The 71,610-nt window shown below is 36.5% G+C and overlaps 6 protein-coding genes and 1 non-coding gene across 11 annotated transcripts in view; 3 read left to right on the top strand and 4 right to left on the bottom strand.

Moving 5' to 3' along the window:
- LOC141845294 (thiosulfate/3-mercaptopyruvate sulfurtransferase 1, mitochondrial-like) overlaps positions 1-8,151 on the bottom strand; it is a 24,997-nt gene extending 16,846 nt beyond the window's left edge. The window contains exons 1-2 of one of the 4 annotated variants that reach the window (XM_074733357.1): positions 8,073-8,151; positions 7,519-7,662 (exon numbers count right to left, since the gene is read on the bottom strand). In XM_074733357.1, the coding sequence (XP_074589458.1) occupies positions 7,519-7,587 (69 nt within the window). In that variant the 5' untranslated portion in view covers positions 7,588-7,662; positions 8,073-8,151. Of the gene's footprint in view, positions 1-7,518; positions 7,663-7,794; positions 7,817-7,845; positions 8,044-8,072 lie in introns of those variants that run through there. The other 3 variants (XM_074733355.1, XM_074733356.1, XM_074733358.1) reach the window with 3 other exon arrangements.
- A 2,239-nt stretch (positions 8,152-10,390) lies between these two features.
- Positions 10,391-19,473, top strand: LOC141845156 (putative UDP-arabinose 4-epimerase 2). Its single transcript, XM_074733205.1, has 11 exons — positions 10,391-10,536; positions 10,862-11,032; positions 11,417-11,541; positions 11,933-12,046; positions 12,148-12,255; positions 12,355-12,446; positions 18,025-18,166; positions 18,272-18,366; positions 18,444-18,573; positions 18,671-18,815; positions 18,906-19,473. Exons 2-11 carry the CDS (start codon positions 10,954-10,956, stop codon positions 19,145-19,147), a joined length of 1,272 nt encoding a protein of 423 aa, XP_074589306.1. The 5' UTR covers positions 10,391-10,536; positions 10,862-10,953; the 3' UTR covers positions 19,148-19,473.
- Positions 19,474-21,440: 1,967 nt separating this feature from the next.
- LOC141845583 (WD repeat-containing protein 26 homolog) lies at positions 21,441-27,813 on the top strand. The gene is made up of 5 exons (XM_074733645.1): positions 21,441-21,725; positions 22,404-23,301; positions 24,207-24,308; positions 26,430-27,059; positions 27,448-27,813. The coding sequence occupies exons 2-5, from the start codon at positions 22,507-22,509 to the stop codon at positions 27,664-27,666; spliced, it is 1,746 nt and encodes a 581-aa protein (XP_074589746.1). The 5' UTR covers positions 21,441-21,725; positions 22,404-22,506; the 3' UTR covers positions 27,667-27,813.
- A 3,674-nt stretch (positions 27,814-31,487) lies between these two features.
- Positions 31,488-31,574, top strand: TRNAS-GGA (transfer RNA serine (anticodon GGA)). The gene has a single exon. It is a non-coding gene; the product is annotated as a tRNA-Ser (tRNA).
- A 4,335-nt stretch (positions 31,575-35,909) lies between these two features.
- Positions 35,910-37,412, bottom strand: LOC141844798 (uncharacterized). The gene is made up of 2 exons (XM_074732794.1): positions 37,299-37,412; positions 35,910-37,046 (listed from the first exon to the last, which is right to left on the bottom strand). The coding sequence occupies exons 1-2, from the start codon at positions 37,410-37,412 to the stop codon at positions 35,910-35,912; spliced, it is 1,251 nt and encodes a 416-aa protein (XP_074588895.1).
- Positions 37,413-52,210: 14,798 nt separating this feature from the next.
- Positions 52,211-61,593, bottom strand: LOC141844724 (cold-responsive protein kinase 1-like). 2 transcript variants are annotated; one of them, XM_074732717.1, is made up of 7 exons: positions 61,307-61,593; positions 59,367-59,504; positions 59,032-59,147; positions 58,740-58,950; positions 58,378-58,615; positions 57,986-58,136; positions 52,211-52,799 (listed from the first exon to the last, which is right to left on the bottom strand). In XM_074732717.1, the coding sequence occupies exons 2-7, from the start codon at positions 59,434-59,436 to the stop codon at positions 52,395-52,397; spliced, it is 1,191 nt and encodes a 396-aa protein (XP_074588818.1). In that variant the 5' UTR covers positions 59,437-59,504; positions 61,307-61,593; the 3' UTR covers positions 52,211-52,394. The 2 variants fall into 2 exon arrangements, with proteins under 2 accessions (XP_074588818.1, XP_074588819.1); XM_074732718.1 differs by having other exon boundaries at positions 52,211-52,763.
- Positions 61,594-68,284: 6,691 nt separating this feature from the next.
- On the bottom strand, positions 68,285-69,959 carry LOC141844723 (patatin-like protein 3). The gene is made up of 2 exons (XM_074732716.1): positions 68,969-69,959; positions 68,285-68,895 (listed from the first exon to the last, which is right to left on the bottom strand). The coding sequence occupies exons 1-2, from the start codon at positions 69,917-69,919 to the stop codon at positions 68,557-68,559; spliced, it is 1,290 nt and encodes a 429-aa protein (XP_074588817.1). The 5' UTR covers positions 69,920-69,959; the 3' UTR covers positions 68,285-68,556.
- Positions 69,960-71,610: the final 1,651 nt, after the last annotated feature.

Genomic DNA, 71,610 nt, shown 5'->3' with positions numbered 1-71,610 from the left:
AACTAATCCAGTGCCTATTCTAAGAATACTACTGAATCACAACACAGATATATTGATGTGGATCTTGAGTTAGACAAGACTGAATCTCATTTCTTATTTATTATCCCTACAAGAAAAAAAATGCGAACAAGGTGAGGATTATGTCTCCTGTTCACTTAAATGTTTTAATCTACAAAATAAAGGAAATAAGCGATCAAAATCAAGCCATGACCCAAAACCACCAGAAGAAATAAGATATGGAACAAGTTGCTCACCCACATTTCAAAAACACGGCATACAAGATATGGAACAAGTTGTTCACTCACATTTCCAGATATCATTGGGTCGAAAGAAATTATAACAATTTGATAAATTGAATAAGACAGCATCTTTCTGGCTTTAAAATGTAAAGGAATCTGGTGGTAATCTCTAGTAGTTTTTGGTAGTGCATACATCTTAATTATAGAAAACTCCTAAACTAGTCTCAACTCTTACACAAGTAAATCACACCACCAATGATAATACATAAATGCCTACTATAAAATTCCTATTTATATGGGAAAAAATCACAAGGGAAGTAACCATAGCTATCAAGCATTCCTGAACAATGACCCAATCAAGCTTCAGTTTACAAGCTTAGTGGTCAGAATGATTAATCAACTCATTTAACTCCATGTTTATCTAAAAATCACTTAAACCTACACAGTATATAATCTAAATGAAAAAAATCGAACTCTTTAAATCTCAAATAAAAATAAGCTAAAATGATCAGGTCAATCTATGTGAAAGCGATATGACAGGTTGAAACACTTTGGTTAACTTAAACATTTTTTTGCAATTTCATCCATAAAACAAATTGTGTTGGTCAACAGACCATTTCCTTTAGTTTATCCTATAATTAACCTGAACATAATCCAGTGATCCTTAAGAATCATAGATATGAAGGATATTGTGAAATACAATTTCATAAGTAAAAAAGAACTTGAATTATCAAAAGAAAAAAGGGGATAAATTCACATAAGAGTTACCAACATGACCTGCATTCTCTAGTATTATTCTATTAATGCAGATAATATAACGGTTAAAAAGCAGAGTGTAAGATATCTCACATCAGTTGTTGGGTCAGATATTTGATCAATATCAAAGAAAACGCCACCCGGAATGTGAGCAACCTGAATCAAATACAGTGGTGGAATTTTTCAACCAAAAAAATCTGGGCAAAAGGAATATTAAGGTGTAATCTTTGAGCTTAAACTAGAAAGATTGGCAACAGAAAAATTAATCCAAATTAATAATCTAGACTGGGATTGAAAAGTACTAAATGAGAAAAACCCAGCTATTGCCTATTGACATGTCAGTCGATTGATCTCCACTCCAACTAATCTTTTTCTAGAACAAGAAGATCCACAGCAAGGGAATAACCAAATACTATGAAAAGATCATGCTTCACAGGATATAGAAGAAATGGTTAGGTATGACCCAATTGAAAAATAAAACCTTTTACCTTTTCCACTATAACCCTATATAGATCATATAATCCTTCTGAGGTTTTCTAAATGGAAATTATTGCAAGAATTGAGCATGTTCAGATTATTGCAAGAATATCTGAGTGCATATAAATGGGAATTATATTTTCCAAGCAAAGTGAAATGAAACATGACCCGCCCTTTTTTTCATTTGAAAAAAATGACTTTGAGCAAACTAGGTTTAGTCCACCCAATCTCTATATGAGAAGGTTCAGATTACCAACAGTTGAGAAAGCTACAAATTGCAATACCCGCTAAATTTGATGTATGCTATATGACTTTTACAAGTTTTTGATTGGTCCAAGTGAGGAACTTAGGTAATCTTCAAGTATCATTCATGTTTGATAGCAAAAATTCTTCAAAAAAGATAAATCTCATCATCCATAAATTGTACAAAAATCTGAAGCCAATCCGGTTCCATCTGGCTATTAAAATGAAGACCATTTTGGTATTGGTGCCCACCAATAAAATCAACATAAAAGCAATTCTACATTGCATATTCTTTCTGGTGACATCAATGAGAAAATTGTCAAGTTAAACAGAGGCCCTTAATATTGAAAGAAAAGAGATTTGAACCTAGGTACCCAGTCTGTTATGGGAGACTGAATCGATATGTCCATTTTGTGTTACAATTAAATATAGCAAAACTTCTCCCAAATCAGTTTTCTTGGTTAAACTGGCGAAAAATATCTTCCAAGCATGACTGACATCTATGCTAGATCTGATAGTTACTTTTTAAAAATAAACTGATAGCTGCAGAAATAGTTTGTAGAGTTCAATGGGTGGGGGGAAAAAAAGAGAGAGATACTTAACAGATGGATAGATCTACTTTGTTGGATCAAGAAGAAAATTAGTATGGATATTGATAATTTTATTAAAATTGACTAAGTGTTCCATTAGTCAATTAAGCTAGATGAAGAATCCCTATGATCATCAAAAATAAGAGCCACATTTTTTGTTATCAGATGAGCCACAAAGACTAGATTCAATATTCTGCTTGGAAAAGAATCTGAACATTACTTGCTGTGACTGTACCACCGTAAAAGATCCTTAGATTATTCAAATGGTGAATACGACCAATTAGTAAGAGGGTCTTCCCCTTGTTTTCTGAGGAGAAGAAGGATCTGTCTACTTTTGTATCAGTCACCGGCAGAAATGAGTCTTAAAGTTAAATATCTTAAACCAGACCATATATAATCTAATTTGCAGTTAAGGTTGATCTGAATTCTTCATTTTCACTTGATTCACAAGTACAGGGCTATTCATAAATAAGAATTAGGTTTGACTAGTAAACCAGAAGAAACAAGTCATAAAAAATGGCATGACATGGTAACAGTTCAGTCATCAAAACCTGATATTCTTCAAGTGGATTCCGCTTCTCTTGAGGCATGTACCAGGAAGCATCCAGTACCTAAAACAAGTAAAAAAACAATTTAAGTGTTGCTTATCATTATTGTATTTCCCTATTGTACATCAATCTTGAAAAAGATACAATAAATATTCATTACTTCACATTCCAGCTTGCTAATTACATAATAATTAAGAAGAGTGGATCAAGAAATAAGGAATTATTGTGCTAAACTAAAAGGTTAAGTTGAATTTCTTCATATGTCAGGTGAGTTGAATGGTTAATTGAATTATCCTATGTTTATATATGTGTTACTTTGAAACTCCAACCGTAAATTCCAAGTTTTAACTCAAATTGGTAAAAACAGGCATAGAGCTAGGGGCGACAACAGTTGGCATATCACCCATTTATACGACACGACCTGACCTGCAATTTTGTGCATTTGAGTTTGAGCTAAACAAATTTGGGTCATAAAGAAGTTGACCCACAAATAAACAAGTCTGGCTGAATCATAAACATTGTATAACCTGTTTAAAAATGTATAAATGTTTAATTATTTAAATTAGTTGTAACCTATACAAGTTATTCATATATAATCTATGAATATATAGTATAAGAACATGTAAATTGTAGCATACAATGATATAGATTATATTTTAAGATTTTGTATAATAAAAATAGTATTTTGTATTTCTAATTGTTAATATTTGTTAGACAACCTGTCCTATACCCGTTTAATTATTTGGATCAATGTTATAAACAGGTCATGTGTGGATCATAGATTTTGATCTATTTGTTAAATGAGTTGCATTCAGGTTGATATTAAGTGTGTCTTGTGTCAATGAGAGTGACTTGTCAACCCGAGTCATCACCCCTTCATACAACTAAGTAATGACATGAGTCGTGCAATTAAAGGGCCCTAACAAGTGGTTACAAAACTATGTCAGATAAAGAAAAAGGAAATCATTTTTCATCTTGCTACTACCATTTTGGTTTTGCATTATCCTACCTGGAGACCCCTATAATGAAACTTATGGCAGAGACAAACAGAGAGAAGGATAACCAGATACAATGACGGACTCCCTTGGTGGAGGCCTGCACAACATCTAAATCAGTCTCTGGTCGACTACACAAATGATTATGACCATGACCCAGGATATCCACCATAAGAAAAAGCTCCAAGCTGAAGTTTCCTCAACTGACTTTCTTGACAGGTGGGTGGATCTGCTCCTGCTACGTTGGCAAGTGAGAATGCTACTGCCACTTCAAGTTCAGTACATGAGATATCTATGTGGCATGAGCCTTATTGTTGTATTTGTTCTAATTTTTGCATTGCGCTTCTATGGCACTGGAAATATTGGCAATAATCTGTTAGCTTGCAGCTTTTAACTTTCTTCACAATGTAATTCTGAATCATGGTTCACTAATTTTTTAAAAAAAGAATTATTGTGATGGCAACCCATATTTATGTTGACCGGAGAAATTTAAAACAAATATATTTTATTTTCTAATTATTCTGATGGAAAAATATATAAATAAACCACACTTAGAAAATAAAATTCAAGATATTCCATGGATAAGCATATCTCCTTGTTTCTCTATTATAGATAAAGACTTCCCCTTGTTTCTCTCTCATAGATAAAATCAACCGCTATTTTCAGGATAAAAATTAGTGGAGAGGAAAAGGTGGAAAGATGATAATTATCTATCCTCCCATTAACCTCGTAATCTTTGAATTTGCCCTCCACCATCTATGCCATTGCTTTAACACTTACAAAAAGGATGCAAGAAGAGAAAATCCTAATGTTTTCTCATTGTAGTCTCTCTTGTGATTCCTGCTCCACAGCAACATTCTCTTTCTCTTCTGCTAATGGGCGGCTGAAGGAATCTAGGCAGCTACAATGAGGAAAGGACTAGTGTGAAATTGATATCCATAGGTTACCGAGATTATCACGAACAATATTTCAATAGTTAAAGATTATCTTTTCTCCTACTTCATTTTGAATTTATTGTTCAAATTGGTACCCAAAATTTGTGTCAACTTCTCACAGTCATGCCTGCTGAGGGGATCCTAGTTTTATCCTTGGAGGGTTGGGTTTTTGTCAATCTTGCACTGAAAGGGCCGAAATCACTCTTTATAATGATGCTAATCAGCCATCATTATTTGTTCTCTATACTGTGGATTGAGATTGTGTTGACAAAGTCAAAGCAATGATGGAGTTAAAAACAGACATCATCATTATAACTCTTATCATCACTACAAATTATGACATCGATTGCACAACGGAAATTTGAAATACAATCGACGACACAATGCAAACATGGTCGGTTTACCTGGTTCACAACCTCCTAAGGTTGCAATATCCAAGACCTAATCCTAATGAACTATTATCACTAATCTTCTCCTTCTCGGATACCTTCCGAAGGTGGAAAAGCCTTTTTACAACTTGTTTATTACAAACAATACAACAAGAAACTAAAATATAGATACAAATGAAAGTAAAACAACTTTACTAATGAAAATTTGACTTTGGATACGTTCTTGTTGTTTTGGATTGCCTCTTGATGATAAGAAATTTAGCATCACTTCGTCTTTAACCCTTCAAGAACCAGCTAGTTCAAACTTCCTCGAAATCCTCTTTTATAGGATTGTCGTCAGGTTGATTTCCACCTATAAGTAGACTAATCTTACCTATCAATTGACTGCTCCGTCAAATCTGACCATTGCACTTGTAGAATGAGTCTTTCCACCTCAATTTGACCACCATTAGTCAACTACTAAGCCTCATCAATCCACTACTAAACCTAATCGATCGATTGATAGGCAACCAATCAAGTTTGTTGTTATAGTGTCATTAGTCGATTGCTTAAACTCATCAATCAACTCCGGTCAGAAATTAATCATGATTCATAGAACCATTAGTACTTGTGCTTCTAAGATGATCTCTCAACTACATTTTGGTTATTGGATAAATTCGGATCATGGAAGCTCACTTAGAAAAATCTAGATTCTAAAATAATAAGTCTATTTTGATTGCAACGCCTTCTTATGTTCGCAATCCTTGTTTTTTAAAAAAAATAGTATCGTGAGTGGAAACTGATTAGATACCCCTTTGAGATCGATAAGGGTTACTGGGGAAATATCTATCATATTTCTTTTGATACCAAGTATTCCTTTGAGACCTTGTACTGTTCGCTACTACAGTGTCCGCAGTAGATTGATCAAACTCGTCAATCAACTAGTACAATAGCAAAAATCCTAAACCCTGATATTGTAGCAACCCTAATTATTACAACAAACCTTAAAAAACTCTCAAACCCCAAATTCAGAGTTTAGAGTAAGGTTATAAATGAACCAAACGTTCGTGAACAAGCTTGGTATTCGACTTGATAAGTGCTTGTTTATGTTCACACAAGATCAATTAAATGCACAAGCTTGAACAACTCGTTAAACTAAATGAACAAACTTGTTCAGCTCGTTAATGTTCGCGAACAACGTTCGTGAACAATATTCGTAAACCATGTTCATCAACAAAACTCTTATCAACATGTTAAATAAAAACTTTCAAAATGAAACTTTCAAAATGAACAAATAAATTTGTATTATTAAGCTCAATAATCAACTAAACAAGCTTAAAATGTAAAAATTTTAAATAATCAAACAAGCTTGAATTTAGAACTCGATAACATCTAAACCAACCAAGCTTAAGCCAAGCTTGAACCAAACTTAAGCTCATAAAAAAGAAACCAAGTCAAGCTTGAACAATAATTTCAACGACTTAGTTCATGTTAGGCTCGACTTGGCTTGGCTTAGCTTAGCTCGGTTAACTTATCAAACAAGCTTGAACACCACAAAGCTTGACTTGGTTTGGCTCATTTACAATCCTAATTTAGAGTCCATCGATCGATCGTACACCCTATCAATCGATTGATACTCCTGTTTTAGTCTTACCAAAGCTGAATTCTCGTTTTGCCTGGTATCTAATTGACCTTAACCTACCAGAACTTTCTTTGCTCAACATCCTATCAATTTTGACCTACTTGGACTTCTCGTTATCTAACATTTAATCAACCTTGACTTGCTAAGACTTCCTTTGCTCGACATCCGATCAACTTTGATTTGCCCGGACTTCTTGTTGCCTAGCATCTAATCAACCTTGACATGTTATAACTTCCTGTCTTGTGCCAAGTAGCCAATCTTTCTAGCCCCACTTAAACTCCCTCGTTGGACTTCCGATCGTCAAATGTCTGATTAATCGTGACTCACTTGGACTTTCCACTTGCCAACTCTTTATTGAACTTCCAACCGTTAAATATCTGATTAATCGTGACCCACTTGAACTTTTCACTTGCCAACTCCCTGTTAAACTTCCGTCGTAAGTGTCTAGTCAACCATGACTCACTTGAACTTTCCACTTGTCAACTCCTTGTCGGACTTTCTAACCATCAAATGTGTCAACCATAATTTACTTGGTCAACCTTGACCTACTTAACGTCTCACTTAACCCACTAACATATTGATCAAACATCGAAACTCAAACATGGGTCAACTCGAGCTTGGTCAATCTAATCAACTTTGATCTAATTATTACCACAACAATGTCTGCTGGGCTAACCACATCTAGAACAAAGCAAAAAAAAAAAAAAAAAAGGTAAAAAACGTGCCTTTATATCAGAATTTGCGAGATTAGAATGCAGCCATTCTGCAGAAACCATCGGTTCACGAGTCTCCATCGATTAAGCTTCAAACGTGATGAACGTCAAAAGCATCCAGCAGTTCCGCCGAACAAGAGTTCAATGAAAGGGGTCCTGGATAAAGGAGAAACAGCAGTCAAAGAGGATTACGAGGAGACAAAAGATAGCAATTTGAGATCAAGAAATCAAACGGGGGAAAAATGCGCAATACTGTGCCAGAAAGAATAAATTTTGACCTAAACTTACACGAACAAAGCACATACAGCATGCGATTGTTAACTGAAAACAGCAAATAACCAGGCATTTGAAGAAAAAATTGCTGCGCCCTTTGAAAATGTAACATAAAAAAAAACCTTCTTGCCTTTTAGATTCTGAAACTCGTAGAGTAAGAGAATCAGAAACCTACGGCTGTAAGTAGCACCGTCTAGAAAACCACTCGGAGTGGAAATGATGGATTTGAAACCGCTTGGAAACTCTGTGGACGGAGTTGATTACAGTAGGAAATGATTGGAGGATAGAAATACCTCGAGAGGCATACGCGAATTCGTGCCCATTCGATCCTTTCACCTCTGTCCACAAGCGACAACAGCAGGCGCACCGCCGCCAACGCACTGCCGCCCCTAGTTTTCGTTTTGATTAAAAAAGGACCTATTTTTTTCATTTTAAAATATCATTATTTCAGCACTTTTTAGTTTTTATAATAATTCTGTGTAAAATTATTATAACTTACTGTTTAAAATATTATTATTATTTGAGTAAATATACTAAAATAATGATATAAAATTTAATATTAAAGACATGGCAAGCCACATGTAACGTGCAACTTTTTTAGTTAACCATGTTTATCATGTCACTTGAAATTTTTTTTAGCCGAACAAAATTAGAAAATTTTTTTTTCCCTTGCAATAAAGACATCGTTGTCAATTAAAATTCGCTACAACTTTACCATTGGAATCAGTAAAAGGACATTTTGTTCGATTAAAAAAGTTTGATATGACACATGTAACGGCTTTCATGTTAAATTTTATATTTTATTATTATTTGAATTATTAGATTAGATAGAAATTAACAATTAACTTCTATAATAATAATAATTTTATATTATTTTAATTTTTTTTTTAAATGATAATTTAATTAAAATAATATTTTAATAAATTAAAATAAATGATAGAAAAAATTTATAATATTTATTATATTTTAAATAAATATAATATGATCCTGATTAATCTTAAAACTAACATATTGTAACTTCTATAGTATGTAGGAATTAATTGTTAATTTCTATGATGATAATTTTATATTATTTTAATTTTGTTTTTTTGAATGCTAGTTATATTTTAAATGAATATAATTTAATTCTGAACAAGTGTATAGAAATTATCATGTAGTTTCTATAAATACAATAATTATTTATTAATTACTATAACGTGTAGAAGTTATAAAAGTAATGTAAGGGTAATTTAGATAATTCTTAGTAGATGGTACGCCCATTTAAATTTAATTAAAAATGAAATGTCCTTATTTTTTTGCCTTTATTTGAATCTTAAAAAACAAGATTAAAAGAAATCTTTTATATTTTTCATCTAAAAATTATTCTAGTTACGTAATATAAAAAATAAATGGTTTCAAGTTAATCAAAAAATATTATATATAAAATATTTTTATATAATTTTTTATCAACTTAATTGAAATTATTTGAATTTAATGAAATCATTTAAATGTAACAGCTAATTAAGAGTTGCTACATTGTGATCTATATATAATGATCAAAATATAAATGAAGGCCATGAATAAATTCTTGAGAGCCCCGCAAAATAATAATGAATATTTATAAAATTAGCCTAATTACATATAAATACGAAACCTCAATCTCTATTTGTAATTTATAATTTTTTTTTTTATATTTCTAATTTAGTCCATTGTAAATTAGAAATTAATTTTAGAAAAATAAATCTCTACATAAAACAAAATTCATATTTAAATTTAAATTTAATGCAACCTGATAAATATAATTAGCTTAATTAGGTCATTTAATCATGTTTCACTTTTATAAATATATTTAATTAAATATATATGTTAATTCACACATTTGAGTCATCTTAGGAAGCAGTGGCTTCTTAAACACAAGAAGACATTTCTCCATTCGGATGAACCGGAATGAGTCGGTCCATCGAAAATTCAGATTAATCTGACGAATTCAATTCAAATTAAAAAAATTCTTTCAGCATTTATGCTGGCATTGTTCCATAAACAAGTGTTTGGTGAGAGTTAGGAGTTAGGCATAGACTTATACTTCGTTGAACAAGTTTTTTCAAAGAGAGAATAAAAATAATAATTAAAGAACAGAAAGGCCAAACTCATAACGTCGACAATTCAAGTGAGACATATTAATCAGGAATATTATTTATTATAATTTTATATGAATCCAACTATTTAATGAATACGATGGAAAAAGAGACAAAGTCAATATTTTCAAGGAAATGATGAGATTTGATTAATTTTTCTCTTTAATTTATTTTTTATTATTCTTTTGAGTATTTTATTTTAAAAAAATATTTGAAAATTGGGAGCTGATATTTGGAGTAAAATACTTTTCAAAAATATGAGAATATTAAATTTAGTTTTTATATATTTGGTGAAGAAAAGTCAGCATGTTTGACTTAAATGTATGGTTGTGGTTTCTTTGCTTTTTGTTTATTATTAAATATTTATATTTATATAGAAATATTAAATATTTGTGCGTCTTTTACTAAAATTGGCTAAATAGTTGAATATTCGATTAAAGAAGGGGATATTTATATTTAACTTTTGGAAATATTCCGCCCTTCAATCGCCTCCAAGAGGCCACTGCGACTCGGTCCGAGCTTCTCCGCTACTTCGCATGCTTCTCGCCTTCTCCTCCCTTTCGCCGCCCATCCTGCGCCTCCGGGTACGCGTCTCCTCACCGCCACCGGATGATTCTGTTCTATCGCGATTATTCCGACGGAGGTTCGATTTGATTTGAATTTTGAGTGTTCTGTTGTCGAATCATTGGATTTGAGCTTCTGCGATCTTATTTCTCTGGATCCGGTTTTCTTGCCGATCGGCCGTCTTGTTGTGTTTCTGTTTCTTCGATGATTCAGGGTTGTGATTCCCAGTCTTTGCCGTTTCATTTATTGTGGCCGGTTTGCATTTCGTGCTGGTTTGAGATTCTTCTGACCTGAGTAATTAATGCGTATAATTCCAAGGCTTCGGGCTTTTCTGATTTCTAAGAGAAGTTGATTGCGATCTTCTCTTCCAAGCCGAGTCTAACGTTTTTTTCTCTCTTCTGCAGCTCGCTTCATCTGGTTTGTAATTGACGGCTAAGATCATTTGACGGTAGAGGGTTGTTTTACCCTAATTTCCATCTGATTCTAGTGGCGTGATATGAAGGATCTCCCTCACATGCTACCTGCAAATAGAAGTCGTAGTCAGCCCAGGGCTAGTAGACCTTGGCCCTTATCAGGTTAACATTATTGCTTTTAGCAGACTCGCATGTCTTCTACTTAGTTATTTGAATGATCGTTTTTCTAAATTTTAGAATGACAAAGTTAATTACACCTTTTGAGAATGGTTAAGTTATATAATTGTTGTGATGGTAAAGTTACATCATGCACTATATATTTTTTTTATGGCGAACTTATTTTTATTTGTTTGCATATGGAGAAGTTTGTTTGAAGAAAAGGATTATGTAAGAGAATTCAGATCCTTTATGCAACTTGTTAAATTATCTGAAATTTTCTTTCTCAAGGTTCTGATGTTGAGGACTAGTTCAGCTTGTTCCTTACCGTTAACTTTTTCAAATTTTTACTGATCAAAATACTGGATTTTGCTATTTTTCTTCTTTTAGGCATGGACTACTCAGAGTCACGCCGCAAGCCACAGATTCTTGCAAAGCTTGCAATGGCATTCATGTTTACAGCCTTATGCATACTGATCCTAAAGCAGTCCCCAAGTTTTAGTGGCCCCAGTGTGGTATGTTTTATTCAAATCAATTTGGGTAATTGTTATTTTTCTGATCTTCTCGTTTTCATGAAAAAAAACAATCAACTTGTGTAAAAATAAAACAATTTTGTCCATGGTGAACTTATTTCTGCCCTACTTTCTTGTTACTGTTTCCTCATCCTTATCATGATTTTTACAGTTCCTTGGAAAAGGATTATGAAGAGATAGTGATTATACTTTGCAAATATCATTGATTGCTTCTTTTTTCCCTACATAATTCTTTGATTTTCCTTGTTCCTTATCTTCACTACGAATTTAGTAATTTGCTATGTTGTAAGCTAGATTCTGTTAATCTTCATCCATGCTATCAATTCATACAATCTCAAAGCAACCTGTGAATTCACTATTGTTCAATTTACAGTTTTCTCGTCATGAGCCTGGAGTGACTCATGTCTTAGTAACTGGAGGTGCTGGCTATATTGGTTCACATGCTGCACTTCGGCTCTTGAAAGACAATTACAGGGTCACCATAGTGGTATAGTAACTTCACTAAGCAGATATTAATGCACCATGTCCTCCAATCTAATAACCATCACCTCTGTTGTTATAATTATTCCTTTTGGCTGATTTATACAGGATAACCTTTCCAGAGGAAATCTTGGAGCAATTAAAGTTCTTCAACAGCTATTTCCGGAACCTGGAAGGCTTCAATTCATTTATGCTGATTTAGGAGACGCTGGAGCTGTATCCTGGCAATTTGACATTCTGAGAAACTAACATTTTGCCTTTGTTGACATTTTGGCTAACAGTTGCCTACAAGTTTATTCCTTAACAGAACACTAGGTCAACAATATTTTTGAAAAAAATGCATTTGATGCTGTTATGCACTTTGCTGCAGTTGCTTATGTGGGAGAAAGCACACTCGAGCCTCTTAGGTATGCCATTTATCTAAGTATATCAGAAGACGTAGTAACAGGTTTCTGTTTCCTTTGCAAATTTCTGCTCTAGACACAAAGTCTATAAAATAGATCTTAATTAGCACCTACTAATGATATTTCCAGTAATGACAATTTGAGAAGAAAACCTATGAATCATTGACAGTATTCTTTTCATGTTAAGCATACATAAAAATACTAGCAACCTGGAAATATTCTCACATAATTTTATTCATGAACCAAAGATACGCTTTTATACAATAAGATTTAATAAACAAGGAAAGAATAAATAATGAAAGAAAGAAAACTATTCAACTAAAATAAATTATTATTCTATCAAAAATAAATTATTCTCAATCTAATAAATTATATTCTTTTTTACTAATGATTTGGTTGACTCTCCATAAAGAAAGATTTGATTGTTTTTCACACTCCCCCTCAAGCTTGGTTGTAGATATTGATGAGACCAAGCTTGCCTTCAAGAAATTTATGAGTTTGTTTAGATAATTCTTTTGTAAGAAGATCGACTAGTTGGTGAGATGTAGGAATATACTCAATACTGATAATGCCTTCATCCACCTTTTCTTTAATGAAGTGACAATCAACTTTTACATGTTTCGTTCGATCATGATAAACTGGATTGTGAGCTACACTAATAGCCGATTTATTATCACAATGAAACAATATAGTATCTTCAAATTGAATTTTCAAGTCTTTCATCACTCGTTTGATTCAGATGAGTTTACATATTCCATGACTCATAGCTCTGTATTCCGCTTCAACACTATTTCTTGCAATCACAGATTGTTTTTTGCTATGCCATGTCACTAAATTACCCCATACTATTGTGCAATACTCAGAAGTTGACTTCCTATCATCAATTGATCTTGTCCAATCTGCATTAGTGTATGTACACACTCTTCTATCCTTACTTTTTGTAAAGAATAGGCCTTTTCTTAGAGTTTATTTCAGATATCTTAAGATTCTGTATATTGCATTTAGATAACCTTTACATGGTGAGTGCATATATTGACTTACTAGACTAATTGCAAAAGTAATATATGGCCGTGTATGTGAGAGATAGATGAGTTTTCCAACTAGACGCTGATAATTATCTTTGTCAAGCGGGTTTCCTTCAAACATTTTCTCTTATTCCCTAGTTTAATTGGCGTGCTACTTGGCTTACATCCCAATATGTTAGTTTCCTTTAATAGATCTACATTGTATTTCCTTTGAGCGACTGAAATACCTTTTTTATTTCGAGCAATCTCCATTCCCAAAAAATTTCTTAATGTTCCAAGATATTTGATTTCAAATTCTCGTGCTATTATTTTCTTGATTTCTTCCAATTCTTTATTATCATTCCCAGTGATGATGATATTATCAACATACATTATAAGAATGGTGATCTTTCCTCTATCAGAGTGTTTAACAAATAGTGTAGGATCTGTTTGTCCCTGAATATATCCAAACTTTTTGATTACCTTGGATAATTGATCGAACTAAGCACGAGGTGACTATCTTAAACTATAGAGAGATTTGTTGAGTTTGTATACAATTTTACCACAAATTTTCTTCAAATCTTGAAGATTGATTCATATAAACCTCCTCTTCAAGCTCTCCATTGAGAAAGACATTTTTTTATACCAAGTTGATATAATGACCAATTTAGATTAGCTGTCAATGATAGAAGAATTCTGACAGTATTAAGTTTGGCAACCAAAGCAAAAGTCTCGGAGTAATCAATCTCATAGGTTTGAGTAAAGCCTCTGGCCACCAGACGAGCCTTATGCCTTTCAATTGAACCATCAGCCTTGTACTTAATAGTAAAAATCCATTTTCAATCAACAACATATTTCCCTTATGGTAATTCCATCAAATCTTAGGTCTTATTCTATTTGAGAGCATGCATTTCTTTAAGAACAGTAGTCTTCCACTCAGGAATAGCTAGTGCCTCCATGACAGATCTAGGAATCAATTGACTAGACAATTTTGAAGAAAAAACACGAAATGTGGAGGATAGATTAGAATAGGAGATAAAGTTCGAAATGAGATATTTGGGATAAGATCGGATGCCCTTTTTGAATGCAATAGGTATATCAAGATCGAAAATTATACCTGACTCGTATAGGATTCTACCATCGGTTCATCTTCTTGGTTGTGGTTAGAATTCACAATTTATCCATTAGCCTGAGAAGTCTTTCTCCTTGAATAAACCAAGATATCTCATTTTTTACTCGATACTTCTCTTGTTTCACTAATTTGAGGATTGACTTGGATAGGATCAGATATGAAGAGAGGTGTAATGTCCAAATCAACACTAAGGACAGGAAGGATATCTTCATCATCCTTTGAGGGAGTTCTACTGCCACCACAGTCATCACTATGACCGTGTGGTGTAACACGGCCAGGCCTCTGATTCTCTTCTTCCACTAATTTTAAAACTTCATCATCCTTCCCCTTTTGAAGCAAAGTGTGAGAGAAATATTGGGTACATTAAAAAAAGTGACATCACAAGTAACATATGTTTTCTTTGTTTGTGGACAATAACATCGATAACCTTTTTGAGTAGGAGAATACTCGACAAAATAGTTTTAAGGGCTCGAGGGTTAAATTTGCTGCACTTATGAGCATGGATATGCACAAAAGCCATAATCCAAAGGTCTTTAATGGTAGATTATTGAAGTTGAAAATTTGTGGATATGTTTGGGTGAGAAGGGACAAAAGTGTGACAAAGTTTATGGAGCAACTAGGAAGACGATTAATAAGATACATGGTTGTGAGGATTGCATCGCCCCATAAAAATTTTGGAACATGCATGGTGAACATAAGAGCATGGGCAACCTCGAGTAAATGACGATTTTTACGTTCAGAAACTCTATTTTGTTGTGGAGTGTCAACACATGAGCTTTGATGAACAATTCTATTTTCCACTAAATAGTCATTTAAAATGACATTGAAATATTTTTTTGTCATTGTCGGTTCTAAGAATTTGGATATTTGTTTAGAATTGGGTCTAGATTATTTTGTGGAAGACTTTGAAAATGTTATTGATTTCAGACTTGTCTTTAAGAAGATAAACCTAAGTAATCCGTATATGATCATCAATAAATGAGACAAACTATTTTTTCCCATGAGAAGTGTGAATTTGTGAGGGGCCCCAAATATCACTGTGAATTAATGAAAATGCAGTAGATGGTTTATATCGTTTGGGAGAGAAATGAGTGCGAGTATGCTTGGCTAGTTAACACACTTCACAATTGGAAGACAAATGATCTTTATTTGTAAACAATGATGGAAACAAACGCTTCAAATAACCAAAATTAGGATGACCAAGACGATAGTGCCAAAATATTATTTCCCTATTATTAGAATCAGAAAAAAGTAACATAAGATACTAAAAATTGACTATTTTTATCTTCAAATTAATAAAGATCTTTGTGAATTCTAGCGTTGCCAATCGTTTTCCCGATAATAGGTCCTGAAAAAGACATGACAAGGGTAAGAATTTAGCAAAACACTGATTATCAAGGGTGACTTTATTGACAGAAATCGGATTGCATTTTAGATTAGGTACATAAAAAATAGATTTCAAAATGTACTAAGACAATTGAATATCGCTTATGCCAACAACTATAATTAATGATCCATCAATAATTCTAACAGTAGTCTGTCAAGAACAAGGATAATAGAAGGAAAAAAGAGTCGAGTCATCTGTCATATAGTCAGAGGTCCCAGAATTAATGGTCCAAGGGGTCGTTGAATGGTTAAGAAATGATGAATTGAGTTTACTAGATTAAGTCATGAAGCACGAGCCAACATTAGAGCTGGAAGACGCATTGAAGGCCATTTAGTTGAAGAATTTATAATATTGTTTAATCTGTTCTTTGGTGAATGGGTTATGAACATCGGAGATAATAGTTTTTTCTTGGCTCGATTGAGTATGAAATCCATGACTTTCATTCCTTTTTCGAGGTTGCCAGTTTGCTAGTTTCCCATATATTTCCTAAACATTTATTTTTGATATGTTCTGGCCGCTTACATTGTTCACACCAAAGACGTTTATTTTGACGTTTATTTGGTACGGAATTTTTTATGAAAACCAAAGCTGAAACGTTTGTTGTAATGGAATGTGGTGCTATAAACTCATCGATAAGGATGACCTTATGACAGGCTTCTTCCCGTCGGACTTCTGCAAAGACTTCTTTAGGAGATGGGAATGGATCACGTGCAACAATACGACCACGTACCTCATCCAAATTACGATTAAGACCGACCAAAAAAATCAAGCACACGCTCCTTTTCAATATTGCCGTGAATTTTGATACTACAGTCAACGCACGTTGAATCTTCTTCAAAGAATAGATCAAGTTTCTGCGAAAGATCTTGAAGATTAGAGAAGTATTGTGTTACGGAATTTCAACCTTGTTTCAATTTTTTCAGCTTCGATCGTAGCTCAAAAATCTGAGAAGTATTGTCCAGATCGGAATAAATCTTCCGAGTTGCATCCCACACCTCCTTGGCCGTCTTGAACCAGAGATAACGACAACTATTGTTGGGTTCCATGGAATTAATTAGTCAGGCAAGAACGATTGAATTCTTGGCCAACCATGTCTGGTACGATGAATCGCTTGATGTGGGCTGAGAGGAATTGCCTGTAAGATAACCCAACTTCCCTCTGCCACAGATAATTATCTTTACTGACTAAGCCCATTGCAAATAATTATGGCCGTTCAGCTTATGGGACATAATTTGTAAGGATGAGATGTCTCTTCTTGAAATAGAAGAGACAGCGACAAAAGATTTTTCAACTGTAGATTGAGTGGAAGAATTGGTAGAGATCGTGGTTGCCTTCGGAGGAGAAGAATCACACGTATTTGTTTACGGAGAGGAACTTTACCATGAAAAAATTCTCACATAATTTTATTCATGAACTAAAGGTACACTTTTCTACAATAAGAATTAATAAATAAGGAAAAAATAAATAATGAAAAAGGAAACTATTCTACCAAAAATAAATTATTATTCTATCAAAAATAAATTATTTTCAATCAAATCAATCTAATTGATTATATTTTCTTTTTCACCCATGATTTGATTGACTCTCCATAAGAAAAGTTTTGATTGTTTTCCACACAACCAATGCACTACCTTGCTGTGAAGTCAAGAGTTTGGGAGGTAGTATCTGAATTATTCGGTATTATGATATTGTATTTTCTTTCCATTCTCCCTGATTCTAAGTTTGCTTTCTAATGATATTTTCTCAAATACAATAGTTTCCAAATAATATTTGTTTCATGTAGCTCCAAAAGGTTTTGAGATCACATACATTTCCTTGTTTTCTTTATGATTAAGATCATAGAACCGCTTGTGTTTCCTTGTGCAATAGCAGTGCTAAAGAATAGTAAATTACTGAAACTTAATCCTCCCTAGATCTATTTAGTTTAGTGTGTTCTCAACTTCTCATCACATGAGATGCACTTCAGATTTTGTTGCACGGGAACAACCTAATTGCGTTGCTTTATACAACTTGAGTATCAGTCTAGCAGTTGTTTATTTGATTTTTGCCTACCCATAGGTACTATCATAATATCACATCAAATACTTTGGTAATTCTGGAAGCCATGGCAGCACATGGTGTTAAAACTCTTATTTACTCAAGTACATGTGCAACTTATGGAGAACCGGAAAAAATGCCTATTACAGAAGCAACTCCTCAGGTGAGAAACCATGCCTACTTTCTTGAAGAATTTCTTTTTCCAATATTTACTTCTATCTTCGCACTCATGAACTTGGTTATGTTTATCACGCCATGTGCAATACAGCATCCTATCAACCCATATGGGAAGGCCAAAAAGATGGCGGAGGATATTATTTTGGATTTCTCAAAGAGATCAGACATGGCAGTCATGATCTTAAGGTCTCATTCTCTAATGATAACTTAAGACTGCCTAACCTGCTTAGAGCATGATCTAATCTCTCTCTCTTTGTTGACAGATATTTCAATGTTATTGGATCAGATCCTGAAGGAAGGTTAGGTGAAGCTCCGAGACCTGAGTTACGCGAGCACGGGCGTATATCTGGTGCTTGCTTTGATGCAGCACTGGGTATCATACCTGGTCTGAAGGTATCAAAGAACAGTGAATGCTAAATTTGCATCTAGAAAACCTCATTGATACAGACACAAATATAAACAACAATCTTTTTACTGTCTTCCCTTGTAGGTTAAAGGAGCAGACTATCCTACAAGTGATGGAACCTGTATCAGAGATTATATCGACGTTACTGATCTCGTTGATGCTCATGTGAAAGCCCTCGACAAGGCAAGGCCTAGCAAAGTCGGCATATACAACGTTGGTACCGGAAAAGGTAGCTTTCTATTTCCATTCCTGCATGTTCTGTAGAGCAAGAATACGACAACAAAACAACTGATGAGTGTTCTGTGTTATATATATCCAGGTAGGTCCGTGAAGGAATTCGTCGAGGCCTGCAAAAAGGCAACTGGGGTGAGCATCAAAGTCGACTACCTTGAGCGCAGACCCGGAGACTATGCTGAAGTTTACAGTGACCCGTCAAAAATCAACCGCGAGCTCAACTGGAGTGCCCGCTACACTGATCTTCAGGAGAGTCTTTCGATCGCTTGGAGATGGCAGAAGGCACATCCAAATCGTTATGAGACACCAGCAGCCGCGGCTCTCTGATCAGGTTGTGTTGGTCTTTAACTCATCTGTACAATACTTCACAAATATGTAGCTTTTGCTGCTAGTCAACTTTTGATGCATTGAGAATGGATTCAGAGTATAAAAAAAAAAGCTGTTATCTTACAGTAGTGAAGATAGGAAAAGATAAGAAGATTTATATCTTTAGGTGGCTTCTCTGAACCCACTAAAGATTCAAGCTGATGATAATAGAATTCATTCTTCAGTTGGGCATGTATTATTCTTTACTTGCTATAAATGCCATTTTTATTCTTTTTCTCAGATTAAAATAGAATTGTGATGACAAGAAATGTGCTATTCTCTGTGTTTCTGATGCATCAATTGGGCTGCCCACTGAATAAAAGGACACTCTTCTTATCATCCTACTTTTTTTTTATTAATTAGGAACGTAGAGATATTCTTTTATAATTTATGCACGTTATAAGTCTGACCTCTACAATATTCTTTGATCCTTTTATTATTCTTTTGAGTACTTTATACTGCAACATACCCCTGTAGAATTGTAAACGAGTCAAGTCAAATTGGATATTATTCAAGTGTATTTTATAAAGTAACCGAGTCAAGTTAAATCGAATCTAAAATGAATCAAGCTATTGAAATGGTTGTTCTTGATTTGATTTCTTTTTTACAAGTTTAAGCAACAACAACAACAACAACAACAACCAAGCCTTATCCCACTAAGTGGGGTTGGCTATATGGATCCTTTTACGCCATTGAGCTCTATCTCCTATTATATCATTATTTATATTTAAATAAATTTTATCTTGTTTTATTGTTGCTAACCAAGTCTTTTTTGGTCTACCTCGCCCTCGTTTGATTTGCGTATTTGTCATAGTTTCACACCGCCTAACTGGAGCATTTATCGGTCGTCTAAGTACATGTCTGTACCATCTTAAACGTGTCTCACGGAGTTTTCCCTCAATAGATGCAACTCCAACTTTCTCTCTAATGCTCTCATTTCTTATTCTGTCTATCTTCGTATGTCCACACATCCATCTTAACATCCTCATCTCTGCAACTCTCATCTTTTGCTCATGTGCTCGAGTCATAGCCCAACATTCAGCGCCATATAACATGGCAGGTCTAATTGCCGTTTTATAGAACTTTCCTTTAAGTTTTAGAGGCACTTTACGATCACATAGAACATTTTACAAGTTTAAGCTTGGTTCGTAAAAATGTTATTGAGTTTTCAATTCAAATTTATTTGATTGTTTAAAAATTTTACAGTTTTAAGCTTACTTGATGAGTTATTAAACTTGATAATATAAATTTATTTGTTCATTTTGAAAGTTTTTATTTATTTATTTATATGAGAATTTTATTGATCAACATGATTCAAACAATAGCATTGTTTGTGAACATTATTTATGAATATTTCATAATTCATGTTAACAAATTGAATATATACATGTTCAAATTTGTTCATTTAGTTTAATAAATTATTTAAATTTATTCATTTAATTAATTTTATATGTATTGAACGAACATAAATAAATATTTATTAAATCAAATATTAAATTTGCTCATAAACAATTGATTCATTTACAATCCTACATCCAGGAGGATATCTTTGTGCTCTTTCATCCCTATAAAAGGAGTGTCACTTTTCCATTTTCATTCATCCTTAGCAAGATTCTTTAGCAATTATAGCAAGATTAATTCTTTGAAATTATGATATTCAAGAGATCCTTAGTGATCATAATCAGTAAGATCTTTAAGATTACGATGCCTAGAAAGATACTTGGAGACAATTTTCTTATTTTTTTAACAAGTAAAATTCTTGAACTAATAGATTGCTACGAGACTATCGCCTCATTTGAGATGAGTTTTTTCTTGATCATGGAAAAACCTATTGTCCTTGAGGCAGAATCCCATTCAAAACATTTTCTAAGCCAAGTAGTTATCATCAACCCGATTTAAGATCTAATACGCAATCTTATTTTATATTGTAAGAGAATGTTCTATGACTCAAACTCGTCACTATAAAATCATCTTAAAAATTAAAAAAATACCTTTCAGTAATTATAATAATTATTTAGGTAGTTCTTAAAATATTAAATCAGCTACTAAATAACTATTATAAAAATTTTAAAATAATTTTAATAGAGTTTAAATAATTTTGAAAAAATTAATAAAGAATATTTTAATATAATAATGTTTCACGTTTAATAATTTTTATCCAAATTTAAAAGCAATAATAAAAAAATAATTAGGATATTAAATAAATCAAGGAGATAGAGATCCAGAAGGCACTCACTCCTATTTGAGTCGGTTCCCTTCCCCCGAAGCCAAGCCAACTCCGATCCATCTCCCCTCCCTTCCGCGTCCTCCCTCTCCTCCGTCGATGATCCAAGCCGTCCTCCATTGGCTCTCCTCCGACGCCGAGCTCCTCCCCTAGGATTTACCCTGTCGGATTTGAGGGTTCGGGGCCGAAGCTAGAAGGCCGGCCGCCAGCGCCGACGCCGCTTGCAATTGGGGGAATCTGGGCATCTGAGTTCCTTGGTGATTGATTTAGGGCGATCGGCTGCCAAACCCTGGGTTCTCTTCAGTAACTCTGGAGGTCCATTTTCGCCTGCCTGTTTCTTCTTAGCGGTTTAGGATTTTATTGCTTTGATTAGTCGTTTGTGATTTCGCTCTTGGTTTTCGATCTTGAAGTTTCCGGTTCTTCATCATGGCGTGTCTCGTTGGAGTGAGCGTTTAGGAAAATGTTTTTAGCGGATGTAGTTGTTATTGGTCATCGATTAGCAAATGTTTCTTCATGCTTTCGTTCATCTTAAAGAAAGGTTGAGGCTTTTTTATTTTTTTGAAATGTCGTCTTAAAAAAAAAACTGTTGCATCCTGTATATGATTCCATCCTTGCAAGTAGGATGTTATGAAGCCATCTAGTTATTTTAATTGTGTTGCACATTTTTGTTCTTGTGAGCTTCTAATATGGTCGCATTAGAAGTACATTAGTAAGTTTTGTAAATGCTGTTTATTTGCCCTGTTTCTTACATGATCCAAGGTGCAGCGCGTGATGAACAAGAATCAATCATGTGATATGCATTGTTTGCTCCTTGTTTGTTAGTGTTAACTTTGATGTCTCTGCTGCCTCATTACTTTGCTGCTTTCTTACACTCTCTCCAATGCTTTCTAGATGTTTACTGATTAGACCATATGTCTCACGAGGTATGACTAGACTAGTTGCAACTCATCTTAGGCGATAGTGCTACTAACCTTTCGGAATTACTTTATGCAGGAAACCTTTGAGTACCTATTTGCCAGTTTGGAAAGGTGTTGCATTGGCCGTGTGCGAAGCTATAGTTTGCCTGCTGAGATATATGGGATAATTCTGGCATTTCATGGGAGGTTTGGAGGATGATGAACCGGCAGCAAAACGTGTGAAAGCATCCTCCATAGAATTGAGGAGCCTCTGGAACACCTCATCTCTTTTAGTGCTCACTGGTTGTTCAGGAGCTACAATGGCTAGACCATTACCGTCCCAGGGGAAGGAAGATATGATCGGTAGCAAAGGGGTTATTAAAAGGGTTGAGTTTGTTAGAATCATTACTCAGGCCCTTCATTCCCTTGGTTATGAAAAAAGTGGACAAATTCTAGAGGAAGAATCAGGTATTCCTTTGTATTCACCAACTGTCAATCTTTTCAGGAAGCAAGTGCTTGATGGAAAATGGGATGAAAGTGTAATCACATTGCGTAGGATAAGTCTTCTGAATGAAAATTCGCTGAAATCTGCTACTTTCTTGATATTAGAGCAGAAATTCTTTGAACTCTTGGAGAAGAACATGTTCATGGAAGCACTGAACACACTGAGAAGTGAGATTACTCCACTTGGCATCAATGAAAAGCGGGTTCATGAACTTTCTGGTTGTGTTGTCTCTCCCTCAAAGCGTATTTTACTTGGGTTTGCTAACCTTGGAATTGAAAATTCAAATTCTAGACTAAAATTTTTGGAGGAGTTGCAGAAGTTGCTTCCTCCAACGGTGATGATACCTGAGAGGAGATTAGAAAATTTGGTTGAACAGGCACTGAGTCTGCAGAAAGAATCTTGTTATTTCCACAATCCTCTCAGTAGTTCTCTCTCACTGTATACTGATCACAAGTGTGGAAAGGATTTATTACCTTCTCATACCATTCAGGTTGAGCAGTCAATCTATCCTTGAGTTATATAATTATGTCTCTTTTCCTTTATAACTTCGTTTAAATACAACAAAAAGTTGCTATATGCAGAGATACATAGTTGAATAAAAGTACCAAACTGGTAGGAGTTGGCACATGATAGGAGAAGGCAAGATGTTTCATCTTTTTAGTGACCTACCATAATGAATATACTAGAAATATGAATTCCAATGGAACATGATTAGAACATAGATGCAAGAGCTGGTGCTGTAGAATGATGAACTTCACTAAAATTGGATGATGCTTAAGTGGTTTGAACTTTGCTTTGATACTCAGATAAATTGAATTCTTGGATGAATGACTATGGACTTGTAAAACAGTTGCAGATGATTTTTTATGTTGTTTATAAGGTAATACCTGCACTCGAGCAGTTTGATATGGTGGTCCTCATGAGTTATGACAAACTATCTATGAAAAAGGCTTAAGTCATGGAGTTGTCTAGGACAAACAGGTCAAGAGAGTCAATGGGATGACAAAGTTCATGGTATTGCGAATGAGGGTTGTTCTTTGACAACTCTGGATTTAGGCGGGGGGGATAGCAGCAGGGGGGTGAGCTTCGGGTTATCACTCCAGGAATTTTGGGTGGGGCTACAACGTTAAATCAAATCTTTAAAGAGTAGACCTCCATGTAAGATTGAAAAATGAATCACAGAAGAAGCCATGAAAAACAACTTGCCATATGCGCTCAAATCATACAAGCACATCTAGCTGTTTACTAGTCTATCCTCACAAGTATTTATCCTTATTCTCTTGTCATTAACATGCTACCATAATTTACTTTTTGTAATTGATTACAACCATGTTACATTTGGAAAAAGCTACTAAACATATCTTACAATTGAGAAGTACTGTCTACTTGCATCAGGTGTTGCAAGAACATCAGGATGAAGTATGGTTTGTTCAGTTCTCTAATAATGGAAAATATCTAGCTTCAGCTTCAAATGACAAGTCAGCAATTATATGGGAGGTAATTATTAACATTGGCATACCAGTTTTACCAGCATTTATTCCTACATTGTGCAGGCTTTTACTTTGTAATTAACAGTTCAATTACATTCTCACTTATTCCCACTTCATATTTGACTAGCATAAATTGAGTTGGTTCTCTGTATCTGTCATATATCCTTTGTTCTTTCCTTTGTTATAATCAAGCTTACTACAAGCAATTTGACATGTCTTCATTGCTCAAAGTATGCTGCATCTGACAAATTATGTCTAAGCCAGTTGTCATATTTGACTCTGTGCAGTAGTAGGCACTAGTATGAGACAGTGCCTTCATACCTTTTGTTGCTTCTATCTTGAATGCCAATCCTCTATCTGTGCTCCATGACAGATTGATAGTGGAAGCCAGTTTTCTTGATGAGTTATGGGTGAGGTTTGGATGCCAATATGCTACTCCCAGAGACCCAGACTGAATAGAAATCTAATTTTACAGTTGGTCACGTGTTTTATGTTAAACATGTCTGATATGCTGCCTTCCTGCCTAGCAGAAATTTTTACTGATCAGGAGGGAATTCATTTTGATTGTAGTTGTTTGATTCTTTTTTTATTCGTTTATTTCTTGCTGCTTAAACCTCCATATAAATGAAGCATGAAGCATCATGAACAATTGCCGCTTACAATAAACTTGAGGTGACCACACAAACACTAATCAAAATTAGGGAAAAATTTCCCTGATGATATTTTGATGGTGTTAACTTTGGTGAAAAAGAATATTGTATTGTATTCAAATGTGTCATAACCATAATGAGATAATAACACAACACTTATACATAGGCAAAACAAAAGTTAATTAGTTAATATAGCTACTAACAATTAGTGTTGATCTTATATCATCATACAATTAATGATGTCTTTGAGCTCAGATCAGAACATCAATGAGAGAGGATAAAGAGGAAAAGGATGAAATGAAATGAGAATGAAGAGTGATCTCAGGAACATATCTTTCGAGTGGTTTTCTCTTTGAAGCTGTACAAGCAACATGTGAAAGACTAAGGATAGAGGAAAGAACTCAGGAACATATCTTTTGAGTGGTTTTCTCTTTGAAGCTGTACAAGCAACATGTGAAAGACATCTTGGAGGAAGATGGACAACACAACTTTACCCTTTATTGAAAGTTGTAAACTGAGGGGGTTTTTTCACATTGAGCTCTTAATTGGAGATGGACAACCAAATCAACCTTTTGCTCGAAGTAGCAAATTGAGAGCATGATAGTTAAAAGTCTTTACTAGATAGGAGGAAAGGGAGCAAAATCAGCGAAGAGGTGGCAATGGACTCTGACTACCTCCCAAGAACTAGGCACAACCTAGGCACGGGCCTTATGTACTTTACACCTCAAATACCAAAAATGCTCCACTGTTTTTAATCAAATAAATAAATTATAAGGCTATTTTAGTTTTTCTATTAATAAAATGATTAAAAAATAAAATTCTCCTGAAAATAACCCCTCATTTAAGTTCACTCATGATAATTTCTTATTCTCTTCTCTACTCTTTATTACTAATTCTATCTCATCTTTCTCTTTTCGAACCTTGAAACCTAGAGTTATGTAATTGGTGAGAACATTGTTGTTGGCTATGATCTAACACTCATTCAAGCATGTAGACAAGAATTTCATATGTTCTAATCTCTGTAATCTGTACTAGAATATATTTATGTTAATCATTAGCAACTGTTTAATATCAGTAACAGTGTAAATAATTAAAAATTAATAAATGGGTTATCAACTACCCTTTCAGTAAAAGATTATCAACTTAATGAAAGGTGCTGCTTTCAAAAAGGAAGTTAGATTTCACTTGTCAGTTTTTAGTCAAACGTATGTTTTTGCTGAACTTCATTCAGGGCACTTTGTTCAGGTCTCAAAGTCAATGTATATGAGTGCAATGATATCCATTGTAGCAAGCCCCTTGCTAATTAATTGGAGGTTAAGCCAACAGTGAAGGTTTTCTTTAAATGAAAAAAAGAAAAAGTAGTTTTTTGATAGTAATTTGTTTTTTATATTAAAAAGCTTTATCAACTTAATGATCTTTCAAAAGGGAAGCTAGCTTTCATTTTTATGATGTAAAATTTGTATTCCACTTTTGTTCAGGTTCATGAGGATGGACGATTGACATTAAAGCACAAACTGATTGGCCATCAAAAGCCTGTTTCGATGGTTGCCTGGAGTCCAGATGACTGCCAGCTTCTCACGTGTGGAACAGAAGAAGTTGTAAGACGCTGGGATGCATCAACTGGAACATGCCTCCACGTCTATGAAAAAGCTGCCTTTTCACTAATTTCTTGTGGTTGGTTCCCAGATGGAAAACAATTATTTTCTGGTGTTACCGATAGGAGTATCTGCATTTGGGATTTGGAAGGCACTGAAATTGAGTCTTGGAAAGGACGGCTAAAAAGCATGGCCACAGATATGGTCATTACAAAAGATCACCAGAAGATCATAAGCATGTATAAAGAAAATGTGATTATGTTGCTAGATAGGGAGACAAAGACGGATAAACTGATACAAGAGGAACAGACTATTACTTCATTTACTCTATCACATGATAATAATTTTTTACTTGTAAATTTGATAAACCAGGAGATTCATTTATGGAGCATAAAAGATGATCCCAGACTTGTAAAGAGATACAAAGGCCACAAGCGTAGCAGATTCTTAATACGATCCTGTTTGGGAGGCATTGAACAGGCTTTTATTGCCAGTGGAAGCGAGGATTCTCAGGTACTTTGATTCAGCAGTGGAACTTTTCTGGTTTTTGATTCATAAATTCTGACCTTACGCCTCTCTTTATATGAGGCCTTGCACATTATTTATGCTAATGCCAATAACTCCCTCATAGTAGTTGCTAGATTATATGACACAAACATTCATATCAAAATTTAAAGAAGATCAGTAATGGCAAAGCAAAGTAATTTAGGACATTCTAGGGAGTTGCTTTATTTTACATAGTTACAGTGTTACAAGTAAGCTTTATATGATTATGGTGGCTTTTTGTTTCCAATTTTTAGCATCTTTTAACAATATTATTTCTCATTTTTCTGCTGCTGGTTTGAGCTTCTCAAATTGCTTCGACTATTTAATGTTGCACAATGGGTTATCTGGAGATCAGGTATACATATGGCACCGAAATAGTGGAAATCTCGTCGAGGTTCTCCCCGGACACTCCAGCACCGTCAACTGTGTCAGCTGGAATCCGACGAACCCCCACATGCTGGCATCCGCAAGCGACGACTACACAATTCGCATATGGGGACTAAGCAAGGGTAACCCCAAGGGCTATGAGACCCACAGCAATGGAGTTGCCCACTGCAATGGCAATAGTAAATGACAGTGGCTATGGTGAAGCCCGTTCACTGACATTCTTCATCAGACTACTACTGATTCATCTGTAAATTCTTTAAAACACCCTCGTCATCCACACAAACAAACTTGTAAATTGTAATGAAACCATGTGCTTTGTTCCTCTTTTTTCTTGTCTCTCATTTCCCTTGAAAGTCTTGTGTTTGGATTTTGCTAGTTCTTTGCATCGGTTTTTAGGCAAAAAGTAGTTCTTAGAATGATGATAGAATACTACGAGAGATTTAAACAAGTGTGAAAGTGAACCAGAAACATAAAAGGATGAAAGAATTAACACAGTTTGATCTATTATTTTTGGCTGGTTTATTTGCTAGAAAATAATTTATTCATGAAAAGTGTATAGTAACATTTATTAAAAATAATTAATTCATGAAAGAATTAACACGGTTTGGTGGAAAATATTTTCTTTTTCTTTGTCTTTTCAGGGTTAGATTGAAAGGGTAGGTAGTGTAGATGGCTTGATTAGGTTTTGATCAATTTATTAGGTTTTTTAGCTCATTTGTATTAATTGACTTGCTTGGATCAATCGATTTGTCATCCAAAAAAATGATAATCCCAGTCAGTCTTATGGACTCAATCTCTGGGATGATCGGTCCGGTCCCACGGAAGTTTCCCACCGACCACCAGGATAAATCGGGAAGTGCAGGTAGCGGTCAACCCAGACGCCTAGCATCTTTTGATTGGAATCCTAATGGGAAGTGCATACGACATTGATTTGTCATCCAAACACTTTGATTCAAGTGAGGTTAAGTATTTGATTAAAATTAAATTAATTGAAATTGAATTTTTTTATTAACTGAATTGATAAAATTTTTAAATAAATTAAATAAATTAAATCGATAGAATATTAATTAACTTAATTAAAAATTGAATTAAATTAATTGAATTTTTAAAGTATTATAGAAGATTTAAGAATTAATTAAGACTGCGCATTTTAATCATAATTATATAAAGACTGCGCATTTTAATCATAATTTTCTACGGCCTCTAAAGTTTAATTGTTTTTTTTTAGACGTATATTAAAATTTTATTATTTATTTATTTATTTATATCCATTTCGAAAGGATTAACTTTAAAAAGAAAAATAACAATGAATTGCTTCAGTCTCCTCTTCTTTGTTTTTCCACACCTCTCTCGATCAGACCCGACGAGACATCGCCCTGGACATGGACGGCGGCGATGCCACGGCCTCCGCCAGTCCTTCCTCGCCGCGGCCCTTCGTGGGGAGGGCGGACGGCGAGGAGAGACCCTCGTCTCGTGACGAGGGCTGCGATGCCCTGGCGAGCGCGATTGCTTCGACGCTGGGGGCTGTAATGAGGGAGTTCGATTCCAGAGCAGAGAACGCTGGACGGAGCCAGGACGAGCTCGTCCTCTCCCTAGATCGTCTCACGGGAGGTAGAATCTTATCCCAATAGATCAATTCTGGGATCTAACTTTGAAAACTAGTATACTTTGCGTGTTCGAGGGTTTCTGGTTTCGCATATTGTCAAAGTAATTCGGAATCCTCTCCTTCTCCTTTTTTTTTAACGATTTTTTGCGATACGATCTGTCCTCTATTATTACACACGCGCTACGTCCTACTTGGATCCTCCCCCTCATAAAGATGCTAATTGAATTGGATAAAAGTAATTTTTGGTCTCTTTGCTAGTATTTGATGTCTTTATTTAAAGTCCCTATCGATATATAATGAAATGTGTTCTGTGAATTCCATCTTTTCTTTCAATTCTTCAACAACGTTCTTTTGGTACTTGTACTTATTTGATCTTGCAAGTTCTGATTTCTTGTATGTACAATAAGCATGAAGCTGTTTCAAAATGCTCAGTTAAGATAACTCAAAACAAACTCATCAAAGGTTCAGTTTCCACATCTTTTACTAGTCATTGGGACTTGTGGGATCTTTCATCTGGATGTATTCAGTGGCTAAGTAAATATTATGCACATCTTTCCTGTCTAGTCGATCCTATTTTACTTTGGTTCAACCTGTATGAGTTTCCTTTTTTCAGAATTAGACAAGAATTTTTGAAAAAGACTTTCCTCCCTAATATCCTAATATAATATAAGAAAAAAGAACTTACGATCTTTGGGATCTGATGCTACACCGCTGCTCAATACCTTAGTGGATCAACTCTATTACATAATTTGATTCCTAACTTTTATCCTGTATCACGGGATAAGTGTAGAAAACCTATTTCATTCTAGTATTTACTAAGAGTATATAACTTCGATCATAGGGATCAATTTCTGGTCGCGTAGCTTCATAATAATTTTGTAAAGCTTCCGCATAATTTCCTTCGGATTGAGCCAACATCCGTTACGGTCGTTCATTCTATTCAAAGAATCTCCGTTCCAGAACCGTACGTGAGATTTTCATTTCATATGGCTCCTCCCTTCTTTCTGCGCATAGTACTAAGGGAAATAATCCATGAAATTCAAATTTGACTATTCTCATTATGAACTGAAAGGAGCTAGTATTTTTACAAGAAATCTCTAGCCAGCCTTCCTGCAAGAGGTTGTTTATTAACACCAACTGTATTAGTACTAGATGGAAATGGTAACTCCAACAATTTCTTTGTCCTCAACGCCCCCTATTTCCAGGAATTAGTCACTTCAACGATCTTTGATGGTTATACGGATACCCAAAGTACGAACGAGATGGATGTTTGTTGTCCCAACCATTCTTGTTAGCCCCGATACCGATAAGGAAAAGGGTAATTTATAACAAAGTTTTCATGTTGTTGATTCCTAGGTGTAGTGCTTCTTCCCCTATGCTGCCTATTGGTACTAGTGGAGTAGGATTGACTCGCAATACGGAACCCATAGGTGTAACCTTTCGCTAAATACTAAAATCAACAATTGAAGCATCCGAGGCTGCATCAATCGAGGATACACGACAGAAGGAATTGTTCTATCTACAAACTTCACCTTCACCAAGCGTGGGTTTATTTTAATAATTTGGTTTTTTCTATCTCGAACCATGTCTCTTTTCTTTCTCGTAATACTGGACCTAAAAAAAAAAAAGAATCAAATCGCACCATCTCTGTAATAGGTAAATGCCTTTTTTTCTCCGGAAGTTGTCGGAATTATTCGTAATAAGATATTGGCCACAATTGAAGAGGTCTTATCAATAAAATTTGCATTTATCTGAGATCTTGGCATAATTAACAATCCATTCTATAATTCTTTTCATTACCCTTAGGGTAAGGGGAAAATGATCCCGCAAACTAAAGGAATTGTACGGTACGAAATAACATAAAATAAAAACAGACTAATTCTAAAAAAAGATGTGGACCTTTTGTTTGGATTGGACAAGGAGAGATATGAAATATTGAAATCAGATTCGATTTCATTCGAATTTCGTAGTATAACAATGAACGGAACTATAAATATTTCATCTAAGTTGAATAACCAAGGATTGTACTGCGGATTCTGATAATTCGAGAAGTTTTTATTTGGTTATGATCCAAAGAAGAAACAAAAAACAAAACGAAATAATTTTTCTATAAAAAAATGGATAAGACTAAGGTAAGTATCCGTTTTGTTTTTTGTTTGCATAACATGCATATGCCATGTCATACAATTTAAATATAAAAATACACGGGACGATTCAATAATTTGTATTAGATCCATGGGATAGCTAATGAGCTAAATTTTTGTTGAGAAATAAAAAATTTTATTTGATTTGAAAGGAATTTTTCCTATGGAACTATTCATCAGTCGCACTTGTACTGCAATAATATGAATGACTCGCTATTCACTATTCACTCGGTTTCTGGTCAATAATAAGATTATGTAGGAGAGATGGCCGAGTGGTTCAAGGCGTAGCATTGGAACTGCTATGTAGACTTTTGTTTACCGAGGGTTCGAATCCCTCTCTTTCCGTTTATCTTAATTCACCGACGTTACTGAATCAAATCAAATACCATCATGGATAAAGAAATATAATTTTTAATCAGAGCTTTCGATCTTTGTTTATCCTTCGTAGTAATAATATCTCTCGGTTTACAACGATAACTTGGTATATCCACTATACCACCATTAACTAAAATATGTCTATGGTTAACTAATTGCCTGGCTCCTGGAATCGTCGAAGCTATACCCAATCGGAAAAGGATATTATCCAAACGCATCTCGAGTAATTGTAGTAAAACCTGACCTGTTGACCCTTTAGCTTTTCCAGCGATATGCACATATTTAAGTAATTGTCGCTCTGTCAAACCATAATGAAACCGCAATTTCTGTTTTTCTTCTAGACGAATACGATATTGCGATCTTTTACCAGAACGCAATTGGTTTTTAGGATCACTTCCGGATCTAGGTCTTTTACTAGTTAGTCCTGGTAAAGTCCCCAGACGACGTATTTTTTTGAAACGAGGTCCTCGGTAACGAGACATAAAGACTCCTTTTTTATTTTATTGAAATTTCATTGTTTAAGAATAAACAAAAATGAAAACTGAACTCTAAATTAAGACTGAACTAAAGGATAAACAAAGCAAAGCTAAATTTATTGAAATACTACAAAAAAGTAGAATAAAATAAATTGGAACAGCCACATCATTAATAACTTTGTAATCCAGGTACTTCAATTATTTTTGGCTGGTACTCAGTATTGGTTTTTTTCAGTTCTTTGATGTGTTGTTTTTCCAGTTCCGTGGTTATATGGGGTGCAAATTTTAAAAGACCCTAGGAATAGAATAGATTATTAAAAACACAAGGATTATATAATCTGATTATTTGAGCTGGAAATTTCAGTTTTAAGTTCCTGGTTTTGTGAAGCAAAAAAGTTGTAGTCAGAACAGCTACATTTATTTTTTTTACTTTACTGTTTGTTTCTCAATGTCAAAGAAAATAGATTATGTTTTGCAATATGTGTTACAATGATTATACAAAAAAGATTATGGTTGAGATCTCACACGGTTGAAGCACATTGTTCCTATAAATTATCAAAATTCGATATTGATCAGTTGGCATTAGTAATCTTTCCTGTGCCACCTTTGTCGATTGTGCCTATGAGAATTGTCATGCCGACAATCTACATAAGCCTCAATCAACTTTAACCTTATGCTTAGGTATATAATTTTCTTCTTTTTATTTTTCTTCTACTTCTTTTGCCAATTCGAGCACATGAGCAAAAGATGAGAGTTGCGGAGATGAGGATGTTAAGATGGATGTGTGGACATACGAAAATGGACAGAATAAGAAATGAGAGCATTAGAAAGAAAATTGGAGTTGTATCTATTGAGGAAAAACTCCGTGAGACACGTTTAAGGTGGTACGGACATGTACTTAGATGACCGATAAATGCTCCAGTTAGGCGGTGTGAAACTATGACAAATACACATATCAAACGAGGGCGAGGTAGACCAAAAAAGACTTGGTTAGCAACAATAAAACAAGATAAAATTTATTTAAATATAAATGATGATATAATAGGAGATAGAGCTCAATGGCGTAAAAGGATCCATATAGCCGACCCCACTTAGTAGGATAAGGCTTGGTTGTTGTTGTTGTTGTTGTTTGTACATCGGCACTTCGTAAGAATTTTAATTTTGTCAAATTACCTATTTGATTTTCATGAGAATAGCTTTCAGCTTCTTGTTTTTGGCTCCTTAGATGAGCATTATCTAGTTGATGAACTGCTTCATTTGGTCCTTTAGTCAAACATTTATAGATCCTTGTTGCTAACAACTAGTATTTGGTCAAATTGACTGCATCTGGTACTGCAAGGCATTACATTTTCAGTCATCTTCTGTTTCCTATGTGCATGAATGTACCACCTGTCTAGTTTTTGGAGTTACTTTTGGCATGTGTTGGTATTTGAGCTTATTTAGGGTTCGTCAAAGCCAAGGTGCACCATGTCCCTAATCCAAGATAGGCAAGTACGTACGTGATCCATGTTGTTATTTACTGAGAGGGCATTCCTTTTGAAGTGGACTTTGCTTGCAGCCCTTAAACATGGTATTAGACCTCTTAGTTATTACAGACTCAAGTTGCTTCATGGCCGCAGTCGTACATGGATAAGTATGATAGTCCATGGAGTGCTTGTACTAAGATGTCATCTCCCTCGTAAGTGGTTAGTCGTTTGGATGAAAAAGGTTTTTGCCTATTTAAAACCATAGAGCTCAAATGCTAGACTTTGTTTCAAGTTGAGATAAACATGTGCATCGAATTTTGCATGTGTATCAATCTGGTTTGTTGTTAGCCTTGTTTAGATACTCAGTTGCTACTTTGTTTCAATCATAGACATTTCAGCTTTGAGAAAATTGCTAATGCACATCTACGTTTAGAGAGATGAAATATTCTATTGTAATATTGGTGTATCGAAATAAAGTAACAACTTGTGTATTTATAGCTTGTAAGCATAACTAATTCTATCTTAATAACTATTTCTATGTAAAATTTGGGCACAAGACTATGTAGGCCTTAGATTTGGTTTTAGTCAAGACTTACACATTATTTTGTCAATCATTTCTTGATGTTTATTCCTTAGTTGTTGTGTCTAATATGTCAATGGACCATACGTATGGACCTTATCATAGTTGTGAAAGACACGTGTCTGATTGCTCCTAGGTGAAGGCATGGTCAAGTGTGCCATTTGTGTTTGGGTATAGGGATGACAACGAGTCAGATTTGGATTGGAGTCTATATCCTTCATCCTCATCTTCATCCTTATTTATTATATCCATTCTCATCTCCATCAGGTATTCAATTTTTATCTACATATCCATCGATGGATGAATATCCATCCTCATTCTCATACCCACTAGAGAATCAGATATCCTCTGCATTAATAATTTTTTTTGTTCCGTTCAATTATTATCATTTAACAAAAGTATATTAGAATTAACATTATATTCAAAAAATATTATTCAAATAAACATCTATAAGTTACGAGTGAAGAAGTCAAGAAGGAGAAGATCAGATATTTTCTTATTTTTTCTTTAATTGGTCGTCAATGAAATGAAAGAAAAAAAAAATGATTAGTGGGTATATATACCATTTGGATTGAGTATCGGATTCTCTATTGGGCTTGGGTAGTGACGTAAGTACACTGTTTGAAAGACGCACGATTAAGCGTGTCTTTGGAGATGCGACATGCGTGCATAAGGTGTGATTTTTTTAAAGCCCAACCCTCGTGGTGAACGCGTTGCGCAAGCCCTGTGGTTTCAACAGATGTGTTGTGCAAGCCTCATGATCTCGAACAATGCATTACATGAAGTAACTTAATTTTTAATTAAATAAAATTTTATATTAATAATTTCAATCAATTTCTAAATATAATAGAGATAACTTAAATAAGTTTAATTAAATTCTAATAAAATTATCATATTAATATATATATAAATATAAATATTTTTTATATTTAAATATTTAAATTAAAATTTTTATTTTTAATTAATATATTTTATATTTATGTGTATAACATATTTATTTGAATTATGTGTTAATGTATTTATTTATTAATGAATTTTATATTTATATTGTTATTTAATATTTTATGGATGATAATTTTATTAGTAAAATATTTTGATAGAAATTTCTTATTTGAATTGTAAAATTTTATACTCAAAACCTTATTTCAGTAAGGTCTCAAAGTCTCACAGCACCTGTAGCATCTCACGTAAACTTATGTCGGCATGTGAGGAGCTGAGTTAATTCAAACTCAACTTTGGCACCATTCAAATTTTGTAAAAATTAAATTAGCATAAATATAATTAAAAAATAATATTTCTTACTAATTACAGACATCAAATATTAATATATTTTTTTTGTAAAAATTGTCGGGCTAGGCTTGTCCTCACGTGTTGGCCTTGCCTAAGCCTTGAGTCCGCACATGACTTATTGTTAAAGGCTTTCTTTTTTCATCATCGTCGATTGTCGTCGACCTCCGTGCCATTATTAATCAATTTTTAATATTAGATTTAACAATAAACCATCATCATAGGTAGGGCCCATTGATTGGCCCAATAGTCGCGCGAGGAGCGACCTTAGGCTATCATGCAAATGCGAATTGATAAAGAGATAACGCACGTTACGCACCCAGCGGAAAAAGGTTGCACTGGCGCGAATTTTAAAGCAACTCCATGGATTTCAGGCCCAAAAATGGACATCTTCTGGATCTGGACGAGGAATTAATGGGCGAAGAGAGAGAGAGAGAGAGAGAGAGAGAGAGAGAGAGAGAGAGAGAGAGAGACTTACTTGCAAGCATTCACCACCTTATTCGAAGATTTCGAGCCCTGAGGGCTTCCAGCTCTTGTTCCTCCTCCCAACGCCGCCGGCTGGATTGGCCACCGCCGCATTGGCCTTATCCTTCTTGTGCGGCGCGAAGAGCTGGCCGGCGAAGCCGAAGACCGGGCCAGTCTTCGCGAGCGAGCAGACCGGAACGTTGAGGACCGGAGCTACCCGGACGACGTTGGACGAGTAGGACCGTTGCATTCCCTGCAGGTGCGGCCGTGGCCCACCGGTGAAGCTTCCGGGAGTGCTCGAGCTCCGCTCCAGCCCGTGGAAGACCACTTTCCCCGACGGGTTCATTCGCGGGCTGTCCACGGGCAGGGTGATCCCGGTCCCCGTCGTCGCTGGCGCCGGCGTTGTATCGGAAGACCCGGCGCGCCTGATCCGCCCACGAAGGGGCGGTTCCGCCGTGGCTGGAAGTGGCCGGACCAGCCTGAGCATCGCCATGTGGTGGCGGGGCTTCTCGGCGTCGAGGGATAGACGAGGGAGGGCCTCATGGTCGCGGCCTGCGGAAGAGGACGAAGAGACGGACAGCCGGGAAGAAGAGATCGAGACCGATTCGGAGTCCGATTCACGGAGAAGGGGCAAGCTCATCGCCGAGTCGAGAACAGAGGACGATTTAGGGTTCCGGTGAAAGAAATGCTTCCGCGACCTGATGGCAGAAGCAGCGGCCGAGGCATTCTCGTGCCCGAGCTTCGATCCGGCGTCGTCCCTCTTGAGGCGGAGCAGCTCACGCCACCGGATCGCACAGCTCGGCGCGCGGGGAGAGAACGCATACTGGTCCGATCCAAGGGCCTCTGTTCTCCGCCGCGCCTTGGGCTGCTCCGACGGGCGAATCTCGGCAGCACATTCCTTCGCCCCGCGCGCAGCCGAGGCCAGCTTCAGCGGCGCGAGCTTCCCGTCCACGAAAAGCTCGTCGGCGTGCAGCATCGCGACGGGATCGCGGAGCCGGAACTCGAACTCGCCGCCGCCAGTACTCTCCTTCTCATCGGCTCTCTCCCTGGACGGCTCCTCGAGGGAGTTCTTGGGGGAGAGGCAGAAGAACGCAGGGAAGACCGGCGAGCGTTCGAGGAAGGCGTCCGTCGAGCGCGCGACGTCGGTGACCATGGCGGTGGCGGTCACCTGCACATCAATTGAGCACGACGAAGTCCGTGAGCCGGGTTTTTATAGACCGGTCCATCCCGGGCTCCGGAAGAACCAAACCACGACACGCACGGGATCCTACGCCATCATGTTCCGCGCCAGCAGTATCGGTACCAATCCTCGCTGTACCCGTACTTCCACACGTCACCACCTCCGTCCTGCAGCGGGGGTCCACCCGGCGAGGCCACGCTGGCGTGCCGGTAGACGTAAGTGCCAACCGCTTAACGTCACCGTTCTCGTGAGCGTCGCGCTCTCGGCTTTGACCGCTACCTCGAGGCGGATGCCGTGCGCCCGAGCACGTGACGAATCGACGGCCGGGAGCGCTCCAAACTCCGTGCCGGTCATCATCATTTTTTTACGTACGGAAAATAACGGGCGGCAGCAGATTGTCAGACCGCCTCGAGTGAAATGACAGAAATGCCCTTACAGAAAACGATGAAATTCGTGATTAAGGGCAGGGCGGGCGAGTCACGTGAGAGAGGGATGGTCCAAATAATGCCTTTGTATGTTTGTTAATGGCAATTATCAAACTTGCTATGCTGCGCGATTCCTCGTCCGCGACACCCGCGATCCACCGCCGCTGCTGCCGCTCTCACCGCGCCATCCAGCCACCGCCGGCAGCCGCCTCGGCCGCGATCGACGTGCCACTCGTCGGTGCTTCGGTCGACGTAGGATTCCGACTCGGATAGTGGTCGGAATCCGACGAATTTGGCCGGAAACAGTCGCCCCCCACTGCGCGGCCACTGTGGATGACGATTCTGGCCAAATCGCGATCGGCTCGATTTGGGTCAAATGGCAGTCGAAGACCGACCGAGGAAGGATCGACGTGCGATGGCGGTCCTTCCTCGGTTGGCCTCCGATCGCGATTTGGTCGGAAACGGCACTGCCACTGTGGACCCTGTTTCCGATCGAATTTCATCGAATTCCGACCACTATCCGGTCGGAATCCGACGCCAGACGGAGCGTCGGCGAGTGGTACGTCGATCGCGCCTGAGGCGGTGGTCGAACGGCGACTCCGCCATTGAGGGTGGTGGCAGCGGCGATGGATCGCGGTGTCGCACACGGATTGTAGATTCTTCATCCCGCAGCGTAACATTTCTCTGGCAATTATATTAAAAAGCTTCTCCTTGTCCGATCGCCTAAATTATCTCCTAATTGTCTCTCTAATCCGGGACAATGAATTAATGACACGGGATCGCCACGTTCCTTCCAAGTAAACGCCAAACCGAAGTCCTCCCTTGTCCCAACATGGGGAACCTGGACTTTGCCACGTCATCTCACATACTGTACATTATTAGATTCGGCGAAGATTTTTGATTGCCGGACAGGATCTAGCGGTGGCACGAGAGATCTAGCACTAGATCTCATGGTTGTGAGGAAGTGAAGAAACTATGCGACTGTTTGGCCTGGGAAATTGATTAAAATGATCAACAGTGGAGTTGTCAGGATCAAAATATGAATTTGAGCGATAGAATTTCTGACATGCAGAAAAAGACTGCTCATTATTTTCAGCAAAAAAGTAATCATTCGATCTCATTTTGGCACTTGGCCACCTTCCAAAAGGACTCAACAGTGGAGGCATCCCGTTTGCTGGCTGACACTCTGCGTGCCCTTTTGGCATCCAGGACTGATGCATCCTTTTCCTTCAAGATCTGAGCCCGCCCGGCCGGACCCACCCTTTGCATTACCATCCCGCGTGGCTCCGATCCTCGCCGAGACCTTCGCGGTCGAAAACTGTTACCGACCCATGTCGGTGGCCTGACCGAGTGATCGCGTTCAGCAATTGGAACAGCATAGGATCTTTGCGGACAGTACTTGAACATCTAGATTGTTTATCGATCGATATTCCAAGGGCAAGAGCTGGCCCTCCTTCCTCTCCATGGTGTTTACCTTCGTATTATCGAACTTTGGCAAGGACTCTATATATGTTGAAGCTCTAATTTGGTCCTTTCTTCGCTCTGAATTCTTGGTTGAAGATTCAAATTCTGTTGGCCTGCAACTCTTGGGATAACGATGATGCGACTTCAGGATTCTAGCTTGGATGAATACATTTTCAGGCTAAGCAGTATCAATCTAACAACCTCCCGGCCGCATTTCTCGTCGATGAGCCATCAACATAGAGAACCCAATTCTGGTGTGGTGTTGGCATAGTCGTCTCAATGATGAAATCGATCAACCTTCTTAGACAAACTGCATTGAACCCACCCTCTTCATAGGCCTTGAAATGGGTGTGCCTTTTGTTCGATATTGTCGACATATATAGGACGACTCGAATAGCTAGCATACTGTCTAGGGCCGACGATGCATCCATCGACCTCCAACGGGTTAGGGCTAGTCTCCTATGCTATCACCTAACCTTCTTTTGCTCTATGAACTTAGTGTGCTATCGAATTCTAATCTTTGACAGGATAAAAAAAAGATCCAAATTTTAATTGGACAAGATGGGATTGGGCTGTGAGGCCCATTGGCGGTTCTAGTTTGCATATGGCCCAATAGCCCAAATGATCGGACAAATAATATAACTAGTTATATCTTATGAAAAATTCTATAGATTTTTTCCCTAAAATTGGTTGATTGTTGGGAATTACTAGGGTTTACCTTGGGAAATGTGCCAAAGAAAATAAAACAATATTGATCTTGAGCTATATATGAAGATAAGTTATTGGCATATTCCAAGTGTGTGAGTAAGATTTAATTTATTTTTCTATTAAAAATTATTATTTTTTATTAGTGTTGAAAGAAAATTAAGTGTAGAAAGAATTAATGAAATGAACTTTTTTTTACACTATGTCAATAGCAATATCTCTAGTGTATCGTATGGGCACAATTCTTGGTAGAGTAGGCATTAATCGAACTATCTCATATTTTTTTTCTTTTTCTTCTTCTTCTTCGTATGTAGTGTTAGTCATTAGCATGTTACTTTGACTCGACGTCTTTTGTGCTTGCCTTAACTTTGTGTGCTTAGCCAAAAAAAAGTCTTATATTGTCACACACGCGCGCACACACACACACACACACAACAAAATTATACCTACTCATATTTCAAATCTATTTAAGCATGTAAATCGAAAACAAAGTTTGAATTTGACATAATAATCCTTGCAAATGAGAGAAGTATAGAATCAACTAAAGGCTTAAGTTCAAAATTAACAACTCCTTCTTCATTACGTTTATAATTAATCTTAACTAAATTGCCTTAATCTTCCTTCTCAATTAAGATTGAATGTGGTGTGTGTGTGTGTATCATCGTTACTTCGTCCAATATCAGCGCGACACATCATGAAGTGATTTACCTTAAAATATGACCAACCTAACCTTTTGATGCTATTGGGATGCTTGTGAAATCAAACCCTAATCCTTTTGAAGTGGTCAAATCCCATGATGCTATTGCACTTTACTTTAATTACTCCACCTTTCTCAAAGACCTTTGGATCTTCTATTTGTGGTTGAGCAAGTCCACTAAAGTTAAAGGCATGAGATCCTAAACATGCATGTTTGTGTCTTCCACAATTAATGCCCTTTATTTCTTAATTTGAAGCAACAAAATTAGACAAGGATTTTCCCTCACCTTGATCTTTGAATGATGGCATTTTTTGGGTGGCTTAAATTTTTAGATCATGCCATTTAACTTGTATAATTGCCTAATTTTTAAAATATTTGAAGGGTGCATTTTTAAAAGTGTTACTCTAAGATGCCGCTCAACTTTGTCTCATTCGTCCCAACTCTCTTCTCGTGAACTAAATTGAAACCATTCGAGCTAGCCACCCTCTCTAGCTAGTAATGAAATAAGGAGGTAAAGCGATGAGCAATTACTATATTTGATTGGCTACTTACCATAGTAGGTTTAAGGTATGATTTAAAGCTATTGTATCATACTTCTAGTCTCTCCTATTTTGTGTTCGACAAAATAGGTTTGGCTAACCATTTGTTGGTGCAATCATGTCTTAAGTGGTTAACTCTGATTAGGTTGTTTTGATGTAGTGGTAAACACACGGTTTAAGTTATGCTTATTCTCATTATTTTGATGTATTTGTCAAGGGTGCAAGTGTAGAAACTTGATAAGGAAGTTCGATATGTATATAAAGAAGTTTATCAAGTATTATATGATAGAAAAGTGCAAAAACCCTTGTCAAATAAAAAAGTTCAATAGATATTGACAAATACAAAAATTTAAAAGGTCTTTGACAAATAAAAAAGTTTAACAAGTATTGACAAATGTGCGTTGATAGATGGAGAAGTTCAATAAGTGTCGGTAGATAGAATAGTTCAAAAAGGTTATGATTAATTAGGAAGATTTCTAAACAAGTAAAGAAGACTAGGAGATAAAATCTCTTACCAATAAAGATCTTGAGGTGAGGCCTCTTGATATTTTGTAAATTATAAATATTTTTTCCCCTCAAAATGAATGAATGTTAGTTACAAAAATAAGTTTCTTTTAATTAAAGAGTTTTAGTTATTTGAAAAACTCTTTCACTAGAATAATTTTTATGCAAATTTGTTATTTTGAACTATTAAAAAATTTTGATTAAAAGTCATTGATGCTTCAAATTAACTCCTTTCAACTAATTGTAAACAAAATTTACACATAAAATTTGTCAAAGTTATGGATTTCTTGGCATATAAATATTAATAAGAGGTTGATTACACAATCTAAGAATTTCTAGTAGCATTAGAAATCTTTTGCCTATTCAAATGGTGTATGTCTGCCATCAATAAAAGTTGCCTATTTAAATTGTGTATGCTCCCCTTTTCCTTATTTTAATTCTTTAGGGCACCATCAAGCACTTAGTTTATTTCCTTCCTTGAAGCTTTATAACAAAGTGACTCTCAAAATTCAACTACTCCCTTGGAAAATGACAATAGTGATTACCATTCTCTTTTGTTTAACTATAGGTGTCGATAAATTCTTCGACTTCCTAAAGATTGTATGTTTGGTCATGAAAGGGACTAATTGGTGGAATGCGCATACGATTTTGTCAAATAATACATTAATTAAAACCAAGAAGGATTGAGAATGAAACAAAGAAGGGGAGAGTAGGTTTGCTCTAGTGGAACTCATTTTCATATCTTGTTTATTACAACATATAGCTAAGTATATAAGATTTAATTTGATATGCATTTGTTGTATTAAATATTAATAAAAAGTATTATTTAAAGTGCTTAACTTACTGTTAAATGAATTTGATAGCATTGTGTTTTCTATATCTTCACTATATATATATATATATATATATATATATATTTCTATTCTATACACTTAACATGAACACTAATACACCCAATTAAAGATTTTATTATTTATTTTTATGTGAGATTTTTTTTATAATAGTCAAAATCAAGTCTATGTCACATTGATTCTACTAAAGATACTTTCAACAATTTGATTTTAGGAACTATGAAAAAGACCCTTTTATGTGGAAAATTTAAATTATGTGAAGTGACAAATGAAGAATAAAATTAAACTTCTATGCATAATATTATATTTTCCTAGAATAAAAAACTAGTGTGAAACTCACACATAGAGCATGCATGTGATGAAAAATTTTATTATTTAATAATATCAAGAAAATTTTAATTATAATTTTAAATCCATTTATAAAAAAAACTAAATCATAAATAAAAAGTGCATCTTGTATATAAACATTTGTTGAACAATTAACTTGGACAACTTGAAAAGTAGTGGAAACAAAAATGTTCATAAAAAAATAGTTGTAGCCATAATTAGTTCAAACTATCTATATCCCTCATTTGCATTTTGTTTCAGCACATATATATATAGATAATAATTAATAATTAATGGATCCATCAATCAATCAATTACTTGAGCATGCAACCACACTGCAATAAAGCTGCATGATGAGCTATAATTTAAAGGAAGTTGCACTCCACTTTCCCAACCACACCTGATTAATTTTAATTTCTTGATAATTAATTAATATTATTAATTCTTGACAATCCAATCCAATCCAATGAAATGAAAGCCCTACCAAAAATGTAACAGACCAGCTGCAGTGCTCACATTATTATTCTATTTCTAGGGTATTATAAGAAAAATCACACACAGATATCCAAGTGCAGGAATCTGAAGTTAATCCAAGTGCTCCAGACAAAATATAATTAACCAGTCGAGAAGAAGAGCAAAAGAAAGAAAGAAAAAAGAAGAAGAGGGAGTACTTATTACCTTTTATATATTCAAGTGCTTTAGCTTGATCTTTCAGCTTCTCAAGTCCTCCAACTGCATGCTAGCTAGGGTTTGTTTGACAGATTTGGATTTGCCTGAGTAATCTTAATTTCTGCGCATGCAGGGTGGTCTGAAGAGTTAGAAATAAAACAAAAAAGTAAAGAAAGAAGGAGAAATTTAAAAAAAAAAAAAGTGGGTCATATTAATTAATGAGTAGTTTTGGTTTAGGTTATAAATTTGCTTTACTGTAATATAATTGTGTACTGCATGCCTTTAATTGTGGTGTATGTATGGACTAATTAATCCTCCAAACAAACCATCTCATTCTTGGACCCTCATCTGCCTTCTCATCCTCTTCACCTTCCTCTAGCTTCTCTTTAACTTCATATCCAGCTAGCTCTGCAGGAATTAGGTGGTGGTGCATGTGTATTAGCTAGGTTTCTTGGCCAAATAGTGCAGTTGGTTGCTCTTATAAAGGCATGCCCTAGCTCTTATGGACAGAAAGAGAAGAAGAAGAAGAAGAAGAAGAAGCCATGAAGAGAAGAGAAGAGAAGAGAAGAGAAGATGATTGTGCTTGTGGTGGAAGTATGTTAGGGCAAATAGCAAATGAAGAAGAGTACACAGGTGAAATGGATGTGCCTGGCTCCCTGTATGCCACACACATAGAACAATCCATCTAGTGATTGTCTAATCTGCTGGGTGGCATGCAAGGAGCCAAGCACGCCTCTCTCTCTCTCTCTCTCTCTCTCTCTCTCTCTCTCTCTCATGAATGGTGATGCATATGATCACATAGGCATTGATAGAAGTCGAGCTTTTCCTTTTGCATGAGTAGCTAGACTTGATCAGGAGTATGCATTTTGAGTTGAAGAAGCTCTGTGACTTTAACTCTTTGATCATCTCTTTTGATAGAGATAAATAGATAGATAGGTAACAAGGCAAAGGGTTAGATTTTGCATAGAACAAAAAATTGGAAGAAATGTAGATCATCATATATTGATGGTTAATGCATTAGTTCAAGAATTGCTAAATTGACTTGATTTGAGTATGTAGTTAATTTCTTGACTATGTTTAGATTTGCAATATCTTCTTCTTCTTTCAAAATATGTATATATGTAAGCCAATTCTTTGATTCAATTCATGTGTATGTAAATTTATGCTCTTTAATTCTTCTAGCAAAATACAAAACAAGTGCTCTCTTTTTATGCTCATCTACTTTTAATTGAAATCATTTTTTGGTATAACTACTACTCTGATCGAAAATGAAAGTAGTTGTTTGAGGGTTCAACATGATTGGTTTTAATTCTTGCGTTAATAAATGTGTATCATCTTTTGCTAACTTGATGATGACTTATTACTTATAATAGTGGTGGCAACATTGTGGAACTTGAAAGATCATATCAAGTGCTTCGATCGAGGCTCATAATAGGAGAAGTATAATGGAGCATCTCCACGAGATAGGAGAGGGCATTGTGGGATTGAGACCGATCGAGTGGGGTTAGGATGAAGCATTGTAAGTGAGCATTTTGATAATCACTCTATTGTCATCCATGTTCGTTTGTCATTCTCCTTCGTCCTACAAATTAATATACCAATAGGGATATGTCCTTTCTCTTCCCTCCTTGGTCCCCTTCTACTGAGGTAAACATAACCTTTGAGAGGTCAAACATAGGGGTTTGCCACAAATTTAGTATTTTTTTATTTGGTCGCCTTCCTTTGAGGTAAACATAGCCTTTGAGAAGTGGTTTGATGTAAAGCTTTTTAAGAAAATTCTACAACTTTAACATATGATTTACTTGTATATTGTTAGTGTCGGTAATTCTTCGATAGTTATACATCAAATGTAAATATATTTGTCTTGGACAAAAGGGTTAAAAAGACCTTTTATCCCAAAAGACTTATCAAGAGCATTTTTTTTTTGAAATAATCTCAAAATTCTTTCAAAAATATTTCATTGTATATTTTTATTAAAAAAAGATATAAATGTTTTTTTATAATATTTACAATCATTTTATTTGCACTTACAAGATATGATTTTGTGTTACCTAAGTATCAAATTCAAAGGAAACCATTTAGTAACCAATGATATTCTATTTTATTTATTTATAAAAATTAAAGCACATGATCATATATATTTTTACATTACTAATACTTTATTATATGTGATAATGCATAACTTTGACTAGCAAGCTCTATCTCTTCTACTTATAAGAGTGCTAAAGTGCATACTATAGTTTACCGCTATATTTTAGTGATACACAATTTTATAGTCTTCGAATGTCAAACTTAAAGAAAAAGACACGAATGTAATTCATCTTTTTTTTTTGTGTGTGTATGTTTTCATATGAAACTGTAAGCATTAGCACACCTTTTTGGCAAAGATCCATGTTTGCATCTAAATCCCAACAATCTTGTTTTGATTCATCTATGACTAGTGTAGTGCTCTGGATCTCTTCCCATTACAATGTCAAAAGTAAGTATGCATCAAGATGCCTTATGGGCATAGCGAGTTGATATTCGGATGGTAGATTGACAACTAAAATTAAGTATTCAGTTAAAATCGAACCAAATCAAATTAACCAAAACTAAATAAATTAAAATTTTTTGAACTAATCGAACCGATCGAATTTTCAAATAAAAATCGAACAAATCAAACTGATAAAATATTGATTAATTAATTTGATCGAAAACTAAATTAATTAAATTAATCAAAATTTTCAAGTATTATAAGAGATTTATCGATTAATCAGGGATTTATAAGTTCACTTACTTAGGAATTTATCGATTTTTTTATATTTTAGTTTATTCAATTTAATCAAATAAGGATTTTAAAATAGAAATCAAACTAAATTAACCGATATAATCGATTTTTTAAGAAAATAATTAAAATTTTAAAATAACCAAACTAAAATTTTAAATTTGATCAGTTTGGCCAATTTATTCAGTTTAACTGAACTTTTGCTCACCCCTATTTACAATAATGGAGCACGGTTCGAATCCTCATGGGTGCATGCCCTTGGGGAATAAGTTTCTCTCACCTACAAGACTACTCGATACCATGATTTACCTCCCTTCCATAAGACTTTGGGCCAATCGTGGAGAGGCACCTAGGGTGCCTAGGGTAAGCATTATCACTTTTTGTAACAAAAGTATGCATCAAGACACCCTTAGAGCTACGATGCAACGGTCAAGCCCTCCAACGGTTAATCAGACATCTAAGGTTCGAGTCTCAACTGCAACATATTGTAGGAAAATAATATCTAGTGGAACTAGACCGATCACCTTCATGATTAATCGGATGACTTTTCGATGTATCTATCAATAAGTCAGATGTTCATCAGGCCGACTTCTGTCGGATCAACAATTGTCAAATCTAGTATTTGCCGAGTTAGTAGTTGTCGGATTTGATACTTACTAAGTCGATAGTTGTTGGATCTTATCACGTTCAAGTCAAATTCAAAAGAAGAGAGAAGATAGTAAAGAAGTGAAATAGTAATATTAGGTTCAAGTCAAATTCAAAAGGAGAGAAAAGAAAGAAACGAAGTGAAAATAATAATATCTAGTTCAAATCAAATTCAAAAGGAAAGAGAAGATTGCAAAGGAGTGAAAATAAGTAATATCTCACGTACCTCCCTATGTTATCTTCATTGTCTTATATAGGGAGCAAAGAGTAGTCAGGATTCTCAAAATATGTACCTCTTCACTAAAGGGGACAATCTTTTGTAACTCGTCTTTATAACCATCGTATATCATCCGAGCGTGGGAACAATTTGATTTAAACCTGATCCTAAGTCCGACTAGTTGGACTTAACTTGGATATGACTCGAGCCGACTTGAGTTGACTTCGGCCATGAGCCGACCGACTTGACCCGAGTTCAGCTATGAATTGACTGACTCGACCCGAGTGCGTTGATCAAGTCCTGAGCCTAATTAACTTGAGTTGAATTCGGAAGAGCTGGTCCGACTTGACTTGAGCTCACTATAAGCTAGGCAAACTTGACCCAAGCTCCGTCTTAAATCAGATTGATTGGGGTCCATGTCGACCAAGTCCTAAACCTACCTCGTGGCCCCTACTATTTTCGACACATCATTAATAAAGAGTTTTTCAATTTTGCCTCCACGGATATGGTGCAGTGGTAATTAAAGTATTTAGGGGAACAAATAAAAGAATCAAAGTTTGAATCTCATATTCAAAGGTCAAGCTCTAAGTATGCATAAACTGCGCTTAGAATTCATCAAATAGGTGAACCAAAGGAGAAAGTCGTCTACCTCTAAAATTAGTCGGGTAAAAGTAGAAAAGTATGCTAAATTTTTTTTACTTAGCATAAAATCGACTACTAGTTATCCAGATGAGTGAGATTCAATATATGATCCACATCAAACTTTGGTGAACTTTGACATAGTTGTTTCATATGTAAAAAAAGAAAAAAAAAACAAAAACAAAAACAAAAGGCTCTTAAGGATCTTTGTCATTTCCATTAATTAGGTGATATCTATATAATGTCTCTCTAATAATTGTTCCTTATGAGAAATGGTGCATGGTATTGTGGTCCAATGTACTCTCATGGTCAAATCCTCTCTCTCTCTCTCTCTCTCTCTCTCTCTCTCACACACACACACACTCATAATTTTGCATGGTGGAGGAGCAAGTGAGGAAGCTGAAGATGTTGTGGACTTACCACCAATAGAGGCACAGATTAGTGTGGCAAAAGTAGAGAAGAGACTTGAGGGAGTGCAGAGCCACATGAATATATACATGGTACTCTACTTTTTTGCATTGCTTTTTGTTGGTGACAGTGCGAGCAAGAAGAGGCCCAAGTGTTTTTGTTGCAGGGAGCTGCAGCTTTCTACACTTCCAAGGCTCTCTCTACTCCATGCACCAGGAAGGCAATCAATGCACCTCTCTCTCTTCTCTCTCTCTCTCACTCAGTCTCCATGTGTTTTCAGTTTTGTATAGAAACCCAACCCTCACTGTAAATAATTATATTGCTGCCAAAGTCACACAAGTAAAATGGAAGATTGACCTGTATGTTTGACTGAGGATATATGTCCATGCACAATGTAGTCCTCTTCTTCTGCTTTATATCCTCTTCTTTCTCTCTCCCTCTTGAATTTCTGTTCAAGTAAACAAAAGAGAATGGGTGTAGATTATCACTTTTCTAAGGCATACTACAATCAAGCCTCATGAACTATGCCAAAGAACACAATTATGAACTACAATTATGCCAAAGAACTACATGCATGTATCAATCAATCTCCCAGTCATGCTTAAAATTAATCAACTTCAATCATTTATTAAGGTCTTTCAGACAAAAGCTCAAAACAAGATGTGCTTACTTAGCCCTACTGGCACATGACAGTACACCAAAAGGATTACAAGCTTAAAGGGGAGACCAATGTCAGTTGAGACCTCAATGTCTTGACAAGTATACTTAGTTGTAAAGCAGGTTGGACAACCAAGACATCAAAGAAACCCAACTACCTAAGAAGATGATAACAGGTTAACTCAAATCCAGAAGAACAACTAAATAAGACAGAGATGTTCTACTACTGTATACATAATATACCTTTCAGCACTGTGATAAAAGAGTTCTAGATGGCAAGCATTGAGAGTTCCAAGTTATGCACCCTAAAAAGTATTGCTGCTGTGAGCATTGTTTCTTAACTGGACCACCAGGACCATTCCTGGACTGGCTATCTCACTTTCACAAATTTTTTTCTCTGGAGAAACCACCTGCTGTGCTCTTCCTGTTGATGTTGATGCAACCACAGCTTTTAGGGCCACCTGAAACATGGACCACTGAGCTATTTCCAGGTCATAAGTCTATCACTTTATATTCAGAGACTACTCATCTGCTTCTCATCGACCACAGATAATAATAACTTGAGAAAATGAGATACTCATTCCGAGAATACAGACCTTCTTGGACACCTTGTGAGCGATGGAATCGGCGTGCCAACCTCAAAAAGAGTGTCAAACTGGCTTTGTTTCTGGCCAAAGTATATAGTGACAACAAGAGTCATATTAGTCGAAGCATACAAACTCAAAGGAGTTCAAAAGGATATAAGGACAACCATACCAGCCATCACATTTTGCATTTTGAGAGAAAGGAACCTACCTGCCACAACAGTTGAGGAAAATGACAACAGGAAAAGTACTTAGAGGTACAGCTCTGTTGCAGGTAAATAGAATGCATACAATAATCAGATAGTACCAGGAGGATGCTAATTGTATACATATTTAGTTGTGAAAATACTTCAGTTAAAGGAAGCAGATATCATGATTCAACAAGTATACAGACAAATGATAGCTGGAAATAGTTGTTGATGAATCTAGCACATGCTTCCCACAGACAAGTTGAATCTCTAGAATAAGTGATACAATCTTTCACAAATAAAATGTATGGAAGTGCATAAGTCAAGCTCCAACAATGCAATGCCCAATAAAATCATAATATCTATCAGATTTAAGTTAAACAGACATGATAAATGCTGTAAATGTGTGATGTATACATACATATATAGGCACAAGTACCTGCATTTGTGTATGCAATTGCAAATCCATCCTAAACTTGTGATGTGCAATCTAACATTTCGTCCAAACAAGTCCATACTCATTTAAACCACTCAAACTCAATTAAGCGGGCTAAAAAAACTTCAAATACAAAAGTCTACTAGTCCTTTAATCTAAATTGCTCCTCGATTAGAAAAGTTGACTAAGGGAGATTGAGTCAGGGAGAGCTTGTACAAATTGGGCTGGGGATTAGGCTTAACAAGGCCAAACTTCAAAGAGCTCAGTCAAAGTGGGTTGAGCTCGGTCGAGTTGTTGGTAGCTCGTTTGGGATGAATTCATGTGAACTTGACTTAGGTGTAGGGATTGCAAAGGGACTAAGTTGTTGCAAGTTTCTAGAAGGTTAATCCAAGTTAATGATTAGTTGTTTTCCATAAGATACCCACAACTTTGTGGATCATTATTGTTATTCTCTCCTCCACCTAAAAGTCGCTTTTGAAGTGACTCTTAGCCCCTTTGTATCAGCCTCAAAGTGAGTGTCCAGCCAGTAGCAAAGCACCACGTGGTCAGCATGTCTAGGTGAATCTAGCCTGTCTCTTTAGTAAACTTTGATTGTTGACCCCTTGATTAGTCATATGTCACCTTTCTACTAGTTGGCTTTGTAACACACAAGTGATATTCACATTCTTGATCTCTACTATCTATATGTGCACTCATCCACAGCTCCTAGGGTTAGTGAGACGGACACAATATGACACCTTGCTAGGCCCGCATGACACCTCATGACGGACTGGCAAGGAATCACACCATGGTGGAGGGTGCACAGCTACCATGGGTTGATTCAGGAGACACTATTACACATTCTACCATCTTGACAGATCCTGGAGGATATGAAGGATGTGGCAGATAGAGATAGCATTGATGTGGGAGGTGGAGGCATACATATGGAAGCTCCCCTCCCCTAGTTATCATAGCATCAGATAGACTAGGTTATGGTTCAGATGATAGTTGCTGCGGATACAGGAGATGACTATATATATCGCTGGATCAGTCTGGGATAGGGATCAGATGATGGCCACATGGGACACAAGAGAAGACTACATATTAGAGGAGAGGAGGGTATGGATATCAAAGCACTAGCAGATAGACACAGACTTGGTGACTTGCTTTGTCACCCATTGTAGGACAGGCAAGGAGCCCCAATATGTTTGTATGCTTGATGATGTTTTGTGGTGATCATTTGGACGTGGAGTTGGTACTTACGATAGCACAATCACATATATACCACACCTTAGATACTTACTTAGATCTAATATTTCATCAGACATGACATGAGTAGGATCTTTGATCATTGTATGTTTTGTGCATTTTGATGATATACATATTTACCTTTCATAAAAAAAAAAAGGAGCTAGTGAGACGAAAAGGAAAGACAATCCAAAATGTAAGCGCAAAGCTGACGGTTAATGTTGTCTAAAAAATGATTAATAAAATTCAATAGTTATTTCACATATCCATAATATTCGCATAGGGTAATGCTAAACAGAGTGTAAGTGGGATGAAGAAAAAAACTCTACTCCTTAGTCCTACATCCTAAAGACAAGAATTCTTGAAATACACATAAATATCAAGAGATCACAAACGTAAAAGCCTTAGCATTTCAAGTTGAATTGCGCTCTCTTGAACTTTCAAATGGTATTAAGAATTTATGTAATAAAAAAATTGATAAATTTCTTAATATCTTGAGCTTTTGGTATAAGTGGCTCTTTCTTAATATTTTGAACTTTTGAGATAAATGGCTAGCTAATCAACTTTAAGATAGAATCAGAGTCATGCTCTCTTCAGTAAAAGATGAAATCCGTTACCCCAGCAGCCCCATACGGTCGGCCCCACCAGAGTCATGCTCTCGACTCTATAAATGACGTTGTGCCTAATCAAAATGATGTCCACTCATCCAAGATCTAGATTCTATTTCCCTGTTAGTTGGAGGCATTGGAGCTACAATCAGTTAGATGCATCAACGACTTAAAGGGAGCAGGGAGAATAATTCGAAATGGAAGTACTTGGACAACTAATATGCAGCTTTGACCCTACTAGTAGCCGAAAGAGAGCTGAACTGGGATCTATACCAAGAGGTTTGCCTTTATCCACCATACACCAGTGATTCAGTGTGGACAAATAACTGGATGCAAAGTTTAGCAAAAAGAGTAACCAAACTGTGTAAAAATCATCAGAAAACCTAAATTTCAGCTACCTATTAAGAAGAAAATTATGTGGATACATATATTCTGTATCATTTCTAAATAAATACACATGCATTAGCCAACTGTATAAAAAATGAACATTTGGAATATAACCCAAATATTGACCAAAAACATAGTTTTTCCAACTCATGAGCCACTTCAACATTCATAGTAACTACAACGAAACCAGGAAGAACTTCAAAATTGCAGATTAAATCAAGAAAACAATTCCATATTTATTCTTCAAAAATTTATACACAATCAAGTTCTGTTTCAATTACAATCCTAGTGGATATTTCCACATTGAGGAATCTAAAAGATGCAAAATTAAGAAATAAACAACTTGGGAAAAAGAATTAGAGAGTTAGTTCTTGAATTTCAACCTTCAGTTATCTTCAATCTCGCTCAGCTATTGTCGTGAAGCTCATGAATGCATGTGTTGTATCATCTTGGGATGAGGGTGTGTCTAGAGCAGATGATGTGATGGAGGATGTATTCACTGGATCAGCCTTGTTTTTGCTTTTAATTTTAAGGTCCATTAAGTCATCAATAATACCAGGCCTTGTGATCTCCACAGAGTTCACATCCTTTTCACCAGTCAGCATTCGTATAACAGTTGACATTGAGGGCCGAAGCTTCATGTCATCTTGTGTGCATAGCAGTCCGACCTTCAAGAATCTACATCCTTCCTCAACATCTACATCATCTGTCAAAGAAGTATCTATGATATCCACCAGCTTGCCAGATTCATATAATGCCCATGTCTGCAAGACGAGAAGTCCATTCGTGATATCTGGGGACTGTACAATAGCAAACCATATTTGCAAATTTAGGGCAGCCATTTCATCGGCATAGAGGAACTTATTTTTATCATAAGGGTGTGTTATTTAATACATTCAATAAAGACAAATATGTACTTAAGGAGTCTTACACAGTACACACAATTGCTATACAAGATAATTTCCAAGGAAGATGCAAAATAGCTTAATTGTGCACAAAGAATAATCGTAGATTAAAACACTTCTGAGTAACAGAATTCATATTTCTTGACCATTTACTTTCACAGCAGATTTCTTTCCTGGAACTGCCAAGGACAACAAAAAGCAAATGATTGAGATCCAACTACTTGGGTTGGTTATTCTGCTGAAACTAGACATGGAGTTATATCATTAAGGAAACGAAGCAAAGACTGTTTAGTTCTCCGGTTTACAACCATAATTCAAGAAGCTTCCCGGTTGAAGTTGCCCTTAAGAGACTTTGAAGTAAACTTATCATAAAAGATGCCCACTTTGGGATCCAATTTTAACCAAATTTTGAGCTTGGCCATGAAAATTGTTATCAGACCACATCCACAAAAAAAGGACAGCTCGGTGCACAAAACTCTCACCAATGCGGGATCCTAGAGAAGGGTTTATCATACACAGCCTTACCTTGCTTTGCAAGAGGCTATTTGCGAGATTCGAACCTATGACCTCCAAGTCACACAACAACTTTACCGTTGCGTCAAAGCTCCCTTCGATAAAAATCCCACTCTTAATACCATGGACATAGCAATACCCATTGCCTACCCCAATCCAAGTGATGCATTGTTTCATCCAGATAGAAAACAGATAAAACTGATTTTCTCCAGAATAATCAACAAGAGTGACTTAACATTTATTTGGGTAACCCAATATGTAACAAACTGTAAAGCATTAACTGAAATAAGACAATCATGGCACTCCCATTTGGTCAAGCTAGCTCAAAGTGTCATGTCGAAACTCAGTATATGCTCCCTAATCCCTACTAACCCAACCATGAACAATAGATAGACTTCACATTAGATGAGGGGACCTCTCTCTGCCTCAAATTTGAACTGCGAGTGGCTTTAAATATATATATATTCATTCATCAGGCCTTATGTATGTAATGGAGCTGCTAAAGATAATTAACAAGAGACCAATAGATCAATCCAAATATATTATTAACATGAAAGATTGAGGAATCAGCATAACAGGACAAAACACCAATTACCATGCCCATCAAAAAATAAAATAAAATAAACATATGATTGTGTGTCAATGAGAACAATGATCAAAGAGTAAAGAGTAGCAGAGGAAGGGTTCAAAGCCTACCACATAGGAGGTTCCTTCTCAATGTGGTGTTCTGGCATAGGAAGTACAGGGAAGTCAAACAGTTGACAACCGGTGCAGCAGAAAATAGAAATAAGGTTTTTAAAGTACTTTGTTGTGATTTCAGATATATGTAATGTTCATTGTATGGTGTACTATATAAGTTTATTCGTTAGGTAAAGTTACTTATATAAAAGGGCAAAATTTAAAAGAGCGCCCTTTTTTTTCTAAATCATCAAAGGGCATCCTTTTTGATTTATCATCAAAATGGCATCCCATACTCCCACCCAATTTTTCCAACCAAATTTACCATTAAACCCACATAAACCGTTGCATCCTCACCTGCCTACCTAGAAAATTAGACCGAAGGCCCAGCCAACAAACCCATTGTCCAGAACTATTAATTAACCCCTGTTCCCGTACTTCTCTTTTCCCATTATATTTCTCTGACACACTCCTTGCCCTTCCAATCACCACCCAACGAGATTGTCTTAGGTTCTCAATGAAACTAAGTTGCACGAGCTGCAAGGAAACACCTTATACCATGAACAATCTATCCAAGGTTAGTATGAAATGCTTAGAAGATGTATGATTTCTGATTTTAGGGTTTTACTTCATTCTGAGATATTTTAGGATTTATTGTTTAAAATGCTTTACTCAGTTTTAAGTTTATACTTTGAAGCATGTGTAGTTGTGTTGTTGTTGGAACCCTAGATGATCTTGTAGCAGTCTTACGGTATTAGACGAACCTAAGTGGAAACCTTAAAATAAATAATAATTTTAGACCCTTTTGCTTGTCACTTTGAATTTTTTCATTATTTTTTGTTTTAGTTCTTGAGATCCATATACCAATTTTGCCAAAAATAGTGCATGGGCTTATACTGGTCATATTTCACAAATAAGCACTCCTTTGTACTCCTTAAAACCTATTCAACCATTCTGTCTTTATTTTCCAATTTTTAGCATTTAGGCAATTTAGATTTATATAGTAGTTTTAGCTAAAACCAAGACCAAAAGTACTATATAGACCTAAACTGACTAAAATTCACATATGAGTAGTCCGTTGTGCTTCTTCAAGACTAAATTGTTTAAAGAGGCTATATAATATTGGCTAAAATTGTACCAGAAGCTAGACTACCTCAAATTGAAAAATATTCTCTCTATCTGTTGTGTTTCTTTAAGCCTCATTCTATACTATTAGGTATGTTATCAGAGTATTATTAGGTCCATGTAGCAATTTTGGCTCCTTTATTGTGGTGCTCCCTGCAATCCATTGAGTCATCTTATGTCCTTGTTTCCAATTTTACAAACTTAGATCCCTATAACATTTTTTGCCAAATTAGAAAACAAACGCAGAATAAATCCAGGTGGTCTTTGAGTAGTTAGAACACATCAGAGGGTTCATCTATATTATTTGGGCAGTTTGTGTCTATATAGCAGTTTTGTTAACTGATAGACAAACATAAACTTGGCAAAAACTGAAAAATTAAGGCATAAAATGAGTTCCAAAGAGTACAATGGAGGATTCATTTGTAGAATTTGGGCAGTTTGATTCAATGTACGAGTTTGCAGACATTAACATGCCCAAATTATAAAATAAAGGTATTGCACGACTTAATATGTTCCAAGGAATATAACAAAGGGTTCTTCTGTGATATTTGGGTAATTTGGGTCCATATAGTAATTTTGACATGTTGAACCTAACTTTGGCCAAATTGAAAAATGAAGTGTATATTGACTAATATGTTCTAAGTAGAGGTTTGTCTCCAATTGAGCAGTTCGGGTCTATGCAATTGTTAAAGTGATACATGCACATAAATTTACCTAAAATTATAAAATGAAAGTGTAAACAATTCAATAGGTTCCAAAGAACACAACAGTATGCTCGTTTGTGAAAAAATAAGGAGAAAGAACGACTAAACAAGTTCAAAGGAGTGTTTATCTATGAAATTTGACATACAAGCTTGTGTGCTATTTTTGACAAAGCTACCACATGGATCTAAAAATGTCAAAAACAGATGAGTGAGAGCATAGAATGGTTCCAGACAACCCAACCTTATGTAGAATGAAATCAAAATTGCTTCTACATGAATATCAGATAATCCAAAACAAATATATAAAAATGGAGAAGAAACAAAATCGGAAGTAAGGAGAGAAGTCTACTGACAACTAGGGGAGACGAAACAACATTTGTAGACAAATGAAACAATGTTTGTAGTTTAGCATACGACAAAGGATATGAATAATAATGTTATTTGGGTGGGATTCATATAGGTTTAAGTGACAGGTTAGATAAAAAAGGCTTGGTCGGGTTTCTTTAAGGTGATCAGGTAAGAGGCAAATTTAGCAGAAACTCTTCGATGGAATACCCTTTTGAAGATAAAAAAAAAAAAGGCACCACGTTGATGATTCAAACAAAAAGGACATGTTTTTGATTTTTACCTTATATAAAATATTAGATAATAACTAATAAAGAAATGTCATTAATAAGTGTTATAATAAGATGATACATAGTAAACATTAATATGCACATCAATTATTTTAACTAATATACAATACACATTAATTATAATTATTAATTATACGTAATAAATGATATTATCAGCTATATTGCATGAGAAATTTGTTTTAAATTATTGATAAATTTGATAATGTAGGCAAGAAAATATCTAATAAATAGTATACTGATTAATTGATAAATTAGCTATTTTAATAATTATAATATTGATATTGAAAATACCAAAATTAATAATAGCAACAACTATATAATTATTTATGAATTAATATTTAATTATAATTAACATAAATAATAATAGACGAATTCAAAATATTTACATAATCAATACTAAAAATAATAATAATAATATATTGATTATTTATCAAATATAATTTAATTATTATCAAATTAATCATATTAACTATACTGAAGTATCATTCAATTAATATTTTCTCAACATGTAATACCCCATTATTGATAAATCTAATAATAGTTTCAGATCTTTCCTACCAATAATAATATCTACTTAGTTATCGCAATTGTTCAATCAATGTTAACCGATCAGATTAGTGAGTGTATAAAAATAATGTAACAAAAATACTGGTATACTTACAATATCACACAATATGATATACATACTAATATACACATCCAACTAATTTACATGTATACTTATTAATCAAATAATATAATATCATAATATTAAATTAATATTTGCTGTTAATATTATTATTTTTAAAATTTTCTCTTGTTATTTGAATTTTTCTTGTCAATTTTGATTCTATTAATTCTACTAGTTCTACCAATCTGATACCAAGTTTTTTGAACATTCAAAAATGATATTGACACCATGCCAATTACAAAAGGGCGGTATTATAAATATACTTCCAACTAAGGTCAAAAGAGGAAAAAATGTCCAAGTATTTTAATCAAACAAGTCCAAATAAAAGATTCAGTAATCTTCAATTAATATTTCATATGACATGTGCAAACGCAAACAAATATCCTTTTCCTAGCTAGTTGTGCCCAAAAACTTGAATATAAAATGTTGCTCAAAACTATTATGAGAGAATCTTATTTAGTATGCCAGGATTTCAAGATAATTGTGTTTAATTATTCTGAAACACAATTCCCAATTTGACAATATGATTAGCAAACACCATGACAATACTTCACTTTCATAAAAATAAATTTACAAAAATATAAAGTTTCTCATGTGTGCAATGCCTCTGTCATATTTCAAAACCATTAGCAAGCTAGAGTATCCAACCTAAACAAAATTGTCATGACAGAGACGAATCTTTCATAAACAAAACATTGCTTACTGGAATATTTACTGTATGTGAAACTTAAAAGTCATCATCTATTTCATTCTTACCCTTTCAAGTAGAAATTGATCTCGATAAGGCAGCCTTGTATTTGTGTTGCATCTTCCACTGACAATCTCCAGCAGAAGAACACCATAACTATAAATATCTGACTTCCTTGTCACTTGTCCACGAATCGCATACTCAGGTGCTAAGTATCCTCTGCACAAAGAAAATGAAGATTTGTGAGAACATTAAAGTAAGAAGCCATGGAGATTACTGCCATTGGCTTTATTTCACTATGCAGAAAATTTTAAATATGTCGCAAGGTCCAGCCTCAAAGATCAGTTTAGATTTCTAAAATGGAGTTCATGAATAGCAGATATTTTTATATATTGCATCAAGCATGGTTGGTTTTGCATTTTTCTGCAAATAGATGAATTTCAGACAAGAGGGTACCCACATTGTTCCAGCCACTCGAGTACTGACATGTGTCATATTTGCTGGTAGAAGCTTTGCTAAACCAAAATCAGCAATTTTGGGTGTTAGATCCTTGTCAAGAAGAATGTTGCTTGCTTTAATATCTCTGTGAACTACATGTGGCCGAACTTCTTCGTGAAGAAATGCAAGTCCACGAGCAATGCCAACAGAAATTTTGACTCGTGTTCTCCAGTTGAAATGAATGTTATTGCGGTTGGAACCTGAAACAAGGTAGTAACTAGAACATTATTGTGTGCTATAAATGGAGAGTCTAGCTGTTAGTCTGCTAGTAAGTCAAGAGACGTGAAAACGAATATAAAAGACAATAAAAGGCAAATTAGGTACCAAGAAGGCATTGTGCGAGGCTATTGTTCTCAAGATAGTTGTAAACAAGAATTCTGTGAGATCCCTCTACACAGCAGCCATACAGCTTGACAAGATTGTCGTGGATTATGCCAGAGATCACAGTAATTTCAGTCAGAAACTCCCGTGCTCCTTGCTTTGACTCAGAGGACAGCACCTTTACAGCAATATCTTTTCCATCTCTAAGTCTTCCCTATATCAATGAACTGATATTACAAGGTGTTTTTTCTAAAATTAATAGCTTTGATACAGTCTACACAAATCAGTAAATCACCTTATACACTGAACCAAAACCTCCCTCTCCAATTTTGTTAACTGGACTAAAACTGTCTGTCGCATTTTTCAGTTCCTTGTAAGTGTAGATTGTAACACTTTCAATTCCAGGAATGTCTGGGGAAAAAAACAAACATGTCAAAATTTCAAAGAAAGGTAGAATAATCTATTTGTCTGTGTTTTTCAGTTCCTTGAAAGTATACATTGTAACACTTTCAATTCATGATTGTCTGAAAAAAAATAAACATGCTAAAGTTTCAAAGACAGGTGGAATAAGCTATTGTAAGTATCAAAGCAAATAAGTTAAATGCAAGGACAACATCAAGGACATGTTACCTTCACTGAACTGGTTATGTTTCTGGTGTGCAATTTCTTTCCTGCTGAATATGCAAGAAAAGCAAGCCATCACCGAATGATTATTTATCAAGTTTCTTTATAGATGTAGATTGCTGGGGCATATCAATCAAGAGTTCTCTGCAACAGCAGACATAAGTGAGGGAAATATGACATAAGTTTAAGTGTTAAGGCACACTAAGGTCACAGGAGAACTTAGTCATTTATTAAAACAAATAGCAAACATACTCCAACCATTAGCCAAAGCTTGTAACAGAATAAAGTATCACATCATTGAGACCTAACAGAACATTTGCAGTGTATCCAGGAATGTGGCTCCTGGTTCACAATATGCAGCTTAGTTGAAGAGGTGGAGTAAGCAACAAAGAGAAGGCATCTTATAGGGATATATAAACATACTACATGCGTGCGCACACAAGTACACAACAAAGTGGTTAGCACAGAATGGGCTACCAAATATCAATGAAGTGATAAGCTTCTTTTGCATAGTAATTGACAAGATGTAGGTTGAAATGTTAACCTTAGTAGAAAATCAGGATTCCTTTTTAGGAAAATATGTTGGTCTGTCATGAAAATGGCACACATATTATTCCCAGTGTAACCAAATTTAAGTTGCTTGGACACCTCAAGATAATGTACCTTAATCAATTAGGTTAAGTAGAATAACAATGTACAAAATATGACTTCAGCCAAGAAAAAAATGAAGTATATGCTTCAGTAGATTTCCGAGTGAGGTTTCATAACAGAACAGACTAGACATAGGTTCTTGACACAGTAAACATCCAGCATTGAGCACATTTGACTGGTTTCTCCGTGGATTTTGAACTCTGAATTTTGGCAACAACTTCTGGTGCCTTCACCAACTTGGTAAGCTTGCATAAGACCTTGTAATGGCTAGACAGCAAAGCATTCATTTTGTCTCAACATTAGGCCAACAACCTAGTGTCAGGTCCAGCCAGTCCAATTGTGTCAAATAAAGACTGATTTTCCTACAGATAGAAGTGTTCTGAAGCTCAGATGTTCTGAGACAATTTGAAGGTTGTGGAAGACCAAGGAGCTTGTAGCAAAAATGATTGTCTTCTTGGCTTTTTTTTTGTTCCCATGGAGCATTAAAAGTGTGGGCAATGCTTTCTCTGATTTTTTATCATTCTTTTTCTCAAAAATTATATACACTTAGATTTTCTCTATAGATAACTGATGAAACCCATTAACTTGGTGTCCTTGTGATTATTCTACCAAGAGAGCTGAAGATTATATCATATGAACTTGTAGTGGAAGTTATTCTACATTCTAGAAGCATTGAAGTTGGACCTGTGAATGTCTACTTTAAGGCAACAAAATCTAACAAGTAATGTTACAGTGGCCTTTAACTTCGTCCAACAGTATCAAAGGCAGTTGTTATCCCAAGTTGTATTAGAACCAAGGTTGTCACAAGTTATTAATGGTTTGTATTTTTTTTTTACCAAAGAGACAAAAATGTCATGATAGGGGTGTATGGTGGAAAACAATCCTAGGGATATTAAATTTGGATCCACAAGTATGTGATTTGAAAAGTGGAATCTAGCAAGCAGTTTGAGTCATCTCCATCCGTCCAGTGGCATCTAAGGCACTTGTGATCCCAACATAAAGAGCATCAAATCTTCCTAGGTTGGACAAAGAACTATGCTACATCCACTTCCAAATTCGTTTAACAACTACATCCAAATGATAAAGAAGTTCTTTCAGATTTAAGCCATTAGACACCTTGTCTTTTTAAGCATTCCCTGGAAATGTTCATACCATCCATATCATTTCTCACTGTTTGGACTCGAGGGTTCATACCGTCTCCTTACATAAGAATAAAGATCAAAACACACCATGATAATCTAATCCCAAAATAACTGAGCAAAATTTATTTACGGTAAACGGAAAAAAAAACACACCTTTGAATCCCAGAAGCGGAGGTCACCTCGGAAGCCAAAGCACCCCGCTGAAAATTCTTCGAATCAACTACGCAACCTGTCTCCTCCCTCCGACAAGCGTCCGCCCCCACGCGCTTCCTTCCCACTCCCGTCAATCGCAAGCTGCAAAAGCGTCGAGGGGAGAGAAGCATCCACGAATCAGGAAACACCAGCTCGACCCGTAGCAAGCGGAGATCGCCGGAGAGAGCCAACGAGCGGGGGAGGGAGGAGAGAGCCGCTGCCGTCGCCCCAAGCGAGGAGATCTGAGCTTATTATTTATTTGACTTGTCGCTATGGAAAAAGCGTATCGGGCAGTGAGATTCTGAACAACTTGACCGAGTCGACAATTTTGACTCCGCGTGAACCGGGTCCAAGCCGGTTCAAACCACGTCCGGTCTTCATCATTTGGGCAAAATTCTCAAAACATCCCCGCTTTTACGTATATTCTCAGTCAAAATCCCATACCTTCTAATTATCCAAGTGTGCTAGTATTTTTCTTTAATTCTTTTTTAATTTTTTTTCTCGTGTTAGGCAATAAATATAAACTATAAAAGATTATTGTTTATAAAATAATCGTCGTGCAAAAGGGCAAATCTAAAATAAAATGGTCCTTTTTGAAATTTCGTATTAATTTGTGGGCTCAATTGGCACGATGACGGACGCTTTGAACGGATGGCACGTGGCGGTCGTCTTTAGGCGCATGCGCAGTGGACCTGCTAATTAATACCGAGATTAACGAACAATTAACAACAAAGTAGCATGATTAATTGCTTAATTATTCTTCCTATTTTATGCGTGTAAGATCGCGGAAAAGAGAGAGACTCATAAAATCAAAGTCGCCATTGGTGGCGCATAATTGCTAGTGTGAAACTCGTGTCGTTTGCCTATTTGTTGATATAATATTTAGTTGCTGACTAGATCGTTGACCGCAAGCTTTCAAAACGCCCCCCCATAATTTTACTATTATCAAAGCACTCAGAAGATAGCATTCTTGACTTGCAAAATACTCCTCTTAACTTCATTAAATTATACCTTGCCTTATTTTATTTTATCAACAAATGATTGGTGAAGTACTTGTTTGACTTAACATAAAGTACGACAAATTGTATCCAACACAACTTATAATTTTAAAAATATAAAGAATATCCATTAAAAACAATGCTAGTTTTTGAATTACATCAAGTGACATAAAATAATGAAACAATTTAGAAAAAGGTTATTTTTATTTTTTATTTTAATAAAAGAACTTTGACAAGACATTTATTAAGGTAGCTCTCAAAGGGAAATGAAAATGGTAATATAAGAAGAGGAACATTTATTTTTAAAAAAATATATCAAATAAAATGGTATAATTAATTTTTCTTTTCTATAAAACAAAGAGCAATTTGACTAATTCCCCACTGTTCCTTTAAAACCATGGAAGTCGTCTTCAATTTTTTTTATCATTATTCTTAATTGTTACGAGCCTTTTTTATGGGCTCAATTTATTTATTTATTTTAGTTGACATTAGATATTTATTTTCGGACTGATTAATTCGGGGATGATTAGTTAATCATAAAAAAATCATCGATTATTAAAATAAATTAGGAATTCAATTTAATTTAATTTTACAAAGTGTAGCCTAAAATCTATTCATATTAATATTTTCTTATATATTATAAAGCTCTAGGTTTGTCCACGTGAATTTCACTTCCATGTATTAAACTTTAAAGATAAAATTTACAAAAGCTGAATGTTAAGTTTTAAAATAAGTAGACGAGAATAAAATAAAAATATTATGAAAATATTTAAAAATTGTATTTATTAAGAGAAATTTTTTTAAAGATATGTTTAGACCTAACAAACACAACATATTAATCAAAAAAGAATGATGTCCTTAACACAATTAAGGATGTCAATGTTATTTGAAAAAAAATTTCTCATTTAGACAATATTCACTTTTTATATTAAGCATATTGTCGAGTGACATAACACATAGAGAAGTGAAATTGAGTATATATTAGTAATTGAGAAATGCGATTATAGAAGTAGGATCAATCAGATTGGTAATTTGCAACAAGCAATAGCTATTAGTTGAAGTTCTTGCTATGCTTTAGTAAAAAAAAGTTTGATAGATATATATATGTTGCAACTTGTAAAGTTTATGAAATTCTTAGTGATCATTTTACGAATGGAAGAGCTAAGGCTCAAGTCGAGGAATTTACATAAACATGACAAACTTTGAATTTGTGTTTAATTTGTACTTAATGCATAAAATTACGATAACAATAAATATTCTTTATCAAATTCTTTAAAGAAAATCTCAAGGCATTTTAACTACTATTACACTGTCTCTACTACCAAAATTATCCTTCAAAAACTTAGAGAATGCAGGTAGAAAGAATTTTTTTTTTGAAGTGAAAGTTTTTTATTCGAGAAATAAAATTGATGTGTTTGATCTTAATTATCTATGTAAGATTGGTCATTTCCGTCAGCAAACTACAGTTGAACATCATTAACACTTCGATATTTTTAATACATCAATGGATTTCATATTAATGGAGTTAAATACTCGATTTAATGAGTTATCAGTAAAACTTCTTTCTTTTAGTACAACTTTATATCTTAAAAATTCATTTAACTCAGTTAGCAATGATGATGCAATAAGTTTTATCCTAAAAATTTCACATATTAAGATATCCTTGGTTTAGAGTATGAATTAGTATATTATAAACTTGATGTGATATAGGATTTGAAGATTTCTGTACTTATTGAGTTGTGTCAACAATTGACTGAGAGTGGACGCTAAAAAATTTACGTTATGTTGATTAGATTGATACATCTTGTTTTTACGTTGCCTGTTTCTACAGTCACTACTGATCGAGTCTTTTTAGTAATGAAATATATGAAAACAATACTTCGTAATAAAATAGATGATGACTTTTTAATTTGCTGATTACTTAGACACTCTATATCGAATGATATTTAACTAAAGATATAAATGCACATTTTATGTTAGATGAAGTTTATATTTTTAAATCTAGTAGAACACAATTTTGTCCAACAATATAACATAATAATTTTTTATTATATATATATATATATAATTTATTTTATTCTATTAAATTTAAGCTTCCAATTCTAATTTGTGAATCCGTCCTTGCCTCACTACTTGAGATAAGATTTAATTATTATTATTATTACTTTCATATATGAGTCATAATTGAAGTGTTCTTTACTTTCAACTAAACACTCAAAGAACTGATCTTCTCGCCTTGACTTCATCTAGTTAATTCTCCATCGAGCTCTTTTACTTTTTACTCGCTACCAACTTGAACACTCACTCACTCACAGTCCTTGGCGTTTGTGCATGGATGCGGCTTTTGCTTTCAGTCGAAGAGTCTCCTCAAGGTCCCCCATGCATGGACACTCTCGTTCCTTCACGTGGCCATTAACCACACAATCATCATCTCGTCGCTCTGCTGTCAGCACAGCATCACCCATCGCAGTGCATGCATGTTGGAGAAGAAAACGATGAGGTTTTATTGATTGAGCACATGCAGCTTCCATCGACTCAAGACACACACTGTCTGTCTGTGGCGTGGTCCTCGACTTGAATACTGTGCTCATGGCTTATGGTTAGCCATACCTGTACGGACTAACGAGATCGATCAGAGGACCACCAACAAGATCTACTTAATCGCAGGGGTAAAAGGCTTGTCCAGGACGAAGACTGTGCTTGTTCTCCTCGACAGCGTCCGACTCAGTGGAGCTGTAGAGAATTGAATGCAGGCACCAACCCACTTATATCTTTCTGCAACAATATTTTCTTTGATGTTATTTCGGCCGGTAAATCGTGAATGGCTCTAATACTGATTCAAGATTTTATCAACGTGCACGCTCTTTGAAAAGAATTGTTCGAAAGGAAAGATGTCCTGAAAAACACTTAACAAAGAGAGTTAGGACGGTGTCAGAGTTAGGTCCCGGCAAGCCACTTCAACATTTCAAATTAGGATTTGATGTGAAGAGTAAGAAATTAAAGGCTTGAAGAAAGTAGAGCTTATGTGTGTGCGTACCTGTACCCATGGGCCTAGAGTACCTTTTTATAGCAGTTGATTTCCGAAATATTAGCAACCGCTTAAGAAATATTCAGGTAGACTAGTTCTCTTGGAAAGATTCCATCTGTTGATATATATATTAGTTCATGTTGTTGCGAAAGAATTGGTTCCATTCTTTTCTCCCGATTTAGGCGGAACAACTACGTCTTTTAAATAATATCACGCGCTGGAGATTAGCCCTAGATGTAGGAAACCCATTGATACCGCACCCTGAGGTTGTCACGGGATGCAGAAGGTAGGACGAGACCAAAACCTGAGGTCGGTACCGGCTTAAGGAAATATATTGAGACCGACGTATAATGTCGGCGTGCGCTTAAGGAAGCATACCAAGACCTGAGTATGAGGTCGGTGTATATGCTTAAGAAAGCATATCGAGACCGGAATATGAGATCGGCGTATGCTTAGGGAAGCGTACTGAAAACCCTAAATTAGATGTCACGAGTAGGGCTTCAAATTAGAATTTATAAAAGTATCGAAAACCCACGATAAATACAAATAAATTAAGTATAGGGGCCTCGAGTCGTGTTTTTCCAAGGACTAGTAGAAAAGTGTCTAAAGTGAGCTTATCGTGTCGTTCTTTTTGGGTTTTCCGAATAAAAATGGGTTTTGGGGTTTAAAAATGAAATGTAATTCGAAATTAACAAGTATATGAAAAATCCAAGTCACTAACCTAAAAATGAAACTATTGAACCTAGCTAATCCTAATGCAAGCTATATGAAATGAAACTAAGTTAATCATATGAAATTTAAATTCAAGTGGAGTTGAATCTAACAATTAAAAACTGAACTATTGAAACCCTAAATGCTTAAACCAAATTGTAAATCTAGCAAACCTATCAAATGACATGAAGTTGGCACAAAACAATGGATTGTTGGCACGCTACAGTAAGTTTCAAATGAAATCTCATCCAAGAAAACCTAACATGCAATGCAATGCTTCAAAACTCTAATTCCTACAACTAATCAACCAACAAACTGACAAACATTGGCACGGAACAGTAAGTTTGGCAGAAACCTGAAAATCAGAATTCAAGGATTTCAGATTCGAAAGGTTTGGAAACTTAAAGCTACAAAGTTCAATCAACTACAACTCAAGCCTTAATTGAAAACAATCCAATTGCTAATGTTGCTAAGAAAATGGGATTGACAGAACTTTGAAACAGAACATTCAGAATTGCCGAAATCAGAATTTCAGAAACGAAGAAGAACAGTAACATCCTCCAAACTTCTCCCGATTGCTTCTCCTTGGCTTGGTTGTCAAACAAGCTTTTGAATCCATTAGAAATCTTCCACGCTGGTCTCCTGTGTGTTTTCTTGCTGCCCAAACTCGGAAAGTCACCGGAAAAACCCTCTCCGGACGAAAATCAGACTATGCAGACCACTTTGTAGCTGGCAAACGGGATTTCCTATGTCAATCTTGCTCCGATTGAGTTGCTGGTAATTCCGGGATGCTCCGCGCTCCTAGGAGAACCCCTCAAAGAATTGCGGCGCCGGATTTCAGTGTGGATGGCCGGAACGAGCTGAAACAAGAAATTGGCCGCCGGAAGAACCCCCGCCGTCAAGCCAAATCCCGCTGCCGGAATATACCCATTCGGCCGGTGGAAGAACCCCCACGGAACAAGGATCGCAATGGGATAAGTTTGGGAAGATGGGGCTGGCTTGGGAGTTACGTCGGTGAACAGAACATGGCGTCGGGCGCGGTTTTGGGAAGACGGTGAACAGTGCGCAGCCACTGTTCACCCGATTAAAGCTTGGTTTTTATACTGATTAATCAACGAATCCAGGCCATCCAATCTTGAATCCAACGGCTGAAATTTGATCTGAGGTTTAGGACAACTTAGGGTTTCCAAAAAAATCAGGGATTTTGATCGGGCTCGATCCGAGTCGTGTCCTCCATGTTGGCTTGATCAATTTGGCCAATTTGACTCGATTTGACCGCGGTTGAGCTCGAGTCGGGTCCGATTTAGCCCTAAAATCAATTAAAATCCAAATTAATGCAAAAATTGCCATTAAATCAGGAAAATTATAATCAAGCCTCAATTTTTGCAATATAGGACAATCATGATCAAATCGATTCAAATAAATAATTATTTTCATGCAAAACTCAAAATTGAATCGATTAAAAATTAATAAAATCCCAATTCATCACGTACCGAGACCTAAGTATGAGGTCAGTGTATGCTTAAGAAAGCATACCTAGACCTGAGTATGAGGTTGATGTATGCTTAAAGAAGTATACAGAGACCTGAGCATGAAGTCGGAAGTTTACTTAAGATCCTTAAAATAACTCTTGTTTATTAATCAATACCTATCTTTACTCTCTTTTCCCTCCCCTGTTATATCCGTCATCTACGTAATCACTAAATAATCCTCCGGATCAAATGTATTGCATGAAAATTTGATGACTAATGGAAGATATAAATGGACATAGAGGACAGATAGAATTGGGGATGAATACTCGATGTACTTGTTGTTGCTGCGAGAGCTTGTTGATGACTGGGGTCTACATTTGGTCTTTGCTTATTTGCTACTCTTACAGCTTTGAGGAACTTTCGTGGTCCTTCATATGTTACTGATGTGATATATTTTGGTACCAAAGTAAATAAATTATATTAATTCTTGTTTTAAAGAGAAAAAAATAAATAAAGAGGAAGTATCGACCGTGCATATTGTCCCTTCGCCGCGAGGCCACCACCGTCCTCGCACGTGCGCCTTCTCCACTAGCAGCACAAACCACCGGACCCCACGCGCTTCGTCCTCGAACGAGTCCCACTTGCACGTAGCACCGATGAGCTGGCCGTTAGACGAGTCAACGTCTCATCGTCTGGAACTTTCTTTTTATCTTTTTAACAAATATAAAAAGGATAAAATCAACGTTCGTATTTAGAAACAAAGATCGTGCCAACATCTTTATTTTTGCCATTGCCAAATTTGGTCCTCCCGAGACCTGGTGTCAATTAACAATCAAACCCTCACAAAACAACAGAATTGCGATCGAAACCTTACTCTGAAGCTAATTCACTCGTAAGGGCTCGGCCAGAGGGGCGCTTTGTAAAACTTGAATATACAGACGGGTCATCATCGTCGTCATCGTGAACCGCGGGTCATCCCTCTCTTGCAATCCTGGCCGTCCATCAGAATGACGCCGACGTGACGGTGGAGGCCATGGTGGTGAAGGTGGACGACGACGAGCGGGAGGGCGTCATGGAGGGTTTGATGACGACTGCCGGGGTGGTGCTCCGCTTCCGACGTTCGTGCTCCTTGATCAGCTCCGCAGCGAAGGCGTCCAGCTTTTCCCCGTTCGTCCGCTCCGACAACCTCCGCCCGCGGAACAGCACCGACTCCACTCCCCTCTCCGTCAGCGAAGACTCCGCTGCCGCCGCCGGCGCCCTCGCCGTGGCGCCGTATCCCTGAATCCGTACGTAGTTCGTCACCCGGCGCTCTCCGAATGCCATCGCCACCGCTTGATCCACCTGCGATTTGATTTAGTTACCAGAGTGAGATATATAGATCGTCGGGATCTCACAAAGTAAAACGGGTTCTTACCACATCGGCCTGGGCGCCGGTGGCGATCTTTGAGAGCTCCGCGGTGGAGAGCGGCGCAGAGGGCTTCCCAGAAGCTGTCGGTGCCTCGACGCCTCCGAGCGAGATTACCAGTAGGTCCTCCACTCTGCCCGCGGCGGGGAACTCCTGCCGGTTGTTGAGCACGTGAGTGATCGCCGCCGCCGTGGGGTTCCCCATGGCCAACCCACCTCCGATCGCTCGGATCCTCGTCCGGCCGTCCACGGAACGCATCTCGACCGCCTGCGCGCCGGCGGCGGGGGACGCGCACGTGGCCGCGCACACCTCTTCCACGAGGAAGTCGTAGCCGTCCGCCTCCACAGCGTCGGCCCGCGAGAACACGAAGGGCGCCCCCGTCGCCAGGTCGTAGCACGGGATGAGCAGCGGCTTGAGGGCGTCCCGCAGCGTGGCGTCGCCAAACACCCGCCGGAACAGCCCCCCGCCCACCCGGCAAAGAATGCCGTCGAGGATACCCTTCCGCTGGGCGCCGTTGGCGAGGCGGCGGTGGTGCTTGCCGAGAAGGCGTAGGGCTTCTGCGGCGGAGAGGATGGAGCGGCCGTCGGGGCCGCGGGTAAAAAGCACGGCGGCAAGGACACCGCCAGCTCCAGATCCGGCGGCGAGATCGAAGAAATCGGCGACGCGGGCGGCGGGGTCGCCGGTCTGTTTGCGAATGGATGCCTCTAGGCGGACGAGGGAGGCGCCGGCCAGGATTCCGTCGGAGGCGTCGATGGAGAGAATGCAGACCTTGCCAGCAGAGGAAGGCCGGAGGCCGGAGGCGAGCGGGGTGAGGGGAGTAGAAGGAGGGAAAGGGTTTTGGTCGTCGTACCCGAAGAGGAACTTGCTCTCCAGTATCGAGAAGATCTCGTAACTGAGCTTGTCCATGTCCAGGCTTGGCTCTATCCAAGCCGCCGCCGCCGCCGCCGCCGCCGATGACATCCTCTAAGACTCTCCCTCTTTTTCGGCGGCGCGCCGATGAAGGCGGGAAGCAGAGGAAGAATGGCGACGATAACGAGGTCTACCGTTCCTTTATAAAGCGAGGCGACTTGGCGCAAGTTAGCAACCTGCGCCAGGGTTTTAATCGTGGGTCTCCTCGCTGTCGATCTGACGGCAGGTTTGATGACCTACGAACGGCGATGATTGCAACGAAAAGGTGGGGCCCTTTCGTGTGGGTGGGTGGGTGGGTGGGTAGAGACGGCAGGAAAACAAAGGCGTGGATTGCGCGAGGAGATTAGAAAGGAGAGTCCGTACAGAGTCCACCTGGGTGAGTGGTGGAGTCGTGCCGGAAGCAACGGACGGTGAGGATGGAGTCGCATACGCTGGCCCCCCTGCGAGGTGGGACACAGCGGAGAGTCTAAAGTCGTTGGTGCGATCAAATCTCGCCGGTTGGTTCGGACGCGCTTGAGCAATGTCCCACAATAGAAAAAGCATTCATTTTACCCCCTTGAAGTTTCACCATTTTCAATATGCCCCTTAAAGGTTACTTCCATAATCTTTCTCTATTGTTCTCTCTTCCATTACATTTGTTCTAGGATAATACACTGTGAATAGTTAAAATGCTGGTTCAAGACTTTATTGACGTGCACGCTTCTGTGATGAGGCTGCGGAAGAAGAAAAACCTACAAGACACTCCAAAAAGAGGGTTAGAATGACATCAGGGGAGGGGGTTTCCGGTAAACTACTATGACACTCAAATTAGGATTGGGCATGAGAAAGGAGTTTCAAGGGCTTGGGGAAGTTAGGGTTTATGTATGCGTACCTCTGCCCATGGACATGAGCTACTTTTTTATAACAGTTGATCTCCGAAATATTAGTAACCGTTTGAGAAATATTCTGGCGTACTTGTTCCGTCTAGGAAGATTCCATCTGTTGCTAAATATTTGAAAGTGTGTTCCTGTTTTCACGGAATCGATTCTGTGCACCCCGATTTAGGCGGAACGATCATGTCTTCAAATAAATATCACATGTCGAAGGTTAACCCTGAATGCAGGAAGTGTGTCAAGACCAAGTTATGAGGTTGGCGCGTGATGCAGGAGGCGTGTCGAGACCGAGTCATGAGGTCGGCGCATGATGCAAGAGGCGTGCCGAGAGAGACCGAGTCATAAGATCGGCAAGTGATGCAAAAGGCGTGCCCAGACTGAGGAGGTTAGCACATGATGTTGGAGAAGTGCCAAAATCGAGTCATGAGATCGGCGCTGCTTAAGAAAACATACCGAGACCAAGATTGTAGGTCGGGGTTTCATTTGGTTTCTTATATTTACTCTATGTTCTTCGTATCCTCCTTATACTCGACGTCCAAGTCATCACTAAATAACCCTCCGCATCAACATCAATAGATTATATGATATAGAAATAACTAGATGCGATAGTATATAACATATTATATTTTATTCAAGTAAAATATTTGAATAAATATTTCTAAAGATAAAGCTGTTAAGGATGTTCAAAGGAGACTATCACTCAGACTCCACTTTATTCCTATGCCTTCTTTTCTTTAATATCGATCTTTATGCAGCCTTTCATGTTTCCAACAAACGTGGAATCTTAAGGTAACTTAAGATCTCTCATCTTTTTCCCCCTCGTGATCACTGACTCAGCCCATCACACTCTGTTTCCCACAGCATGCAGTG

Source organism: Curcuma longa, chromosome 14 (genome assembly GCF_044706935.1).
Source record: "Curcuma longa cultivar G26 ecotype Majalengka, Jawa Barat chromosome 14, ITB_CL_G26_1.1, whole genome shotgun sequence".
NCBI lineage: Eukaryota > Viridiplantae > Streptophyta > Magnoliopsida > Zingiberales > Zingiberaceae > Curcuma > Curcuma longa.
Note: the sequence above shows the minus strand (reverse complement) of the source record. Positions and strands in the feature narration are given on the sequence as shown.

Coding starts and splice junctions, on each gene's coding strand:
- LOC141845156 (XM_074733205.1), top strand. CDS start 10,954: ATGAAGGATCTCCCTCACATGCTACCTGCAAATAGAAGTCGTAGTCAG. Junction 12,447..18,024: donor AGCACACTCGAGCCTCTTAG/GTATGCCATTTA, acceptor GCCTACCCATAG/GTACTATCATAATATCACAT. Junction 18,574..18,670: donor GTATCATACCTGGTCTGAAG/GTATCAAAGAAC, acceptor CTTCCCTTGTAG/GTTAAAGGAGCAGACTATCC.
- LOC141845583 (XM_074733645.1), top strand. CDS start 22,507: ATGGGAGGTTTGGAGGATGATGAACCGGCAGCAAAACGTGTGAAAGCA. Junction 24,309..26,429: donor AGTCAGCAATTATATGGGAG/GTAATTATTAAC, acceptor ACTTTTGTTCAG/GTTCATGAGGATGGACGATT. Junction 27,060..27,447: donor GTGGAAGCGAGGATTCTCAG/GTACTTTGATTC, acceptor TCTGGAGATCAG/GTATACATATGGCACCGAAA.
- LOC141844798 (XM_074732794.1), bottom strand. CDS start 37,412: ATGACCGGCACGGAGTTTGGAGCGCTCCCGGCCGTCGATTCGTCACGT. Junction 37,047..37,298: donor GCGCGACGCTCACGAGAACG/GTGACGTTAAGC, acceptor ATTGATGTGCAG/GTGACCGCCACCGCCATGGT.
- LOC141844724 (XM_074732717.1), bottom strand. CDS start 59,436: ATGGCTTGCTTTTCTTGCATATTCAGCAGGAAAGAAATTGCACACCAG. Junction 58,616..58,739: donor CCTCGCACAATGCCTTCTTG/GTACCTAATTTG, acceptor ACCTTGTTTCAG/GTTCCAACCGCAATAACATT. Junction 58,137..58,377: donor ACTCGAGTGGCTGGAACAAT/GTGGGTACCCTC, acceptor TTCTTTGTGCAG/AGGATACTTAGCACCTGAGT.
- LOC141844723 (XM_074732716.1), bottom strand. CDS start 69,919: ATGTCATCGGCGGCGGCGGCGGCGGCGGCGGCTTGGATAGAGCCAAGC. Junction 68,896..68,968: donor CCGGCGCCCAGGCCGATGTG/GTAAGAACCCGT, acceptor ATCAAATCGCAG/GTGGATCAAGCGGTGGCGAT.